The sequence below is a fragment of the Erinaceus europaeus genome, chromosome 3, assembly GCF_950295315.1.
Source record: "Erinaceus europaeus chromosome 3, mEriEur2.1, whole genome shotgun sequence".
NCBI lineage: Eukaryota > Metazoa > Chordata > Mammalia > Eulipotyphla > Erinaceidae > Erinaceus > Erinaceus europaeus.
The window spans coordinates 81,120,825-81,192,913 of record NC_080164.1 but is presented as its reverse complement, the minus strand read 5'-3'; the positions used below and the strand labels follow the sequence as shown (position 1 = coordinate 81,192,913).

Genomic DNA, 72,089 nt, shown 5'->3' with positions numbered 1-72,089 from the left:
TGCAGTGGTGGGGAGACTGAAGATTCAGAACCCTGGTGGTGGTAATGATGTGGAATTATACCCCTGTTGATGTGCAGTTTTGTAAATCAATATTAAATCACTAATAATTTTTTTTAAGTTGGGGCAACAGAACCTTGCCTCTCCACAGCTCTACCCTTACTGGGCAACATCCATGTCCAGAGGAGAAGCAATTACAAAAGCCAGAACTCCTTCCTTCTGCACCCCAAAAATAATTTTGAGAGGGAAGATAGGGAAGATGACCAGAGGGCTCTGGACCCCAATTCCATAAGAAGCTGAAATGTTTGTCACCAGGAATCTTTCTTTTTATGCCATCACGGAAAGGGAAGAGAATCTGGAAAACACCCGAGGAAGCCAGGCACTGTTTTGATTATCTGAGAGGGAAGAGGAAAAAGGAAGGAACTCAGGAGTAGTAATAGGTGTGGGTATGACTTAGAAATAAGGCAGGACTGTAGTGAAAATGGGATATAGATAGATAGATAGATAGATAGATAGATAGATAGATAGATAGATAGATGAGAGAGAGAGAGAGAAAGATAGATATAAACATAAAGTCAGCCCATATCTGAGACTTTGGGAGAACTACTGCAGTTTCCACTAGATGAGGATAGGGACACAGAACTCTGGTAGTGGGAACAGTACTGGATAACACCCCTATTATCTTACAATTTTGTAAATTATTATTAAATAATAAAAAAGGTTTTGTATTAAAAAAAAAGTTGGGGACAACTAAAGTATAATTAGAAACTATGTCAAGTGGGAGAAGCAAATAGCCCCAGATGATGATAGTCACTGTGCAGAAAAGGAAAAAAGGGAACAAGGGGCCCTGGGGAACCCCACTCACTGTGCCTTCTGTCTCCCCAGGTACCGAGTGGTGGTCTCCTACCCACCCCAGAGTGAGGCGGAGATTGAGCTGAAGGAAGGTGACATTGTCTTTGTTCACAAGAAGCGAGAGGACGGCTGGTTCAAGGGCACCCTGCAGCGCACAGGCCGCACTGGTCTTTTCCCCGGCAGCTTTGTGGAGAGCTTCTGAGGCCATGCTTCCCCCCCTCATGGGGACCACAGCCTCCCCCAGAAAGACTCAAGGCTCAGGGAAAAGGGCCATGCCTCTAGAGGGTGCCAGGCTTGCAGGAGCAGCCCCTGGGCCCATGGCCCTTGGCTGCACCCTAACCCCAAGGCGCACTGCAGAGTCAGTCATTCTTCCAGGAAATGCCTCCTCGCTCAGACTGTCAGGAGTGGCTTTTGGAAAAAGAAGAGACTGGCACAGGGCACTTTCTGTGACTTACCATAGGGCCTTGAACTCCATTCTTGCAGGCTGGCTGTGGGGCAGGGCGGGGCAGGGAGCAGAGCACTTGAAGACTATCCTGGGCTCGTGGGGTCTGCATTGCTCCATCTCCTCTCTATATACCTCAGTCACCTGCCACCTGGTCTCAGCAATGGTGGCCCTCGCCCGGGGCCCTTCCTGGAGTTCTGGGGAAGCCACTGTGCGGCTGCTTGGGGACACCACACACCTCCTGCCAGTGTGATAAGCGACACTCTTCATTTCTGGCCCAGTATCCCTTTTGCTTTGCCTCTTTCTTCAAGCATCTCTTTGATGTCTAGCTGTCAGACTTTATATATTTCTAAGATGTCACACATTGCCTATTTTTTCATACACCTGGTGCTGCCCTTTTGTGCAACTCATCATGGCATGGCTGTAAGCCAAACCAGGCAAGGAGACGGCTGACAGCAGAATCACTCCCTGCACTGAGGAGGGAGGACTGGAGCTCAGCATGGCCTGAGTGCTGTGCTCCGGGAGGAGAGGGTTCAGGTGGGCAGTTCCCCTTAGCCTTTCCCAACCCAATTCCTGGGATTCGACCTAGTGATAACTACTGCTCAGGAACAGGCACATCTTAAGGGAAGGACACCACAGCTGCTGGAAGCCTAGCAGTAAAAAAAGAGTAAGGGTGTGGACCCCAGCCCATGGGCTTTCCTCTTTACCCCTTGAGAGAGAACTGGCCACAGCTGGCATTAGCAAAGCTGACTTCTTTCTATTGAGATGTTAGCCACCATTCGGTCTGCAGGGGACTGAACCTGGGACTTCGGGCACTTCCAGCATGGAAGTCTTTTGCATAAAGAAAGCATTATGCTCTCTGGCTAGCTGACAGGGACAGCTCTGGTAGAGACAAGAGGTACTCTAAGAATGGGTGGGAGGGTTGCAGATGAGCAGGATTCTGGGGCCTTCCTGAGGGAGGGGTCACTGAAACCTCTTCCTGGACCCCAAGGCTGGCTCCCTGCAGACCCCACTGCACAGCCTTGTTCATGGCAGTCCCAGCCTCAACAGGTCAGAGTCACAGTTCATAAAGACTTTCTGTGTTTCTACCACAGGCTGGGGCAGGGGGAGGGCGGCAACAGGTGGCTCACCTGGTAGAGTGCACACATGACCATTTGCAAGGATCTGGGTTTGAACCCTGGGCAACCACATGGGAGCGAATACATGGGAGGAAACCTTGTGAACAGAAGAATGGTGCTGCAGTATCTCTCCTCCTCCTTCTCTCTTGGTCTCTCACTCTCTAGAGAGAAGTAAGATGATTTAGAGTAGAGCAGTGGAGTCACAAAGGCACTGATCCCCAGCAGTCACCATGGTAGGGAGGAAAAAAACCATTGGTTTAATTCAGTTCAAAGAAAGCCTTTATTGACATAGGCTTGCCCTGGTTTTCAAGAGCACCGGGAAAGTCAGAAACCCACCCCCTCTGCTGGCTTTGTCTTTGGTTGCTTCCTTCCTTCCTTCAGAGGTCCTATTTGAGAAGGTGACAATCTATGACTGCCAGGCCAAGCAGCTCCCAAGGGTGCTCATCTCTCTTTCTGACTGATAATCATGCTAGACCACTCAAAAGACATTTTGTGAATTGACTCAGAAATAAATGTACTGACCATTGGCAGAGAGAGATGGTGCTGGAAGCTGTGGGAATGAGTAGGGGCAGGAGACCCCAACTAATAGGTTTCCATGTACAGTAAGTGTATGGGTGCTGAAAATCATCTGTGACGAAATCACAATCTGTGATCAGAACATGGCAAGGATTAATGTGCTCACCTCCAAGACCAGAACTAACTCAGATAGGAAAGCCTTCTTCTTTAATATAATGAGGGTGGTTACCAAGCAAGTGCATTGTCTAGTGTGGCCCAGCCTTGGGTTCCTCGTAGGCAGGAATTACTGAGCAGTGTCCATGAAGCTGGGTGAGGCTATTTGGTGTTTTTTTTTTAACTGCCACTAGGTTTATTGCTGGAGCTTGGTGCCTACACTATGAACCCAGCACTCCTGATGGCCATTTTACCCCTTTTTTCTTTCTATGTCATTTGGTAGAACAGAGAGAGTTTGAGAGGGGAGAGGAGATAAAGAGGGAGAAAGATACCTGCAGACCTGTGTTACTGCTGGTGAAGCTTCCTCTCTGCAGGTGGGGAGATGGGGCTGGTCATGGTGCATAGGAAGAGGTTCACTCAACTGGGTGTGTCCTACCAGGACAGCAAGGCTGCAACAGGGCCCACATACCCCTGTAAACACACAGAGCTGGTGCAAATGTCCAGTTCACTGCTGGGCCTCCAGGGATCCCTAGTAGGCAGTGGCCTTGCCTTGGAGAGAATAGAGTCACAGTCCAGCTAGTTCCAGGGTGCCCTTAGGTGGGAGGGTAGGGATAAGCCAGCCAGTCCTGGGTATGGGTTGGGCATTTTCAAACATGGCTGCTATCATTTCCCTCAGCCTTTCTGCCCATTTAGCCTCCAGACATAAGCAGGAGCAGAGCGAGGTCCTTCATTCAGGCAGTTTAGCCTAAAGCACAAACTCATTTTGACTATATATCTGAGGCATCTTGTCTGAAACCAGCTGTCCCAACTGACCCAGTGACTCACATGACTTGGTGGCACCTGGTGGAGAAGGTGACTGGTTTTGAAGGATATGATAAAGCCCACAGCCTCCAAGAGTGAACTCAGTGGACACTGAAGTGACAGGGACATCCAGGTCACCTGAGGGCCTTGGGCACAGAGTGGGGAGAAGGTCACAGACAGTGCTAGAGTGTGTCCAGGCCCCTGTGCTCCAGACCAGCTCAGCTGAGTGGCTGGGGGACTGTCCTTTGCACAGTACACACACACACACACACACACACACACACACACACACACACACACACACACACACACCAGTGTTTTTGTTATATACAAATGTCAGAGTGTGGTTTTGGAAGTGATGACAAACTACAATGCCTGTATTTCTGAATCTTTCAATAAAAATGAACAAGAAGAACCTTTGTGTCTGAATGAGGGAGCTAAGGAAGTTGGAATTACGGCTGGGAGGGCAGACACTCCTGGCCAGGTAGATGCCCCATGTGACCCATCCCCTGTGAGGTGGAACTGTACACTGTCTCAGAGCATGAGGAACATAGGTCTGAAGCAGATGGGGATGCCAGTGAGTCATGCCTAGCACCTGCTGGCTGGTGGTGAGGACAGACCCTTATGCCCAATGGTAAAGAATCCTCTAGCGGGGGGGTGGGCAGTGGCGCAGTGGATTAAGCGCATGAGATTATGGACCAAAGATCTTTATGAGGTGCACAAGGTGGAAGGTCTGGCTTCTGTAATTGCTTCTCTGCTGGACATAGGTGTAGGCAGGTTGATCCATACTCCTAGCTTGTCTCTATCTTTCCCTAGTGGGGCAGGGCTCTGGAGAGCTGAGATTCCAGGACACATCAACCCTTTCCTTATGGGAGAGTATATATGTCAGCCGTTTTCCATGTCCTTGTTCACCAGGGGTGCATAGCACTACCACCCAGACTGAAACACTCGTGGCCTTATCCACAGGATGCCTGCACTACAGAGCTATGCACATGGACTTTGCTAAATACTGTAGGAGGCCACTACCCACTAGAAATACAGGTTTCCACATACCATGATGGATGGGTAGCCAGTCAGCTTCTCTGGCCTCCCAGCCTGGACACACAGCCAAGTTCCTTAACACTTGAGCTGGAATGAAGCTTAGCAAAGAATCATTCTGACTTCTGTGAACATTAAATGAGGGACCCAGAAGGTCTCACCCTGTAGAGTGCACACCTAAATATCAGTGAGGACCTGGATTCAAGCCCCCAGTTCTCACCCACAGAAGGGGAAGCTTCACAAGTGGTAAAATAGTGCTGATGTATCTCCTTTCTGTCTGTCTCTATCTCCCTCTATTTCTCTCTGTCTGCCACCAAGAGTGACAAATCCATGCAGGCACACTTGTGGGAAAGAAAATGAAATGCCCTCATATATGAGTCTGTGAACAGCATGGGCTATGGGTGGAAAGTACAGTGAGGGCTTTGTCCATCTGACTTCACAGCAAGCCAGCGTGAAGGCTGCTCTGTCTTCATTTCCAAATGAGTGATCAGAACTAGAACATCAGCGAATCACCCTGAGTCAGCAGCAGGGATCCTAAAAGGGATGGTCCTGACAATGAACACTTCCTCTGCTCAGCCACGAAAACTGCCTCAGGGCCTGGGCACTGCTCTCATATTTTAGAGGTACACAGGGAGGCATCTGGGCCTGACTGCTAGGGGCACCTGCACTGGTTTATGGTACCATGATCAGCCAGCCACTGGTCATACGCCTGGAGCCAGCCCCCCTGACCAGGGGCTCTGTGGAAGGGGAGAGGGGGGAGGGGAGGTGTGGATAGTGGTCAGCAAGTGCTGAGGCCTGAGCTGTTCTAGACAGCAGGATGAGGGCAACGGAGCATTTTGGGTGCTGTGAGGGATGTCTCCTCTTGAGGAGCCTCTACTCAGTGGGTCCAGCAAGGCCGAGTGTTCATCTGTCAGCCACCCTGTATTACAGATGCTCAGATGGGAGAAGGGTAACCTTCCCAGGTGGTATGGGACCAAAGCCCCAAAGAAACAGGCATAGGAAATGGTGGTTCGTGGGCTTCTCCGGGTGCTAAGAGAATAAGAGTAGGAGAGAGAGGCAGAGACCAGGAACCAGTAAGCAGTGAAAAGGCAAGCTGGGCAGCACCTAGCTGCACCTTCATGAGACCACCTACCCATCAACACCTGAGAGACTGTGACCCCAGGCACATAGATACAAGGCCTGCCACCTTCACTTGTGTCTGTCCAGTAAATCACAAGGACTGAGCCAGACTGCACTGAGTGCCATGTCATGAACTATGGAAAGAAGAGGACCAAGGAAGCCTGTATGTATGTATGTATGTATGTATGTATGTGTGTGTGTATGTATGTGTGTGTATGTATGTGTTTGTGAGAGGTGGGGATGGAGTGGATGGAGAGAACCAGAGCATCATTTTGGCACATGCAATGCTGAGGATCAAACTCATGATCTTATGTTTGAGAGTCTAACATGAACCACCGACCAAGCCACCAAGAAAAATTGTATAAACCCAGAAGTCTCTGCTCTTGGGGCAGCAGCAGATTTACTTCCCTCCCTCCCTTTTCATGAGTACTAGCCTTCTTTACTAAACTTCCTCAGAATTCTTTTCTGATACACTTTCACTTAACAGCCTCATGGTGCCTGTTCTCTTTTAATTTTCTTTTTTCCTGGCAGTGGTGCTTCAAAAGACCCAAAAGGGGACCTGGACCCCTCCTCCCAATCCAGGGAATCCCCCAACCATTCTGTTAGATACTGGGCACTTGCAAAAAGAGAAAAGAAAGAGGACTGCAAAATGCCTGGGACTTTTCAGATTAATAAATACTTGGGTGATGAAATGGGAAATCCCAATTCCCAGGACTCAGCACTCTGGGCACAGACTCTATATTTAGGAGACATTGCCCAAGGGGAAGATATCCTCTAAGCTCACAGATTGCCACTAATAAGAGTGCACCTGGTCTGTCTTCTAGCCTGTCAGCCAGTGTGTGTAACATTTATTAGCTGTGAAGTTAACTACAGTGAGTTATGAGATAAAGTTAGACTTTAGTCAGAGAACCAAATCTGTCTTCTGACTTCTCAAAGGAAAAAAAAAAGTGACACTACTTCCAAAGATGATGGGGTTAGCACTTTTGAAAGGAAGTCAGGATTGGTGAAATAGTTCACTTGGGTGTTGCTGCTTTTCTGTATGTGTAAATGCAGGTGTGAGCCCAGTTCCCATTACACTGAAGGAAACTTCAGTGTTGTGTGTTCTCTCTCTCTCTCTCTGCTTGTCTCTATCTAATAAAGTAATCCTAGAGTGGGGAAGCCCTAGTGATGACAAAAAGAAAGAAGGAGGGAGGGAGGGAGAGAAAGAAGGAAGGAAGGTAGGAAAAAAGGAAGGAAGGAAAGAAGGAAGGAAGGAAGGAAGGAAGGAAGGAAGGAAGGAAGGAAGGAAGGAAGGAAGGGAGGGAGGGAGGGAGGGAGGGAGGGAGGGCGGGCAAAACACCTAGGCTGTAGGACTCATTAGAACTCAGAGTGCAGAAAAATACATGGTTGGCGCCATCTACTGGCGGGACATGGAAACCCCATGGTACTTCTTGCCAATGCGGGGGGGGGGGGGGGGTCCCCTACTGCCAGAACCAGAAAATGGTACCTATGTGTATGTGTGTTATGTGTGTGTGTGGGGGGGGGAGGTTAAGCTACTAGGGTGTTGCCTGTGACTGCTACTATGAAGACAGAGCTATCTGGTGCCTCACTGACACATTCTGCGACCAGGACGACCTGCCCTGGGTAATCCTCAGGGAAGACAGTGCTGAAACCTATAAACCAGCCCAGCCTAGGGGGCCCAAGCCCCAGGAGCCCATCCAGGAGGTGACAGGGGCAGGGCAAGTTACATAACATCATACCCCCACTTTTGGAGAGGCTGCAGATGATGTGAGAGGAAGGAAAATGGAGAGCATGACAGGTGGCTCTATGGAGTTCAGAGAGTTCTGGACCTGGAAACCAAGAGAGCCAGGGAACAGGAGCTGGAATTTAAAAAGAACACTTTTTCAATGCTGGTGGAAGGTAAAATGGTCCAACCCTTGTGGAAAGCAATCTGGATATTTATCAGAACACTTGGCATGGACCCACCCTAGAATCCAGCAATCGCTCTAAGGATTTACCCAAAGGAAACAAAAACACCTACCAGAAGAGAGCTATGTATACCCTATGTTCATAGCAGCACAATTTGTAATTGCCAGAACAGAACCTGGAAGCAACCTGTGTCCAATATTAGATGAGTGGCTAGAAAGGAAGAAAGGAAGGAAGGAAGGAAGGAAGGAAGAAAGAAAGAAAGAAAGAAAGAAAGAAAGAAAGAAAGAAAGAAAGAAAGAAAGAAAGAAATGTATAATGGAATACTACTCAGCTATTAAAGATAATGAAGTTATCTCCTTTGCATCCTCTTGGATGGAACTTGAGGGCATCATGTTAAGTGATATAAGCCAAAAAGAGAAGGCCAAAGATCAAATGAACTCACTAATGGGACTTAATAAATAGTGATGGGAGAGAATACAAAGTGAAACATGGAATGAACATGGTCTATTGCATGAAAGCAAAGGACTCTGGGGAGGGAGGGGAGAAAGAAAACATGGGGGGCTGGTACATAATGATATTGTACACAAATGTCAATAAATGCAATGTGAAGCATTAATCCAAATTAAAAGAAAAGAAATCCCATTTATAATGCCATCAAAAAGAATTAGGTATCCTACAAAAGATACCTAAAACAGATTTATCAAATTACACAAGTGACATAAACTGAAAATTATTTCTATAGAAAGATTTTTTTAAAAGACACAAGGAAATGGAAAGATAGCCCATGTTCCAGGATCAAAGGAATTAACCATTAAAATTATCAAAAATAAAGAAATAAAAATAAATAAAATTATCATCATATTCAAACTAAATACAGATTCAAGACAATCCCTATCAAAATGCCAGCAACTTCTTTAAAAGAATAGAACAAAAATGCTACAGGAATTTGTATGGAACCAGAAAAAAAAAAATCACCAGAGAGGGGCTAATGAAGACAACAACGAGATACCACTTCAAACCTGTGAGTATATCATGTATTGGGGTGAGGAAGTGTTGGTGAGAATGTGAAGCAAAAAAGACACTTCTACCTTACTGATGGCATTGTAAACTGGTTCAACCCCTGTGAAAGGCAGTCTGGAAATACCTTAGAACATTAGATATGGTCCTTCCCTATAAATAGGCAATTTCTCTTCTAGGGATCATCTATCCAAAGAAAACAAAAACACCTCACCAGAGATTTAAGTTCACCTGTGATCACAGCCCAGTGATAGATGAGAAGTTAGGAAAGTTGTGATAACACAGGCATGAGAAGAAACGCTCCACTTCAACAAATAACCCCAACCAAAAACGGGGAGACGACATGGACAGAATATTCACCACAGAAGAAATCCAAAAGGCTGAGAAACACATGAAAAAAAAATGCTCCAAGTCTTTGTCAGAGAAATGCAAATCAAGACAACAATGAGATAACCATTTCACTCCTGTGCAAATGCCATACATCTGAAAAGGTAACAGCAACAAATGCTGGAGAGGTTGTGGGGACAAAGGAACCCTCCTGCACTGCTGGTGGGAATGTCAATTGGTTCAACCTCTGTGGAGAACAGTCTGGAGAACTCTCAGAAGGCTAGAAATGGACCTATGATCCTGCAATTCCTCTCCTCGGGATATATCCTAAGGAACCCAACACACCCATCCAAAAAGATCTGTGTACACATATGTTCTTAGCAGCATAATTTGTAATAGCCAAAATCTGGAAGCAACCCAGGTGTCCAACAACAGATGAGTGGCTGAGCAAGTTGTGGTTTATATATACACACAATGGAATACTACTCAGCTGTTAAAAATGGTGATGTCACTGTTTTCAGCTGATCATGGATGGATCTTGAAAAATTCATGTTAAGTGAAATAAGTCAGAAACAGAAGGATGAATATGGGATGATCTCACTCTCAGGCAGAAGTTGAAAAACAAGATCAGAAGAGAAACACAAGTAGAACCTGAACTGGAGTTGGCATATTGCACCAAAGTAAGTCTCTGGAGTGGCTGGGGGGCAGCGAAGAATACAGGTCCATAAAAGGATGACAGAGGACCTAGTGGAGGTTGTATTGCTATATGGAAAACTGGGAAGTGTTATGCATGTACAAACAATTGTATTTACTGTCCAATGTAAAACATTAATTCCCCAAGAAAGAAATTTTTTAAAAAAAGAGCCCGTGAACAGTTTGATGAGCTTCACCAGTGACTTCAAAAAAAAAAAAAAAAAACACTCCACTTCACTTATGAGAAATGCAAATTAAAACTATATGGAGATACCATTGCACACCTGAGAAAATGTCTTGCATCAGCAAACCAAGAAAGGACGGGTGTTGGAGAGCTTGTGGAGAAAAGGAAACTGCTTCACTGCTGGTGGGAATGTAACCTGGAGGAGAAGCTGCTTACCTCATAAACCACCAATACCACTCTTAGGCACTTAGGATTCAAACACTGATAACAAGGGACATATGCACCCCTATGTTCATAGTTGTATTATTCACAATAGCCGAAGAGTAGAAGCAGCCTAAATACCCATCAACAGATGACTTTAGCGATGCCTCAAATATATATATATATTTTTTTGCCTTCAGAGTTATCGCTGGGGCTCAGTGCCTGCACTGTGAATCCACTGCTCTTGGTGGCCATTTTTTCCCCACTTTTATTGGATAAGACGGAGAGAACTTGAGAGGGGAGGGGAAGATAGAGGGGGAGAAAAGTAGACACCTGCAGACCTGCTTCACTGCTTGCAAAGCAGTTCCACCTGCAGGTGGGGAGCCAAGGACTTGAGCTGGGATCCTTGCACTAGTTCTCCTGCTTTGTACTTACTATGTGTGCTTAACCCCATGTGCTACCACCTAGGCCCCCTGCCTCAAATATTCTGATAGCTCATGTCTCCCCTTTATTTCCAGGAATAGTTAAATTTCCTTTGATCCAGTAGTTGTTTAGGGTGCTACTGAGTTTCCTTATTTGGAAGCTTTTTCTAGCTTTTTTTTTTTTGATTATTTATTTAAGAAAGGAGATATTAACAAAACCATAGGATAGGAGGGGTACAACTCCACACAATTCCCGCCACCCAATCTCCATATCCCATCCCCTCCCCAATAGCTTTCCCATTCTCTATCCCTCTGGGAACATGGACCCAGGGTCGTTGTGGGTTGCAGAAGGTAGAAGGTCTGGCTTCTGTAATTGCTTCCCCACTGAACATGGGCGTTGACAGGTCAATCCATACTCCCAGCCTGCCTCTCCCTTTCCCTAGTAGGGTGGGTGAGTCTCTGGGGAAGCGGAGCTCCAGGACACAGTGGTGCGGTCATCTGTCCAAGGAAGCCTGGCCAGCATCCTGATGGCATCTGAAACCTGGTGGCTTAAAAGAGAGTTATCATACAAAGCCAAACAAATTGCTGAACAATCATGGACCCAAAGGTTGGAATAGTAGAGATGAAGTGTTGTGGGAGTACTCACTGCAAACTCTAGTGTACTTCGGCTTTCAGGTATATATTTTGCCCTAGTTTATGGATACGTGTGAACATATGCTCTATCTCAGGGGACCTGGTCTATATCTAGGTTTTGGGACTTTGTTAGGAAGTGAACCACCTGGGATGGAATTAGAGAATACTATGAAAGGAAGGTCTCACCCAAGTAATGAAGCTGAAGGGTTGTCATCCCACACCTGAAGTCTCTGGACACAGTCTGAGCTGAAGCATGTTGAGGTGGCACTCGTTGCATTGATATTTATTTATTTATTTTAATTTATTTAAGAAGACATTAATAAAATCATAGGATGGGGGGGTACAACTCCACACAATTCCCGCCACCCAATCTCCATATCCCATCCCCTCCCCAAAAGCTTTCCCATTCTCTATCCCTCTGGGAGCATGGACCCAGGGTCCTTGTGGGTTGATTTTCTACCTTTCTATTTAGTGTTGAATGTTAGTTGAATTCTGCTGTGGTCAGAGAGGATGCTTGGAATGATTTCCACATTTCAAAATTTATTGATACTGTCTTTGTGACCTAATATGAGGTCTATGTGTGAGAACGCTCCATGTGGACTAGAGAATATGTATTCTACGAGATACCACTTCACAACTGTGAGTATGTCATGTATTGGGGCGGGGGAGTATTGGTGAGGATGTGAAGAAAAAAAGATACTTCTGCCTTACTGAGGGGAATGCAAACTGGTTCAACCCCTGTGAAGGCAGTCTGGAAATAGCTCAGAACATTAGATATGGTCCTTCCCTATAAATAGGCAGTTTAGGGTGAAGAGCTCTAAAGATGTCCAGCAGGTCTAATCTTTCCATCTCTTCATTCAATTCTCTCTTCATTAGTTTTCTGTCTGATTGATCTACGTTTTTAAAATTTATTCCCTTTTGTTGTCCTTGTTGTTTTATTGTTGTAGTTATTATTGATGTCATCATTGTTGGATAGGACAGAGAGAAATGGAGAGAGGAGGGGAATACAGAGAGGGGGAGAGAAAGACAGACACCTACAGACCTGTTTCACCGCTTGTGAAGCGACTCCCCTGCAGGTGGGGAGCCGGGGGCTCGAACCAGGATCCTTCCCGCCGGTCCTTGTGTTTTGCGCCACTTGTGCTTAACCTGCTGTGCCACCACTCAACTCCCTAGTTGATCTATTTTGGAGAGTGGAGTGTTTCAGTGTTCCAGTATGACCGTGTTAACATCAATATATTTTCTCAGTTCTCTCAGTAGTTGTTTCATTTATTTTGCTGCTCCTTCATTTGGTGCATGAGTTATTATTTGTCCTTGGTCCCCTAAGCATTAAGTAATGTCCATTTCTATCTATGTAATTCAATCACTTAAAAGTCCATTGTGTCAGATTTGAGTATGGCTGTCCTTGTGCATTTTGGTGGCCCATTAGTATATATGATGGTTTTCCACCCTTTCACCTGCAGCCTGTTTCCATCCTATCAGCTCAGAGAGGGGAACAGAGACTTGAACCGGGTTCCTTGTGTATGGTGATGTGTACAATCTAGTAAGTGTGACATCACCCAGCTCCCAAAATTTCTTTTTTAGGACACCAGTCATTTTGGATTAGGGCTCACCCTGATGACCTCAGTTTACTCTACCTCTACAGGGGCCAGGCAGTGGCGTCCCAGGTAAAGTGCATTTATTACCATGCGCTAGGAGCTGCATTTGAGTCCCCACTCCCCACATGCAGAGGGATGATTTATGAGCAGTGAAACAGGTCTACAGGAGTCTCTTTCTCTCTTCTCTCTCCCTATCTGCTCTCCCCTCTCAATTTCCCTCTGTCCTATAAAATATAATAAAAGGAAAAAATGGCCACAGGGAGCCATGGATTCATAGTGCTGGCAGAGAGCCCCAGCAATAACCCTGGCGGCAATAAAAAACAGAACAAAGCAGTAACAACAAAAAGCCATAACCTACAATAAATGTAGTTGGCTTTTAAATACTAAAGGTTGGTAGATGAAGAATTAGGGAGACTTGCCCTCATGCTTAGGCAGTGCTGTTTATGCAAAGATCTCCGTTATATCCAGTACCAACTTGCCTAAATCTCCTACCCTCAGTCAGGCAAAAGAATAGCAAGAATGTCCACAACATTGACTCCTACCGATGTAGTTTCTTCTATGCCTTCCCATCATTCAGCTACATTTGAGGCCCTTAGTACTTTTTATACTCCTTTAATGTTTGTGTCTCTGTTTGCACTCTGAAAAGCGGGTGAGTGGATATTGCTGTCCTCACTGGACAGGTAAAGGGACTTAAGGCCTAAAAAAGTATCACCTCAGATAACAGTTGCAGACCTGGAATCAGTATCTGGGCTGACCTGCCACCTAATTGCAGTTAAGGAGACTAATGTTTCTATCTTAGCAGTGAACAGGAAAAGCATGACTCTGAGTCTCAGACATCAGCACAAGCTTGTCCATACACTTTCTCCAGGACAGTCATGCCTTTGGGAAGACCTTTAGGTTAGACAGAATGAGGGCTGAAAAAATAGCCCACCTGGACAGAGCACTGCTTTGTCATTGTATGGGACCCAGGATCAAGCCCAGCTCCCACCACAGTGGAAGAAGCTTTGGTGTGGAGGCTGGGTGGCAGTGCAGTGGGTTAAGCGCACATAGCACAAAGCACAAGGACTGGTGTAAGGATCCCGGTTAGAGCCCTGGTTCCTCTCCTGCAGGGGGGTTGCTGAATAAGCGGTGAGGCAGGTCTGCAGGTGTTTATCTTTCTTCCTCTCTGTCCCCCCTCTCGATTTCTCTCTGTCCTATCCAATGACAGTAATAACAACGATAAACAAGGGCAACAAAAGAGAAAAAATGGCCTCTAGGAACAGATGATTCATAATGTAGGCACTGAGCTCCAGCAAGAACCCTGGAGGGGAAAAAAAAAAAAAAAGCAAGCTTTGGTACTGTGGTCTCTTTCCCTCTGTCTCTGTCTCTCTCCTACCTGAAAAAGTTGTCCCAGAGCAGCAGATAAGAAAATGCAAACAAAATAAAAACTTGAGAAGAAACTTCAGCAGCTTGCCTTCCAACAAGGACTACAGTAGCTCCAGGACTTTCCCTCGTGACCCTCCTAATTCTTTTCACTTTTGATTCCACATTGCTGAGTTGTTAAAGTTCAGTGTGACAAGGTATTTAGTTATTCTACTTTAAGAATAGGTACAGGGCATCGACAAAATAACTCACTTGGATACTGCACTCTTGTCTGTGTGTGTAACCTGATGGGTTCACTGCATGGGTTCACTTGCTGGTTCCCCAATTTACTTGTGAAGATGTACTAACATGCATTCATTCATCTGTTTTAATCTTTTCACCACCAGGGTTGTCACTGGGCCCTGGTGTCCACACAAATCCACCTCTCCCAGTGATCTTTTTTTTTTTTCTTTCTTCCAATAGAAGAGAGAAATGAGACAGGTGGGGAAATAGGGAGAGAGACACGTATATCACTGCTTCACCACTCCTGAAGATTACCCCCTGGAGAGGAGACCAGGGGCTTGAACCCATATCCTTACACATGGTAGCATGTGCACTGGACTGGGTGCCTCACCACTCAGCAACCTAACCTCAGAGTCATTTCTGGTCACACCACGCTTCATCTAGAATAAATGTGATGGAAACTTCCAGCTACAGGTTTGATGGGGGCTGGGGGTCAGGGCTTGGTATCCTGTGGGTGCTGAGTTGTACAAAAGGCTTTGCATTTCTGGACATGGGTAGGAGAACTGAAGGGTCAAGATGCATGATGTGGTGACTTCACAGGGTGACTGTGACACGTAGGGGCCATGTCTGTGTAGGTAACCACCACTTGGCATGGTCTGTAGGCAAGTGACTGTTGTCTTTGGAGCCACAGAGTTAAGCAAAGGTTGCTTGGGCCTCAGCCAAAGCTATCTGCATGAGCCCCATTTGCTCCCAAAACAGTACAAGTGTGCGGCAATGGGGATGCAGCACCAGAAAACTTTAAACACTGGCCAGCAGTGAGGCTGAGGGGAGCAGGGCAGCACAGAGCCTAGGATACAAAAAGTCAATTCAAAACTCATGGTGTGGTGGGAGCCCACGTGGTGAGTCCCTCATGCAGCAGAGTGCAAATTATCCTTCGTTTAAGTTCAGAATCTATGGCAAGTTTCCCAGCCTTTCACAAGTTTAATAACATTTTTGACCATGCCAACAACAATTGGGCATTGAAAAGGTGCTTTATTAAAGTATGGGATAGCTTTTCACATACAGGTTAAGGCAGAGCGGGGCTGGTTAGTACAACACCCCTCAGATGCAGTGTCACAGAGTTTCTGGGAGGAGGTGCTCCTGGGCCATGGCTTGGTGCTGGGAGCCCTGCCAGGCTCTGAATGATGGCCCAACTGCCCTCCCACTTCACAACCTGGATATTACTGAACCTGAAAAGAAAGTTCCGCAGCATTTTCTGTCATGTTCGCAGTTTATTTTCCTAAATTGTTAGTAGATTAAGCAATATCTCTGAATAGCAAAATCAAAACTGGGATTTAAGGTTCTGTCCGGATATATTATGCTCTGAAATGAAAGGTGACACAGTTTGCAACCCTGTGAGAAAACATATGTTTTCTAAGACAAACATTTTGCTGAGAAATGTTAATACTGTGTCTCTGTGTTAAGCCCAATTAAAAAGTACAATTAAAATAGCTTTGATGAAATATTTCTTCGGCTGTTTGCCAAAAAAAAGGAAAACAATTTAAACACATTTAGTAAATGTGCAGGTATGTTTTATTTGTCAAGAGTAAATATCAATTCTCCTAAGGTATTTGCATACAAATGTGAAGATTATATATCTGTGACTATTAAGAGAAAGACACCATTAGACTGCTCTGAGAATACTACTAAGGCAATGAAGTCAAGTAATCCTTAAGATACGAATCATTTCATTTTTCTATCTTTTTTATATTTTTATTAAGAAATATTGTTTAAGAAAAACATTCTATCATATTTTCCCCCGGCAGAAAGAATTTTAAACAAGTGTGTAATACATGCTAGTGAGAACAGTGTGCTAATAACTATAGAGTCAAAGGCACACTCACTGCTAGAAAAGGTTAAGCTCTACCTGGATATTTTTCATCTTTCAGCATATTTTGTTTCCTCATAGCAGTACTTCAACAGCAACAAGGCACTGGAAAGTCAAAATATATAATTTGACACAAAAGTTTATGAATGTTAACTGGATAGTTGTATCAAAAATTGTAAAAGTTCCATGAAACCACTGAGGTGTTAATTCCAGGTACACAGTACATTTGAAAAACACAACCCCCTAACCTATTTTTTGGAATATCAATACAACTAGATAGGCACCATGTGAATGAGTTCTGCATTTTCAATGTACAGATACTTGGAATTGCAAAGGCAGCTTGAGGAAAGACCCAGTTTCATCACAAACCAGTAACAAATGCTTTTAACAAAAGTAAATATATAAATACTATCATCTATTCTGGCTTATGTAGTGACTTGATATTTTAAAGGATTTCCCCACATGTGACAGTAACTTTGGCCAACTGCCAGATACAGAATAAACGATATAGCACATTAAAAGAAAAAAAGCAAGAAAAGCAATGCTTAAGTCGAACACTTTAATCACATTTGCTTGTCATGACCTTCTGTGATCTGGAACCCTTGTTTTACATAAAACTGGAGCTGGAAAGAAAAAAGAAAATTAAAAATCACACAGGAAATAGCAGCTGTAAATAGCAGCTTTACAGAAAGGGCAAACACACAATTAGCCTACTGCAGTCTATCTAGTTGTGGGATTTGGGTAAAGGATAGAAACAGATCCTCCATTCTATTTCCTTAAAGATGGATTCACCTAAGCTCTCAAAAAAGTGTGGGTTTGGCACTAATTTTGTAAATCCAGTACAGGGTGATAATTTTTACAAGGTAAATATAAACTCTCTACCGTATTTGGCATAAAACCAGTGACTTGGATTTTAGTCAACACTGAGTTAAGATGATTAGAAGGTGAAACATTAACTTTGTGATCAAACATGTTGAATAGCAGTATTATTTATAGTTGTAGTCTATCTTTTGAAATGTAATGTTTAATTAAAACAAAGTTATGATAAAGCATATCCATTCTTTTGTCAAATTATTGTATGTCTATGTATACCAGGCCCTGTTTATGCTCTAGGTATACATACATCAATAGATAAGCAAAGGTCTGTGCCCTTCTAGAATTTACATTAAAAGACCACACATGACAATTCCTTCATTTTTCACACACAGAAAAAAAAAAGCAAAATGAAAAATATATATATATATATATATCCCACAGTTCAGTGAAATCCACCAAAACCATGTGAATTTCTCCACAAGCCATCAAGGGCCAGGGTTATGCTTTTATAATAATACTGATATTAAAATTACAGTCCTCTAAAAATGCTAGCTTTTGAATAGCATGTGATGATAAAAATTAAGCCAGAAGTGTTGCTCTTTGAGGCTGCTAAGGCTGAAGGAGTTGGTTCAAACGGAGGCAAAGGAATGCTGTCAAAAAACAGACAAATGATGTATTTCTGGAACAAATGGGCAGAATGACAGAAATTTCAGCAGGAGAGAGACAACAAAGGATGCAAAGGGCAGAAGAGGAAAAGCAAAGCAATTTTCTACAGCTTTGATTTTGACACATACCCCGACCTAAAGCCTGGAGATTACCATCCAAAGCCACTCATGGCCCCCCGCTATCCAGGGGCCCTCTCTACCTTCCTCTGCATCTTTACGTCCACCATTGGTTTCACAAGTTCAGGTATCAAAGCACAGGAGTTCAAATGTAGGGCTTGGTTTCCTTATTGAAATAAAAAAATTAAAATCTCACTTAATCATTGTCAGCAGATATTTTTTAAAAAAGTGAACCTAAGAATTCTTTTTTCATCAAGTATTAATTTATATCTATAATTCCCCAGTAGGCTGCCTGGTAGGCATGAACTGCAACAGCACCAAGGGTGTCAGTGGCCATTAGACCCACAGGCTCATCTTCCCTGCCCGTCCACCCCTGCCCACAGGGAACTGGCCCTTTGCACACCGTGAAGCACTTGATTTTGCTCATTCACCCACTCACTCACTTGGGCAGATACTTACTTAGCACCTAATATGTGCCACCCACTGCTCTAGATGCTGGGGCAACAGCAGAGAAAGACTCTGGCTCTCAAGGAGCTGACAGTTAGTGGCAGGAAGCAGACAACAAATAAGGAAACAAATGTGAGAAGCACTGGAAGGTCAAATAAGGCAAGGAGGGACAGTGTGGGGACAGACCAGGAGGCAAAGGAAAGGGCTTACTTTTTGCGGTCCTTGTCCTTCTTCAGGTTGCTGCCGACAGGCAGGTAAGACTGGGTTTGGTATATCTCAGAGGTTGCTTTCTTTTTAGCAAATGCAATGATTTCTTCCTCCAGAAGCCTTCTCTTCTCTTCCAGCTTCAGTCTTTCTTCATGGTGAAGTCTTTTCAGGTGCTCAAATTTGGCTTGGAGCTGCGACATCAAGATGCAATTCCCGTGAGTGACACAGTGTGGCAGCACATGTAAGGGAATAGTGTCTGGCTCAGTCCCTGCAGCTGTGAGAGCTCACTGACCTCCACAGGGATCATTCTACCTCACTGCTACCTTCAGGGGGTGTCAGATCTATGTTCCCAGTAAACAGCTGCATATGAGATCAGCTTTGGTTACTTTTATTTTTATTTTAATTAATTGATTGATTTTTTTTCTTGCCTTCAGGGTTAACGCTGGGGCTCCACTGCTCCTGGAAGCCATTTTTCCCATTTTTTTTTGCCCTTGTTATTATTGCCATTACTGTTGTTGCTGGATAGGACAGAGAGAAATCAAGAGAGGAGGGGAAGACAGAGAGGAGGAGAGAAAGACACCTGTAGAACTGCTTTACCACTTGTGAAGCACCCCCCTACAGGTGGAGAGCCAGAGGCTTGAACCAGGATCCTTACGTCAATCCTTGTGCTTTGCACCATGTGCATTTAACCCACTGCACTACCGCTTGGCCCCCTATTTTTGTTACTTTTACTGGCTACCTCAGGCTTGGCACCTGTGTGACTCCAACATGCCCAGCAGACTTTTTCCTAAGATAGAGACTGAGAAGGAGAGACAGAGAGACACAACTTTATATTCCTATTCCCAACTCTGACATTATCTCCCCAGACAATACTTTTAGCCCACCTTCATGTTAGCTATCAGGCTCAGGCAAAACTTAGTAAAGTCATGGGCCTCCTTGGAATAAACCCAAAAAGGACTTCTGAGCTTCTTCCAACATGAAGACCCTAACTCTCATCTGCTATATTCTTGCCTTTAAGTTCCTGAGTATTAAACAATTTGTTCTGCTTTATATCTTAATGCTTTTCAGCCACCAAGTTGTAGATGTTACCATGACACCAACATGACTTCCCTGGACAGACAACCTCACCAATATGACCTGAACCCCACCTGTCCAGAACTCTGCCCCACTAGGGAAAGATAGAAACAGGCTAGGAGTATGGATCGACCTGTCAATGTCTATGTCCAGCAGAGAAGCAATTATGGAAGCCAGAACTCCCACCTTCTACACCCCATAAAGATCTTTGGTCCCAGAGGGATAAAGAGTAGGGAAACTTCCAATGGAAGGGATGGGATATGGAACTCTGATAGTGGGAATGGTATGGAATTATACCTGTTATCTTGCAATCTTGTTGATCACTATTAACTCACTAATAAAAAATTAAAAATATATCTGTGTTTAACATTTCTTGTAGAAGGAGCTGGGAAATGACAGAGTGAGCTACTAACTGAACTATCTGTTAGCCCCACTATCTACTTTTTAAAGAACAATAACTTGTCTCCAGGAGTACCTCAACTAAATTCTTGTGATAAATCTCTCCAGTTAATTGCAGCGTAAGAGATAATGTTACATGATGTCAAATAAGTATACTTGCCTCTCTTTCATCTTCTTTCAGAATGGCTTCTTTCTCCCTTACTCGCTGCACAAACATGTGCTTCATCTCTTCTTCCTTTCTCTGACGTTCACCATAAAATTCATGTCTCTTGGCTTCATAGGTCTCTTGAAGACTAAAAGAAAGTGATTCATCATGATTTTATGATAAAAAGATGTGTCCCCAGGAGCACCATAAACCAGAACTGAGTGGTGTTCTGGTATCTCTGTCTCTTTTTCTCCTTTATGTCCCTCCAGTGAAAAATAAATGGAAAAAAATATTTTTAAAAGATGGTGTACTAAACTTTGCCTCATTAATTCTGTCATGTATCTGCATCCGAAAGCAAAGAAAAGAAATGTGGGTGGTCAGGTGGTGGTGCACTCTACTGAGTGCACATGTCATAGTTGTAAAGATCCTGGTTCAAGCCTTCGGTCCCCACCTGTGGGGAGGAAGCTTCACAGGTGGTGAAACAGAGCTGCAGGGCCCATGTTCTGACCTGGAGCACGTCAACACATCTTATGTCAGAAGTGCTAAGTCCTTCCACTTTAGCTCTGTATGACAACGTACCTGGGCTTCAACAGGGAATAGGAATTCACTCTCCAGTTGTATCACAGAAATCTCTAGTGTTTATAAAATTACCTTATAGTTATAAGCATTTAAAACATTGTGAATGAAGAAATTTTACTTATTATAAACATGAACTGGAAAAAATCTTAAGTATAGAGTTTCAGATGTGCAAAGTCAAGAGTTGCACAATCACTGTTACAGCTCACACTGAATGTGAAGAATGCACAGCAGGTCTGAGGAGGAACAGACCCTAAACACTGTCTTTGAGAGAGAAGTTTAGAAATGTACAAACTACCCTATATATAGATGCCTCAAATCTAAGGAAGGCATGGTAAGTACAATCAGGTAGTTTTCTCTTTAATCTTCACTTAAACAATCTCTAAATCAGAGGACTTTAAACATTTTCAAACATTCTGTGTACCTCCCACTGAGACTGAAGGTCTATCTTGAGTAAAACTCTGTCTGCTTACACCAGCACTTGGGCTGCTGTGCCTAAAGATACATCGTGGCTGAGCAGCCGCTAATAGCCAGCATTTATATCACCTCACCTTTCTCTCCCTCCCCTCTATTTCTATAAAAAAAGTGTGTGTGGGGGGGGGCTACTGCTGGGAGTGATGCAGGCACTAAACTCAATGGTAACTATGATGAAAGAGAATGGAAGGGGGGTTGAGGGGGGAGAGAGATAGAAGAGGAAGAAATCAGGAAAACAAATGGAGCCTTATTCCTTCAGGCATGATTATCCTGGTCACCATTTGGAGAAGTGACCTTTCCAGCATGGGATACAATCTGGTGGAATGACTAATGAGGTTCATATCCATCCCTGGCCAAGACATGGTAACATGTCCAGGATCTCCTGGACATTCTTTCCTAAGCAGAGAAAATGTGAAAAGTGGTTTTAGTTTACTCCCTACACTCTTGAGTACTAGGATAAAACTGGTTTCTTTCTTGTTCTGAGACTTCTCTCAAATCTTTAAGTTCTGAACCATGTAGTCTTCCAACTATTGCCTTTTAAATTGAGAGCGTGCTCTCAATTTTCAAAGAACTGTAAGAATCTGATGTTCAAGACAGCTGACTGCTCGCTCCCTCTCTCGAGACATTCTTCACTTGGGTTTCAAGTAGCATTGCTGGCAGTCTACCTTCTTCTACCTGAACCTTCTCAGTGTCTTCCACCTCTCCCAACTGACAAGGCTATTTTCAAGATGTCTGAGAGAACTAGGCTGTGACTTCTAAGTTTATCCCTGGGGCCCAGCCCTTCCCCTGAGCCTTCAATAAACATCCACAGTATATACTAGACATTGTCCCTAGGATGTTGCAGAGGAAACTCAAAGTAAACAGGCCCCAAATTGAGCTTCTAGTCCTCACCATGCCCAGCACTAGTGTTCCCCTCACTCCCAAAGCTAGTTCTTTTCCAGACATGCCTATGCATCTATCTAGTCAGTGAAAACGTGGAGCCAGGAATATCTTCTAAAATATGACATCTTCTGCCTCTTGACCTTATTAGAGACAAACACTAAATTATTGTTTCATTTCCCAGCCACTTCTCAAGTATATCCTATTCTTTTGTCCTTGCTGTCACTTTCAGTTCTCAGCATCTTTGCACAACCTTCTAATACTTTCTTTACATGACAGTTAAAATGGATTTTAAAAAGAATGCAAATATGACAGCATTCCTTCAGTGGCTTTATCCTGGATTTGACCCCTATGCCTGCCTGTTCTCTCAGTCTCATGCCATCTCTACTTGTCTGTTCTTCTGCGCTGACTCTCCAGAATCTTCAAGTGGTTATTCTCTCTGCCTTCAGGATCTCTGTAATATCTTGCCCTGCTTTGCCCCAAGATATTACAGTCTAAAAGAGTAACTAAGGAAGTCTTCCAAAGGACTACCAGAGGCATGTCTAGGGAGTAACCAAAGCAATGAAAATCACCTGAAAACAAAATATGATCAGGATATCTTCAGAAACTCACCAACCCACAGGTGAGTACAGACAGACAGACACATGTGGCTCATGGATGGAAAGGGGTGAGGGAGAGATTCTGGGACTAAAAAGCTGTATTCAAGTTGGGAGATTAGCAGCTGAGGTGTACCACTTCTGGTCTGGGTTACAACAACTGTTCAGAAAAAAGAAATTCACTTAAGCCACAGGTAAGTGCAGACTCGTGCGGCTCATGGATAGAAAGCAGGAGAAAGAGGGACTCCCAGGACTAAAAAGCAGTGCTCAGGGATGGCTGGCACCAAATTGGGAGACTAGCAGCTGAGGCCTGCCACTTCCAGTCCAGGTTAAAACAACTGTTAGAAAGAAAAAACAAAAAGGCAAAAAAGAAATCAAGGAAGTCTTCCAAATTTTTCAGATTAAATCAGGCAAGATACATAGCCCAAACCTAATTATACAATGTAATTATATACTTCTCCAATCTTGTCCCCATCACAACTCACCTAGTTACTCAGATCAAAATGGGGACTAGAGTCAGCCCAGAATCCTCTTTACTTTAAGTGTCATATCCACCAGTGAGTCTTCCAAATTTTACCATCAAATCACACATCCTGAATACACTTTTGAACACCCCTGCCATCATTACCCCAGTCCAAGGCTCTACTTTCTCATGCCTGACCACTCGAGTAACTTCCTAGCTTCTGACTACCTTCAGCCCCAAGCTCTCCCCCATGTGTGCAGAACCTCTTTCTACAAGAGCAGGATCATCACTGAAGACCACAGTGATTTTGTATCTACTGGCATGGTGTTGAATACCCATTGAATGACTCAATGGGAATTCTAATGCAAAATTCACATTCTTAGCTTCCATCTCTGGACATTCTCAAATTGCAGTTCTTCATCATCTATAGCTGACTGGATAACTGATCTCCAAGGCAACTTGAATCTTTCTCAGAGTCCCTGAAGGTTATTCTATAAGCTTTTACTCAGAATATGTGTCTTGTTAATGCACAGAGATCTTGGAACAGATTCTCAGGTGGGCAAATATGAGAAGTGAAGCCTCTTAGACATACTATAGACCTTACCCTAGGTGATTGCTCTTCAACAGAAAAAAATCATTTTACCAGAACTGGCTTGAAGCTTGAAAGCTACAACATATAATTCTTAATTTATTAAGTTGCCAGAGCTAAAACACTAAGTAAATCCACGAACTAAACTAACTTCATCGGTTACTAAATCTTGCTGAGAGTCATGTATAATAGTAATACCAATTCAATGTTCTCCTTCCTTTTGTGGGTACTTAGATGCTACAACTATTAGCCACAGAAACAATCAAAATGAAAATAATCTAACAGAGACTAAAATAGCATTTGTCAGTGCTGGGTGATGGTGCACCGGGTAGAGTTCACAGGTTGGTTACCATGAATGAAGACCTAGATTCAAGTCCCTGGTCCTCAGCAGGGGAGAAGCTTTGCAAGTGGTAGTGGAGTTCTGCAGTTCTCTCTCACTCCTCTCTTCCTCCCTCCCTCTCCATTTCTGTCACTATCAGAAAAAATTAAGAAAGAAAAAAAATGGCCACCAGGATCAGTGGAGTCATATAATGTAAGCACCCAGCCCCAGTGATAAGCCTGGTAGAAAAATAAATGAAATTGTGTTTTCTTAAGGATGAAACCCAATAGTTTTTCAGTTTATTAAATCTGATTCAGGCTTTCTCTCATGATAAGAGATGGGTGGGGGGACAAGTGGTGGTGCACCTGGTTGAGCGCACATGTTACAGCGCACAAAGACCCAGGTTTGAGCCCCTAATCCCCACCTGCAGAGGGTATACTTTGCAACTGGTGAAGCAGTGTTGCAGGTGTCTCTCTGTCTCTCCTTCTCTATCACCCCCTTCCCTCTCAATTTCTGGCTGTCTCTATCCAGTAAATAAAATAAAAATAATTAATAATAATAAAGTACAAAGATCAAGGGAAAACAAGAGAGAGAGATAGGTATACTAAAACAGTGGGCTTATGATATCAGTTCTTGCTTCTACCTAACTCCATATGTCATATGCAGACTTGGCCAAGAAAGTCTTAAGAGTTGTGAGAAGCACCGTTAACTCTGTCAAAAGAATCCACTCCATGGTTTGGGAGAGGTCTGAAAAACACATTCTGCAGTATACTGTGTTTTAAAATACATCTACACACAGTGCTCTCTGGATTGACCTCTACCAGCTGTGCCCTCACCTGGCAGGCTTGTGCTCTGGGCCTATGTCTGTGAAGCCCATCTCCTCCAGCTTGCAGCGCCTGTACAACTCATAGTGCCGAGTGTGAGTCTGTTCCCGCAGGTCCTCCATGTTGGTGCAGATCAGCATTTCCCGGAGCTTGACAAAGTCACAGTGGTTTTCATTTTCCACTAGTCAGAACAACAACAGTGGTTTTCAATTCCAGACACAACTTGTATTTGTGGAGTTAGTACATAAAAATATAACTGACATAAATGAAGGCAGTAAAATGACAAATCTGATGAATAGTTAAAAGTTATTTTTACAGTAACCAAGGAAAACAATTTGTATTATATACATTTAGCTATAGGCAAGGTTCATTAACAGTCTAGGGAATTTGTTTTAAAATTAGTAATCAATGGAGAAACTGGAAATTGGAATGAATACATAATACTATGCTACCACAGGCTATAGTTACTTCTCTAATTTCCTGTTTAGCATGTTACAAACCATCCTCAGGACATCTTCCACAGAGGACTTTTTAAAAAGGAAGTAATAATGTTTCACTAAAACTCCAAAACAGTGAATTCTGCATATTAAAAAATAATCATCTGGAGGGTAGAGTCCAATGAAGAGTCCAAATAGGGAGGGCTTATGTCTACCTCTCCCCACAATAACAGCCAATCTAAACCCATACATGGGATGAATGGTCTACACAGAATTAGACTTGATACCTAGTTGAACTAACTTCCACAGGAAGGAAATATATATTTTCCACAAAAGGAAAATATATAGGCAGTGAGAACACAGAGAGACATTCTCCCCAAGAAAAAATGCCAGCACTTCACAACAAGTTTACAGTTATAAATTTGCTAAGATGTAGAATGTTAATCAGAGGGCCAAAGATGTGGGTCTTGTTGCACTGCCAGCACCAGTTATTAATATGATCCTGTAGCTGCAATACTGCAGCAGGAGGCAAGAAAGTTCATGCCACAAACTGGGTGGGAAGCTGCAGCAACATACTTTCTGATGCTCTAAGCAAAGCTGCTGAGACCAGGACTAGCAGATGCCATACTGGGATCTAATCTTCATAGTAACACACAATAGAGGCAGCTCCCATATTACCTATTATTTGTTGCTGTTTCCACCAGGGTTATTGCTGGGGCTCAGTGTCTGCAAATAATCTAATGTTCCTAGAGGCCATGTTTTGACCCCCCCCCCACCCCTCTCCCCGCCTCTCTCTGTGATAAGACAGAGAGAAGGGGGCGACAGAGAGGTAAAGAAAGACATTTGCAGACCTGTTTCATGCTTGTGACACTTCCCCCCTGCAGATGGGGGCTGGGGGTTTGAACCTGGGTTCTTGTGTACTGTAATGTGTATGCTCAATAGGGTATGCCACCACCTGGCCCTATAGTATAAATGTTGGATAAATTGTCATCTACAGTGTTAAAGAAATAATGCTATGGGGAAAAGTCTCCACATGTTCAATATAGATATGATCACTATAGGCTGAACTATCAAAACTTAACATTTCTGATCTATGGTTGGCTGAGTGTGTTGAATGCAGAGGATCAGCTGTGCTTTCTCATTACAAGGCTAGAGAACGACACCTAAAATTCCCTACTTGGTTGGGTGGTTTGTTTTATAAAGAGTTGGCAACAAAAGATGGATAAAAACTTAGATGAATAAAAATAGACAAATTTACTTGGTGGTTTACCATGCCCTAAAAATTAGTTTAATTATCACTTTAGGCACTAGTATATATGCTCATATGTTATTCAAAGTATACAACCAGGGCTTCCCTAACCTTCTGACTAGCCTGGCACACCTCAGCAGGTAATGTGCTATGGTAAAATGCAGAAATGGGAGTGGCTCTGCCAGTTCTCTATAGGCCAGATAAAACACAGTGAATGTCTTAACAACTGTTCATAACCCTAAATAAGTACAAGACCAGAATGCACTGAATATTACCCAACATGAGGTGGCATAAACCTTTCTAGTCACTGATGAGCTCATTTACCTTGCACAACACCCCAAGGGTACTGGCGTGCTTTGACCATCTTATTTCCAACCTTGACTTCGTCCATACTTCCGATCACAGCAAACGGCAAATGTCCCTGCAAAGGAACCAGGATACCCATCACTTCTCATATGAATGTGATAACCGATAAAAACCTTAAGGCCATAACAAAAAAAAGTTTATTGAATAACAACTTTATTAAAATCAAATAACCTGTTATATCCTATATTTTAAAACCTGGAAGGTTTTAGTCTACAAGAGTCATTTTCAGATTTATGAGGAAAACTACTTGCTGATATCTACTTGAGGAATACAAAGAATTCTATAGTATAGTTCTCATTTACCTTACTACTACTATCTTAGTCCTTAAAAGACAATGATGAACATGGCACAAAGTGCAAGGATTGGCGTAAGGTTCCTGGTTCAAGCCCTCAGATCCCCACCTGTAGTGGAGTCACTTCACAGGCGGTGAAGCAGGTCTGCAGGTGTCTATCTTTCTCTCCCCCTGTTTTCCCCTCCTCTCTCCATTTCTGTCTGTCCTATTTAACAATGACGACATCAATAACAACTACTACAACAACAATAAAAAACAATAAGGGCAACAAAAGGGAAAATAAATAAATATAAAAAAATTATTTTTAAAAAAGACAATGATGAGCTACACACATATACAAGATATAGCTAGAGTGTGTATCTATACTTACTGTTTATATCAAGGGTGGGAATTTATGGTCCATGAAATCACATGGTCTTTCCCTGCCAAGGCCACCACAGGCAAAACTAGCATACAATAAATCTAGGAGCCTTTTTCATAGGAAGACAAAGGTATTCTTAAATTACATAAATCTTGCTAAGGTCAAGAATGTTGTGGCTAGTTCTTACTGTTATCAAAGGAAAATAAGCTCCTAACTTGAATATAATCATGATTAACTATTATCATTTTAAGCTCCTTATAAGAGTATAAGGAACATTTTACTTCCTCTTCAAAAGTCTCTATTTCTCCTTGTCCTGATATCTCTGGGTCTTTTCTTTTATGCCTTGATGTCTCTTCTCCTGATCCCTTATCCCATTATATCTCCTCTGTTGGTCCCAACTGAAAAGACACAAATTGACACTACTGGTGCCACCATACCAAGTCATGCCTTTCTATTTTGGATTGTCTCTGGAGATGTGAGATGCTTACTAACACAAGGGACACTCTACCCAACTCCATTCTGGCTTGAGCATTTTCCAATAAAGTTACAGACCCTAGGTAGGGTCTATGGTACTGTGTACATCTCCATAAGTTAGAGGCAGTTCTATTCTTTAAAGCTAAAGTGCCTAATAGTCTGCTGCGGTCAAACTGTGACCATATAAGCTTGGCATCCTAAAGAAGATACCGTGAATGTTTCAATCAAGAATTTATTACTTACCTCTAGATATCTTCCTCTCCTGCCCCTACCTCACTTCCCTCATACATACTAGCTGTTCAACTAATTATACAATAGATAGTATATCAAGTTTACTCTTCCATCTTTTAGTCTATTCTAATAGGGCATCACCATTATTGCTATCATGTGCCAAGCTTTAGATGAAACACTATAAACAATTGGCCAAGAGATATTCTAGATATGTACATATCCATATATATATATGTGGATGAAGTAAAGGATTAACTGCTGTCCCTAAGACAATCTTGATTATAATTATCAAACAAGTAAAATCAGAAAACATGAGGTTAACTTAGACCCCATTACTACGCTAGGTCTACTTTCTCTCTAACTCAAAGCCAGAGTTTATAAATCTAATACTGGCATGGATATAACAAATGATAGTTAATGCTTTAACAACTGGGAGAAAGTTTGAGCTTGTCAAATAAAGAATGGACTACACAAACTGGAAAGGGGCATGAGACTGGCTTATTTAATGATGGCCATTTTGGCCAATTCCGGGCCACCTTATCACCTGGTGTCCTGGTCAGAGAACCCTTGAATTCCCCCCAAGGATACTATAGGCCATGACCTCTAAAAAAATCCCTCTGTCATCACTGCTCACATCATTGGTAATGTCGTCATTAGCCTTTCTGTGGGCCTCTTTATGAGCTTACCTTTACTACAAACTAGCACTTTGACAATGGCTCATCTTACTCTGCCACTCAGGGATGACTGGTCCTGTCTAGTGCAGCCTAGAATGTTGCCAGCTATGACCATGGACTGTGAGCTCAGACTGACAGGAACCTGGAAGCTATACAGAATGTATACAGAATGACTGTGCTACATATGAACATATTTAGACTGATATAGTAAACAATTAGTTATATTTATATATTTATTTCAAATTTGGGAGCCACTCTCTGCCTAACACAGTTTACAAGGTCTATTCTCTACTCTGACACCACTTTCACATTAGCTATCAAGCTCAAGCAAAGATTACTAAAATCCTAGGCTCCTAGGAACCTACTTAAAATAGACATCTTTGCGTCTTTGCACCCTAGGGTCCCTATTTTCATTGTCTCTAATCTTACTCTTTGGTTCCTGTTTATTAAATATTGTCTTGCTTTATATCTTACCACCTTTCAGCTACCAAGTTGCAGATGCTACTATTGATTCCATCCTGACTTCCCTGGACAGACAACCTCACCAATGTGTCCTGGAATCTCACCTCTCCACAGCTCTACCTCACTAGGGAAAGACAGAAACAGGCGGGAGGTGGGGGGGATTGACCTGCCAACATCTATGTCCAGTGGAGAAGCAATCACAGAATCCAGAACTCCTTCCAGATGTGCTCCAAAAGAATTTTGGTCCATAGTCCCAGAAGAGGAAGTATTAGGGGAAGATGACCTGAGGGCTCTGAATCACAATTCCACTGAGACCTAAAACTTTTGTGACCAAGAACCCATAACTTCGGGGAGAAAATCTGAAGAACATCTGAGGAAGTCAGGTACTGTTTCCCTTATCTGAGAAGACAGAGAAGAGGAAAAAGGAAAGACATCTGGAAGTTCTAATAGGTATAAGTGTGGCTTAGAAAGGAAAAGAAGATGTGGTCTAAGAAGTAAATGAAAATGGGCATCGGGAGTCACTTCACAGGCGATAAAGCAGGTCTGCAGGTGTCTGTCTTTCTCTCCCCGTCTTCCCCTCTTGTCTCCATTTCTGTCTGTCCTATCTAACAATGATGACATCATTAATAACTACAACAATAAAAAACAAGGGCAACAAAAGAGAAAATAGATATAAAAAAATTAAAATAAATATTTAAAAGAAAAAAAAAGAAATAAAGAAAATGAGCATCAACCTCCACATAGGGTCATCTTTGCCCAAATGGTACAAGTGCTTCTCTGGTATGTATATTTTCATTTCCCTTATTAAAAATTTAAAATACTGGGGAAGGGGTATGAAGAATACATAAATAGAGTTGGGAGGAGCCTTTAACAGTGGAGTAAAAAAATCATGGATTTGAGCCTTATAAATATAAATAAAAAAGGAGGAGGGAGTCAGGCGGTAGCACAGTGGGTTAAGCGCACATGGCGCAAAGTGCAAGGACCTGTCAGGATCCCAGTTCAAGCCCCTGGCTCCCCACCTGCAGGGGAGTCGCTTCACAGGCGGTGAAGCAGGTCTGCAGGTGTCTCTCTGTCTCTCTTCCTCTCTATCTCTCCCTTCTCTCTCAATTTCTCTCTGTCTCTATCCAATAACAAATAAGTAAATAAATAAAAGTTTTTACAAAGTTTTTAAAAAAAGGAGGAAGAAGAAATCATGGGACATATAGTCAATGGAGTACTACTTAGCAGTTAAGAAGACTGGGATGAAATGGATGGAACTAGCAGCAATTATGCTTAGTGAAGGAAAACTATAGGATGATTTCACTCATATGTGGAATACAGAGAACTAAAACACAAGAACCTGACAGAAGAAAAAATGTAGAGAGAAATAGGATAGAAAATCCATATCTATTAATTTGGGAGAACTATATGTTGGTTACCGTTGGAGGAGGGGGGAACAGAACTGTGGTGCTAAGCGTGGTGTGGAATTATATCCCTATTTATTCCTGTAAATCAGCAACAAAAATATATATTTAAAAACATAAAATATACTAAATATTTTGTTTAATGTTATTAACTGGCACAATTAGTTTCACTATTTGTGAAAAGGTTCTTATGAGAGTATTACAGCTTTGTTTGCTGCCTGAGACGGTGGCATTTTCTAACTTTGTTTCATTTCCCTAGTTTCACTTTTCTAATTTTTCATATCTCTTTTATATTAAGATTATTAAACTGAATATAGAAAAAGCTGAATTATGTAAATAAAATACCTTGATTCCGTGGCATTGTTGTCTTTAGATCTAACAACAAAGCTGTAATACCATCATAAGAACCTTTACACAAATAGTGTTACTAACCTGCCTAATAGACAAGTATAGAAAAAGATTAATAATTGACAAGTCTCAAAAAGATTAATAATTTCCTGTGGTCTATCTAACTCCAGAAGTAGTATCCTCTAATTCTTATTGGAGTTGAAATAGAGTAACACAAAGAAATTAGTTATCTTCAAATATATGAAAAGTATGTGAATGCTTGACATGTACACATAACATTATCAGGGATGATGAGCTTAAATAGCAGGTAGGAAGATATCCTTAAAGATTTTAATATTTGAAAGCATTCCAAGGGAGGTTGCAAGGTTTTCTTGTGTTTGGAACAAACAGGATGGAAAAGCACTTTTCTAAGACAATGAAATACATTTCTGCAAAAGGAGTACCTCAGATTCAAAAAAATTAACATTTTTTTTTAATGTATGGGTTCTGAAAACGTATTTGTTTTTATGAGAGGGTGAGAGATAAAGAGATAGACAGAGGGCACCAGCATGTCACTTAGCTCTGGTATATGGTCGTGTTGAGATTGAACCTGGGGCCTCAGGTTTGCAAGTTCTATACTCTAATGATGAGCTATTTCCTTCCCCACAGATGTTTTGCTTTACTAAGTAAAGTTGAGAAGAAAAAAAAAAGATAAAAAATATTTACCTTTATTCTTGGTAGTGGTACCAGAGATGGAACCCAATGCTTCATATATGGAAAGTATGAGGTCTATTACTAAGATAATCCTTGACACTCAAAGATATCTTCTGATCACACTTTTTCCAACTTAAGAGAGTAAACCATCTTCCTATACAGAAGTCTTTGAAATCTCATGTTCAAAACTGTTTGGATGCCAGTGAGATCTGCACAGTGGTTATGCAACAGACTACTGCAGGTCCCAGGTTCAATTCACAGAACCACCAGAAGTCAGAGCTGAGCAATGTGCTCTTTTTTTTGTTGTTGTTTGTTTTTTTTTTAACTCTCTTTGGATGACAGTGAATATACATTAGCAGTGTGTTACCTATAAGTGGCCATTTTTTTTCACACGTGAGACATAATTAATACAAAATCAGGAACTTACATTCATCGAAGCATTAATCTTAGCAATAGTTTCATCATCTGTTGGGAACTGGTATATCTGGACACCATTGCTGACCAGTTCACTCATGAGCTTGATCTTAAACTTCTGCAACTCTGTTTTAGAAATTGCATCTGCTTTGGCAATCACTGGGATAATGTTCACCTGTTATAAATAAAGACAAAAACCTCACTAATGAAGTTTCTTTATTCTTTCCTTTTTTTTTTTTTTTTTATAGAAACAGGTGTAGCACAGAGTATGTTGTCCATCCTCCCTTTGGAGGATGGAACATTCTCTACCATTGTAGATCCAAGTTGAGGGCAAGGTCCTATGGGGGGGGGGGGAACATGGGGTCTATTTTGTTTGTTCCTGATGCATGAGATTTTCTAAGCATAACCATTATGCTAACTCCCTCACTCCAAGATTTTCCAACTATAGTAGTTTCTTGTTATCTGTGGGAGGTACATTTCTAGACAAACCCCCAGTGGATGTCTGAAACCACAAATAGTATGGAGCCATATTTTCTTTTCTTACACACACACACATCACAAAGTTTAAATATTAAGCAGACATAGTAAGAGGCTAACAATAGTGATTAATAGAGGCCCCAGAAGAAACACAGTAGATAAGGCATTGGATTCTCAAGCATAAGGTCCCAAGTTAAAGAGATGCTCTAATTCTCTCTCCTCTCCTCTCTAGTTAATAGATAAATAAATAAAAAAATTTAAATAGCAACTAGTAATAAAAATGACAACTATATTATGCTGCAATACAAGTCATGAAATCGTTCTTTCAAAATCCTATTGTATATATTTGCAGACTGCAGCTGACTGATGGTTGCTGAGAGCATGGGAAGCAAACCTAAGGACAAAGGGGATGACCGTGTCCATGAAATGAAGAGTAGAACATGTTCCCCTTGTGGGCCGGTAACTTTCATGTTAAATTCGTCAAAGCACATTCAATGTGTGGTGCTGAAATCATGCTTTCAAAACTTCATAGATACTCAATAAACTATACCACGTGAATAACTTAGAATCACCTCCACAACAAACAGCAGAAGCAAGCTTTAGTCTAAGAACCTGACTGTAATCTGTTAAGAAAAGTGCCTGATATTAAGCTTTGATTTCAGAGACACCCCTCTTGAATAGCCTGGTTCCATCTAAGAGGAATCAGGCTGCCACTACTAAGAAGTTCCCTTTTTAGAAAGCCTTAATAGCCTCATAATGACCACTACACTAAGCCACTTCTCCTTTCCTATAACCCAATTCCTACTCCTACACTCTTAACTTCCCCAATGCAGATGAAATCATACATCCTTTGAACCTCAATGAAGACAAAGCCTAGATCTTTGTTTCCTCCCTCTCTCTACTCTCCACCTCCCCTTGTGGCCCTTATATGTACTGTGTATCCACCAGGATCTGAGAAATAAGTCTGGTTCTTTAAAATGTTCTGATGGCTTCCTGTTTAACTAGACCCTGCAACTGCAATAAGAACCATGATCAAGCATCAAGTCCAGAGAAGACACAGGGAAGCGTGTGGTGATTGCTGTGAGTCAAGACTGGCCAGGCAGGTGCTCGGAAATTCCTAGACAGAGCACCACTATCAATCAGCTGGAAGACAACAGCAACTAAAGGGCTCAATGTTGACTTGTATAGAAAGGGCGGGAAAGTTAACAGCTCTTTCCCTTGAAGGTGACTGTCACTGTTTGCAAAAGATAAAGTACCTTTCCCATGTGAAGCTCTGCTTTTCTGAGTATAAAACAAATCAACACCTTAATTATTTCTCACATATCCCTAGTCTTTATTTCAGAGGTGCAGAGATTAAGGCTGGAGGGGTAGAAGTGGAAGAAGAAACTTGCCTAAAAACAACTAAGTGACAGAGCCAACAATTAAAGTCAGTTTCCTCTGACGCTAACTTCTAGCATAGAGGCACTCACCTTACAGAAGTCTACAGAGAAGGCAGCATGACCAGAATGCCCATATTTTTACAGATCCAGTCTCATAAAAGATTAGTCACAAAAAAAATGAAGTCTGAGGAAGATGGGTCAATATTGGGGCAGCTTGGAAGGTTCCTACTCATGACCTCAGAATGTAAGCTCAGATCTACAGGGATACAGAGGTCACATAGGTTCCTAAGCTGAATATAGGCCCCAGAGCAAATAAAACCAATGGGGTTTACAGTCAACAATATTTATACCTCTTCCCCATATTAGGGAGCTACTTTCTTCCCTGATCCAACTTTATGTCCCTTTTCCAGCTATGACATCACCTCCCCAGACAATAACTTGGATCCACCTGCATATCAGATTTCAAGCTCAGAGAGAAAAAAAAAAAACTAAAATAGCTATAGGCCCTTTGGAATATAACTAAAATATGCCTACTAGCTATCTACAAAATGGAGGACCCCCCCCCCCCAACACTTCATCTGCACTATTCCAGCCTTTAGGTCCATAATTGTTCAACAATTTGTTTGGCTTTGTATGCTAACTCTCTTTTCAGCCACCATGTTCCAGATGCTAGCATGATGCCGACCAGACTTCCCTGGACAGAGGACCCCACCAATGTGTCCTGGAGCTCAACTTCCCCAGAGCCCCACCCTACTAGGGAAAGAGAGAGGCAGGCTGGGAGTATGGATCGACCAGTCAATGCCCATGTTCAGCGGGGAAGCAATTACAGAAGCCAAACCTTCTACCTTCTGCATCCCACAATGACCTTCCTTGGGTCCATACACCCAGAGGGATAAAGAATAGGAAAGCTATCAGGGGAAGGAGTGGGATAAGGAGATCTGGTGGTGGGAATTGTGTGGAGTTGTACCCCTCTTATCCTATGCTTTTGTTAATGTTTCCTTTTTTAAATAAATTTTTTAAAAAAATTAAAAATAAATAAAAGTCTGCATTGCTCAGACCATTAGAAGTTGAAGGAAAATTCTAGAGGCTTCTTGTTTTAGTGTATGAGTCTCTAGGCCACTTTTAAAATAAACAGAACAATTCTACAGTGAAGTAATAATGTCTGTCAAGACATTATGAAACGATTCTCAAGGATTATTTATTAATAACAAATATAAGAGAGGGAAAACTAGAGCATCACTCTGGTACATATATTGCTGGGGCTTGAACTCAGGATCTCATGATTGAGGGTCCAACAGTTTATCCACTGCATCACTTTCTGGGTCACCACATTTATATGTAGATTCTTCCATCAGGAATTTAAAAAATAGGCTTTCTTGTACTGTTCAAATTAAAACAAGGTTTACTATGGTATATGATAAAAATTAGACTTCAATCTTTGGCTAAATAATAAACTTCTCACTAAATATTTGGCATAAAGTAAAATCAAACAAATCTAATATAAAAAATTTTTTTAAACCCTCCATTCTGGCATGCAATTTAACATCTGAAATAAGACTAAATTCTTATAATAAAGTTTTTTCTCTGATGCCTGTCTATTAAATAAGATTTCTCTAGGAAAAAAATCTAAGAATAAAACTTAATGTTTAAAATGCAGAGAATAAAATAGCTATGATATATTGCATTGGTGGAAAACAGGAAAACAGAAAAATACATTGTGACTTTCCCAACAACCCAATGTATATTATTTTTTAAATGATGCTTTTTAAAAAGATTCATTTGTTAGTGAAAAACACAAATGGGGAGAGAGACATGTGTGACACCAGGGATTAAACTCAAGTTGGATCAAACTCATGTTTCCAAGTCCAATGTTTTATCTACTGAGTCACCTCCTGCATCACATATATATATATATATATATATATATATATATATATATATATATATATATATATATATGTATGTGTGTGTATGTGTATATCTTTATACATACAGCATCCGAAAGGTATTTTCATAATTCTAAATAAACATCTTAAATATACACTTACTTATTTTTATGGAGAAGAGGGAACCAGAGCACAACACAGATCTACTGTATGCAATAGTGGGGAACTGAAGTCAAGGCCTTACCTATGCAAATCCTAAGAACTACCTGTTCAGTCACCCCTACCCCCAGTTCCTTGCATAAAGATGAAAGAATCATTTGATTCTTGTGACTTTAGAGCCTCAGGCAGGAAGGCCATTTGTATAACCACTATGCTGTCTCCCCAACCCTAGTATTTGATTCTTTTTCCAAGCCTACCTTGCTGTCCAGGCTCTTCATGGTTAAGAGATCAAGTGTCTTGAGCGAATGGCCGGTGGGTGAGATGAAGTAGAGGCACACATGGATACGAGAATCATGGTAGTTAAAGAGAGAGCGCTTAATCTTCAGTTCTTCTTGAAGGTATGCCTCAAACTGAGCATCAACGTAGTCCACTATGGGTCGGTAGCTGAAATTTGCATTTAAATATTAGTATAGGGTATTCATGTCTTTAAGAAGCTCCTTATATCAGCATTTCCACTAGTAAAGATCTAGTATCTATTCTAAACGCATAACTTTAGTAATAAAACAAAATATAGAAGACATGCATGTACAAAGGTGAAATTATTAGAACCTGGGGTTTATACTTCATTGTTGTTATTGGGGCTTCATGGCTCTGGCTGACACTCACAGAAAGAAACAGAGAGTAGAGGGAGTGAGGGAATGAGAGAAATAGACACACACACACACACACACACACACACACACACACACACAGAGAGAAAGAGATGCTACCATAGCAAACTATCTCTCCAAGCTTGCAAGTGTAAATTTTTTCTGCAATGGACCAAAGTGAGTATTTGAAACTTTGAAGAGCATATGGTCTCTAACCACAACTCTTCTCTGCCATCAAAACACAAAAAGACAACACAGAAACACATAAACATGGCTGTGTTTCAATAAAACCTTAAATAGATGTAGGCAGCAGATCAATTTTATTTTATTTTTAATTTCTTTATTAGGGAATTAATGTTTTACATTGGGAAGTAAATACAATAGTTTGTACATGCAGAACATTTCCCAGTTTTCCATATGACAATACAACCCCTACTAGGTCCTCTGTCATCCTTTCTGGACCTGTATTCTCCACCCCCCCACTCATCCACCCCACAGTCTTTTACTTTGGTGCAACATGCCAATTCCATTTCAGGTTCTACCTGTGTTTTCTTCTCTGATCTTGTTTTTCAACTTCTGCCTGAGAGTGAGATCATCCCATACTCATCCTTCTCTTTCTGACTTATTTCACTTAACATAGTTTTTTCAAGCTACACCCAAAATCGGCTGAAAATGGTGAAGTCACCATTTTTAATAGCAGAGTAGTATTCCATTGTGTATATAGACCACAACTTGCTCAGCCACTCATCTGTTGTTGGACACCTGGGTTGCTTCCAGGTTTTGGCTATTACAAATTGTGCTGCTCAGAACATATGTGTACACAGATCTTTTTGGATGGGTGTGTTGGGTTCTTTAGGATATATCCCCAGGAGAGGAATTGCAGGATCATAGGGTAGGTCCATTTCTAGCCTTCTGAGAGTTCTCCAGACTGTTCTCCACATAGGTTGGACCAACTGACATTACCAACAGCAGTGCAAGAGGGTTCCTTTGTCCCCACACCCTCTCCAGCATTTGTTGCTGTTACCTTTTCTGATGTATAACATTCTCACAGGAGTGAAGTGGTATCTCCTTGTTGTCTTTATTTACATTTCTCTGAGAATCAAAGACTTGGAGCATTTTTTTCATGTTTTTCTCAGCCTTTTGGATCTCTTCCTTGGTGAATATTCTGTCCATGTCCTCTCCCCATTTTTGGATGGGGGTATCTGTTTTCTTGTGGTTGAGTTTGGCAAGCTCTTTATATATTTTGGTTATTAGCCTCTTGTCTGATGTATGGCATGTAAAGATCTTCTCCCATTATGTGAGGAGTCTCTTGGTTTGCGTAGTGGTTTCTTTTGCTGTGCATAAGCTTTTTAATTTGATGTAGTCCCATAGGTTTATGCTTGCTTTAGTCTTCTTTGTAATTCGATTTGTTTCATTGAAGATGTCTTTAAAATTTATGCGGAAAAGAGTTCTGCCAATATTTTCCTCTAAGTATCTGATAGTTTGTGGTCTGACATCCAAGTCCTTGATCTACCTGGAATTTACTTTTGTGTTTGGTGAGATATAGTGGTTCAGTTTCATTCTTCTGCAATGTGTCAATGCATTTTCCCAACACCATTTGTTGAAGAGACTCTGCTTTCCCCATTTAATAGTCTGGACACCTTTGTCAAATATTAGATGTCTATAGGTGTGGGGGCTTACTTCTGGGCTCTCAATTCTATTCCACTGCTCAGTGTGTCTATTCATGTTCCAGTACCCAGCAGTTTTGATGACAATGGCCCTATAATACAATTTAAGATCTGGGAGTATGATGCCTCCAGTTCTGTTATTTCTTCTCAAGATTGCTTTGGGAATTCTAGGTCTTTTATAGTTCCAGATAAACTTTTTTTGGGGGCCATTGGCTTGTATGATAGTTTTCCATCCTTTCAGTTTGAATCTGTGTTTGTCTTGTTGAGTTAGGTGGGTTTCCTGTAGACAGCATATAATTGGGTTGTGTTTTCTGATTCATCTTCCTACTCTGTGCCTTTTAATAGGTGAATTCAGGCTATTGACATTTATTGATATCAAAGATTGAAGATATTTTAATGCCATTCTTGCAGATTTTTAGAGTGTTCTGATATATGGTCTACTTATGGTGGTCTGACTGTTTATAGGAGAACTTTCAGAACTTCTTTCAGGGCAGGCTTGGTGATAGTTGATTCTTTCAACTGTTGCTTATCTGACAAGGTTTTTATGCCTCCATCTAGTCTGAATGACAGTCTAGCAGGATACAGTAGTCTTGGTTGAAAGCCTTTCTCATTGATCACTTGATAGATATCTTGCCATTCTCTTCTGGCCTGCAGTGTTTGTGTGGAGAAGTCTGCTGCTAATCTTATGGGTTTTCCTCTGTAGGCGACTCTTTTGTTTTTCTCTTGCAGCCTTCAGGATCCTTTCATTGTCCTTATTCCTTTCCATTCTAAATATGATGTTGTCGGGCTAGCTTCACGGGCGGGAGAGAGAGACGACCAGGGACTCATGGCTGAGTGGTACATAGTTCAGTCTTTATTCATGTGGAACGCAGCGCAATCTGTTTTTCTCTTGCAGCCTTCAGGATCCTTTCATTGTCCTTATTCCTTTCCATTCTAAATATGATGTTGTCGGGCTAGCTTCGCGGGCGGGAGAGAGAGATGACCAGGGACTCATGGCTGAGTGGTACATAGTTCAGTCTTTATTCATGTGGAACGCAGCGCAATCTAAGCTATCTCTAATCACAGTCTTGTCCTTATATATCCTGAGGTGGAAGAGTCAGGTCCAAAGAGAATGTACGTAGGATAGGGGATGGGGAGAAGGAAAAAGTGTGCAAAACAGTGAGGATTAAACCAATGCCCTGGTGGCAGGGCGGTGATTAGTTAACAGTGGTTATAGAATACAGTGTTAAGCAGGGGGGATTAAATCAATGAAACAGAAGGGGTCTTAGAAGCAGAATTTAGAAGCATACCAACATTTCCCCCTTTCTTTTTAACTAATGGCCATAGTATCAGGAGTGTGGGGTGAACAGAAACCTATATCGTATAGGCATTTTCAAAAGAACTGGCCCAAGACATGGAGGAACAAGTAAGAGAGCAGCAAGAACCAGTGTGATGCCAAGGGGAGGCCTGAGGGGGGCGTTCCTGCCTCAAAGGGCAAGACGTATCAGGCGAAAGGGTATATCTTGCCTCTGGGGACATCTCTTGCCTCAGAGGGCATTTCCTGCCTCTGTGGACATAGCCTGCAGGCGAGGGGGCGTGGCCTATAGAGTCCCAAGGCAGCTGGCTGCAGTCAGCCTTTGAGAAACCCAGTAGCGTTAAAGGAAATTGTTGTAAAGCTGTGTAAAGTGTCCAAGAGGTGTACCAGTAAGTCCAATAGAAGTGTCACCAAAGCAGATGACCACGGATGAAATGCCAGGGGATGAAACGCTGCACGTCTGTCTCGATGGGGTAGGTCAACCACTGTAATTCCACTTTTCTGTCAAGAGTGAGCTTTGGAGTCTGTGAATCAGTTTCTTCAGGTCATGCCAGGTCACATCATTGGTTTCGGGGTGGCTGCTGTAGTCATGCCATCTTGTGGGCAATGTCAGAGAACAGGGTCCAAATGGATTTCCGGGGGTTCCATTTGAGCAGATGTTTTTTCATGTGAAGAGGACAGCTGTAATTCACTTACTTGTGAAACAAAACTTTTTAAGGTTGTTTAAACAGCATAAGCTCAATAGAAGAACCATGGTTAGAAGCCTCAAGCATGAAAATCATTAGCATAACCATTATGCTATCTACCCCACCCATATTTATACAGTTTTCAGGAATAAACATTTCACATTTATGCCAAGACGTAAAAAAAAAAAAATCAAAAGAAAAAAAAACAATTTTTGGATTGTTTCAGGATATCTCTAGAAATCATGGCTGCATCCAGCATTTTTTTTTTTGTAAAGTCAATGTCATACAAAAATTTAGTCATTCAAATCACTCTCTTATGAAACACAACTGAAAGCAGACAGCAAACTTAAGATATTCAGAGAGAACAATAAGGGGGGAATCGAGAGAAAAGCTGTAGGTAGCTTTTGCTTCTTTTACCTTGAACCAGACTCCCAGAAGGATGGAAAGTGGGAAGGCTATCGGGGGAGGGGATGGGATAGAATTGTGTGGAGTTGTACCCCTCTTATCCTATGGTTTTTGACAGTTTCCTTTTTATAAATAATTTTTTTAAAAAAAAGAGAAAATAAATAAATAACCCAGATGATTTAAAAAAGAAAAAATAGGCTGGGGGTATGGATCCACCTGCCAATGCCCATGTCCAGTGGAGAAGCAATTACAGAAGCCAGAACTCCCACCTTCTGCACCCATAAAGAATTTTGATCAGGAGATGAGGCAGTATCACACCAGGTTAAACACACATGGTGCAAAGCCCAAGGATGGACATAAGGATCCCTGTTCTAGCCCCTGGCTCCCCACCTGCAGGGGGGCCATCTCACAAGCAGTGAAGCAGGTCTGCAGGTGTCTCTATATTTCTCTCCCCCTCTTTGTCTCCCCCCCGATTTCTTTCTGTCCTATCCAACAATGACAGCAATAACATCAATAATAATAACAACAGTGAAAAACAACAAGAGCAACAAATGGGAAAAGATGGCCTATAGGACCAATGGATTTGTAGTGCAGGTACTAAGCCCCAGCAATCATGCTGGAGGCAAAAAAAAAAAATTTTGGTTCATACTCTGAGAGTGATAAAGAGCAGGGAAGCTTCCAATGGAAGGGATGGGACATGGAACTCTGGTAGTGGGAACTGTGTGGAATTGTATCCCTATTATTTGATAATCTTATCATTATTAAATCACTAATAAGACAAAAAGAAATGTCCCTAAAAAGTGGACAACATATGTATCAAAGTTATGGTGGCTAGAAAACTATTCATTTGTCAAAGTTAACTGAATTGTACAATAAAACCTCAGTTCATTTATTCTATTTAAATTACACATCAGTGAGATACATTTAAAAGAAACAAAGAGGAGAGAAAAACCATAAAGACTGTTATTTGTATATTATACTATTACATAAAGATCTGAGCAAATGTAGAGATACTCTATTGAGATTAGTCAGAAGAATTACAAAAGTTGCTATGTACATATTAAACTCCTAATACACCAAATAAAATATCCTTAATAGATACCATTTATGGGGTTGGAGAGACAACATAATGGTTATGCAAAGAGGATCTCATGCCTGAGGCTCCACCATTGCAGGTACAATCCACAGCGCCACCATAAGCCAAAGCTGAGCAATGTTCTGGTCTCCCTCTCTATCCTTCTCTGTATCTTTCCCTCTGTATCTCTGTCATTAAAGTAAATAAATAAAATATATTTTTTAAAAAGAAGATAGCTCTGCATTACTCTGGTTCAATATAATTTTTTTAAAAGATACCATTTTAAGAATATAAAAAATGGCAGATATCTAAGAATTGAAGAGAAGTTGCACAAGATCTTTATACAAAAATTTACATTTTAGTACTAAGATAAAGCAATGTCACAGGCCAATAATATAATTTATTGCCATCTCTGCCATAAATCTACATCTTTAAAAAAATTCCACAAATTACTTTTTAAAATTCAAAGCAAAACATACTACACATTGAAAAGGCTAACACAAGTCATACAGAGTTAATTATGAGAAAGACTTTCCTCTAACCCAAGCATGGAAAAATAACAAAAATCTATCACTTTACTCCAATCTATTTTCCCCTTTTATAGGTTAAATTACCTATAGAATCTATAATCAATATTTATAATATCATAGGAGATAATGCATAATATGGCATACAAATGAAAAATGTCACTATCAAACTTTCCCTGCAATGCCTCATAATATACTTGACTAAACTGGTGATAATGTCACACAAAAAAATTCATGCACCAGGGCTGGGTGGTGGCACACCTGGTTGAGCACACGTTACAATGCACAAGGACCGAGGTTCAAGCCCCCAGTCCCCACCTGTAGGAAGAAAGCTTTGTCAGTGATGAAGCAGTGCTACAGATGTCTCTGTCTCTCTGTTCCTGGCTGTCTCTATCCAATAAATAAAGATAATTTTTAAAAAATCCATACATCATCGATCAGGTTATTATATATATTTGCTGGCTTTTTTTTCTATTAACAAAGTAATCTTGCCTGAAGATTAAACACACACACACTTAATCACTTAATACACACTATATATTGAATTGGCACAAAAGGGAGTAGCTTGGTTATTTTTGCTGAAATACACTCTAATGTCACTGAAATTATTTTAAGCAATCTAGAGAGCGCTATAGGACATTTGTTTAACAAGCACAAAATACTACTGATTAAAAATAAGCCATGGAAAACCAAATCAGCTTACAGGGCAAGAAAGTAAACATCTTAAAATAAGAAAAATGACTATTACAACAAGAACATGTACCTTTCTTCTTTGTTTATTTGATCACCAAATCCCACTGTATTCACAACAGTCAGTTTCAATCGAACATTACTTTCCTGGAGTTCATACGTCTGAGCTTTAAGTCTGACATGAGGATAAAAATGTGAGGATTCACAGTCTTCAAAATTGGTATTAAACAATGTGTCAATTAGTGTTGATTTCCCAATTCCAGTCTCCCCTGAAAGAAATAAAGATTCCAAGGACAGATGAGCTAATAAACAAGAATTATAAACTAGTTTCAAGGGTCCCAAATATTTCATAGATTGTGTTATCCATGACAGAAGTACCCTGGGAAGGCTTACCACCAGGATCACAGAAAATGGATTTTCATGCTAAAGACAGCACTAAAATGTTTAAAGAGCAAAAGTAAACTGAAGGGATTTCTTACATTGATACCTTAATGCTTAGAACAAGACATTGTTAAGTGCACAGCCTGAGGAAGCCATTTCTTCAGGGGAGAGCCCGGGACTTACCCACACATAGGATGTTGAAACAGAAGCCTTGCTGGATGGACCGGTTGACCAGCTGATCAGGCAAACTCTCAAAACCAACATGGCCAGACATCGTTAACAATCGCGTATTTTCTTTCTTTTGCTGAAATAAAACAAAGCAATGTGAAACTCTTACTAGAACAAAAAATAGGCACATGTGGAAGGGAAAACAGAATTTATCAAAGAAACTAAAGATTTTATCATCATTGTTACGTAAAGTAAGTTTATGAGAAACCTGTGTCCAGACCCTCAAAATAGACTTTCTGCTCTTCAGATGATGAGTCTAGCACTAATCACACTAAAAAAAAAATTGGATGTATATAAAAAGAGAAATACACAGCTACACTATGACAATCACAAAATACAATGGCTAAGCTATAAGTTTTAGGAACTGAAACCTGTAAATCTTCAAATGAAAAAGTACAAAACATAGTGTTTTATTGGAGTAAAAGCAGACAGATCAATACAAGTGAGAACCCAGAAATAAATGCTAACACATGTGAACAGTTAATCTATAAAAAGAAACAAAGAGCCTAAAATGAAGAAAGGAAAAGTCTCTTCAACAAATGGTGCTGGGAAAACTGGACAACAAATGCAAAAAGTCAAAACTGTATCATGTTTAAGAGTCCTTCAAAAGAACTAACTCAAAACAGACTAAGGATTTGGATGCTGGAGCCAGGTAATTGCAGACTGTGAATACATTGAATACAGTGAACAGGGTACAGTGAATACATTGTCATATGCAAGGACCCACATCCAAGCTTCTGCTTCCTAACTGTACGAAGCTCTGTAAATGGTGGAGCAATGATGCCGGTGTTTGTCCTCTCAGTCTCTCTCCCTATGTCCCTCACCCTCTACTAATCCCTCTCTCCATTGTTGCTGGTCCTCTCTATCAGGAACAACAAAATAGATCCCTTTGTGGGACCCATAGGACCTTGCCCTAAACATGGATCAACCACGGTAGAGAATGCTCCATCCTCCGAAGGAAGCATGAACAATATACTCTATGCTACACCTGAGGAAGAGGGGTCGATATTGGGGCAGCTTGGAATATTCCAACTCATGACCACAGAATGTGAGCTCAGATCTATAGGAATGCAGAGGTCACATTGGCTCCTAAGCTGAATATGGGCCCCAGAGCAAATAAAACCAATGGGGTTTACAGTCAACAATATTTATATCTCTTTCCCATATTAGGGAGCTACTCTCTTTTCTGATCCAGCTTTCTGTCCCTTTTCCATCCATGACATCACCTCCCCAGACAATAACTTGGATCCACCTGCATATCAGATTTCAGGCTCAGGGAGGAAAAAAAAACTAGTATAGCCACAGGCCCTATAGAATATAACTAAAATATGCCTACTAGCTATCTATAAGATGGAGTACTCCCCAACTCTTCATCAGCACTATTCCAGCCTATAGGTTCATGACTGGTCAACAATTTGTTTGGCTTTGTATGTTAACTCTCTTTTCAGAAAAGCCACCAGGTTCCAGATGATGCTAACCAGATTTCCCTGGACAGATGACCCCACCAATGTGTCCTGGAGCTCAACTTCCCCAGAGCCTCACCCCTCTAGGAAAAGAGAGGCAGGCTGAGAGTATGGATTGACCTGTCAATGCCCTTGTTCAGTGGGGAAGCAACTATAGAAGCCAGACTTTCTACCTTCTGCATCCCGCAATGACCTTGGGTCCATACTCCCAGAGGGTTAAAGAACAGGAAAGTTGAAAAGCGCAAGGACCCGCATAAGAACCCCGGTTCAAGCCTCTGGCTCTCCACCTGCAGTGGGGTGGCTTCACAGGTGGTGAAGCAGGTCTGCAGGTGTCTATCTTTCTCTCCCCCTCTCTGTCTTCCCCTCCTCTCTCCATTTCTCTCTATCCTATCCAAGAACAATGACATCAACAACAATGACATCAGTAACAACAACAATAACTATAACAAGGGCAACAAAAAGGAATAAATAATTATTTTTTTTAAATCTTAAAAAAAAAAGAATAGGAATGCTATCAGGGGAGGGGATGGGATAGGGAGTTCTGGTGGTGGGAATTGTGTGGAGTTGTACCCCTCTTATCCTATGGTTGTCAATGTTTCCTTTTTATAAATAAATTTTTAAAAAATGACCACCAGGACCAATAGAGTCTGGAAGACACAAAGCCTCAGTGATAACAGGCTAAAATAAAAAAATTTTTTAAGTAGGAGTAGTCACTACAATGTAATGAAGGGGGTACAGAGAAATGAGGACTAAGCAATGGCCTCTTGATAGACTGTCACTGAATTATACCTAATGATTTCTGCCAATAGTTTTAATAAAGCTACAAATCAGAGGTAGATTGAGAATAATTCAACAGCCCTATGTGGTGCCAAGATAAAGACAGAACTGACTTATTACTCATGAAGGAGACAAGACTGAGGGGATAGTAGCTAAGTGGCCAAATTCCAATTTATCAAAATTATTGTCAGTATGTGGAAAAGGGAAAAAAAACCATAACCTTGTTGGAGTACAGAACTATAGGAAATTACTTGATCTAGTATTGAACATTTTCTTTTTAAAAAGGAACAGCCCAGGAGGTAGGCAATGGAAGAGCATGAGGTCCAGAGTTCAATTCCTAGCATCTCATATTCTAGAATGTTGCTTTGGTCTCTCTGTAGCTCATAATGAAATAAATCTTAAAAAAAAAAAATCAAGAGGGGGCAGTACAAGTGACACACTTGGTTAAGTACACGTTACCACGTGCAAGAACCCAGGTTCAAGCCCTTGGTCCCTACCTGCAGAAAGGAAACTTCATGAGTAATGAAACAGTGCTGCAGGGGTCTGCTTCTCTCTCCTTCTATATCCCCCCTTCCTTCTCAACTTCAAATAAAATAAGTAAGGTTTAAAAGATTACTTTAAAAAAGAAAAATAATAGAGAAAAACAACATATCTTTCACCAAATTAAACTTACTCCCTCATTTTTAATATGGTAAATATTATAAAAACTCATCCCTCCTAAGTTATAAAGTTCTTGGAAGCAACTAGAAGTACAGCATCACTGAAAGTGACCTTGCGCTAAGAAAGAAGTCTCTATTACGGAAGCTATCAAGGGAGGGGGTTGGATATGGAGCTCTGGGGGTGAGCTTTGTGTAGAAAAGTACCCCTCTTATCCTATAGTCTTGTCAATATTTCCATTTTATAAAAAAAAATTTAAACATTTTTTTTTAAAAAGGAAGAAAGGCATCTCATAGGCAAAGGCAATCCAGCAGCTTCCTATCCTGTCATTAGAGGAGTTGTCTATTCTGAAAAAGCTTGTTAGTTAAGCCCAGTGAAAGCAGTGACAGTCCTCCTAGTGAGTGATGTGCAAGCAGCTGAGTTTCAATTTGGATTCACGCATTCAACAACTAGGCTTTACACAAATTCAACCTCAATCTTTCACAAGAATTAATTCTTGAGGCCCAGAGGTGGTGCCTTGGATATAAAGTGTTGGACTTTCAAGCATGAGGTCCCGATTTTGATCGCTGGCATCACAAGTGGCAGAATGGTCCTCTGGTTCTCCCCACCCCTTCTTTTTTCACTAATCAATATTTTTGAAAAAGTTCATTCAAGCTCAAAGTATCTACAAGTAAAAGTATGTCAGGTTATCCTGGACTCATAGTGGCGCTGGGAGAAAAATATGGATCTATTTTGGAGATACACTCACTCTTTGTTCATTATCAGACGCCTCTGAAGACATACAAGTTGTTTTTGCTGCCATATGAGACTGATAGAGCTGAAAAAAGAGAAAAAAAATTAAAATACAAGTTACAGGTATGACTCTAAAAAACCTGTAAAAAATAAAGAAAGAAAATGAACATTGTAATGATAGTACAGCATAAAATACTGCTTCTTCCGTATCTTTTGCTCTCTCTTTTGTGTATTAGTGATTTAATATTGGCTTACAAAATTACATGTCAACAGGGGTATAATTCCATACCATTCACAACACCAGAGTTCTGAATCCCCAATCTTTCTATTGTAAGCTACAGCAGTTTTCATAAGGTTGCAGATATGGGTTACCTATCATCTCTACAACTATCGGTCTATATTTGTATATAACTGCCCCCCACCTTGTTTTAAAGTTCCCATCTTCTCTTCCTTTTCATAACCCCATTATTACATCCAAATGTTCTTCTTTTTCCTCCTCTCTCCAGATCCTGATGAAGTTGGAGTTTAGAGCCCTCTTATCCTCTTCCTCCTATCATTTCTCCCCCACTGGTAGCATGTATCAAAATTATTTTTGGGTGCAGAAGGTAGGAGCTTATGTAACTGCTTATCTGCTGAGCATGGGTGTCGGACAGGTCAATCCATACTCCCAGCCTGTTTCTATCTTTCCCTAGTGGGTAGTGATCTGGACAGATGAGGTTCCAGGACACATTGGTGAGGTCATCTGTCCAGAGAAGTGAGGATGCAATCATGATAGTGTCTACAATTTGGTGGCTGGATGATGGCAGGATATAATGTGGGACAAAATGGCTAATGAATAGGAACCAAAACACAGGCACAGAGCAGATTAGATTAGGGATCTTAGGGTAGAAGGAAGCTAGGAAGTCCATTTTAGGTATATTTCTTGGGGCTCATAACTATCATAGTTTTTTGCTTGAGTTTGATAGCTAATGTGGAGTTGGGCAAAAATACTGTTTGGGAAGATGGTGTGTCAGAGTAAAGGAAAGGGCTAAAAAGTTGGATTACGGAGTCGGGCGGTAGCACAGCGGGTTAAGCACATGTGACACAAAGCACAAGGACCGAATAAGGATCCTGGTTCGAGCCCCCAACTGTAGAGGAGTCGCTTCACAGGTGGCGAAGCAGGTCTTTCTCTCCCCCTCTCTGTCTTCCCCACTTCTCTCCATTTCTCTCTGCCCTATCCAACAATGACGACATCAGTAACAGCAACAATAAAACAAGGGCAACAAGAGGGAATAAATACATAAATATGTTTTCAAAAAGAAGAAAAAAAGTTGGATTAAGACAGAGAGTAGTTATCATTCTTGATAAAGATCTCTGATTAAAATTAACTGTTTACCTCATACATCTAATCCAAGGCATATATATTTATATTTATATTTATATTTATATTTATATTTATGTTTAGCGTAACCTCTGAGTCCCTACTGGTCTGAGCTTGCAGCTCACAGTCACAGATGGGAACATTGCAGGCTGCACTCATTTCAGGACCAATCTTCCTCGGATGGTAGGGCAGCCTCCCTTTGGAGCCTGAGGCAGTCTCTACTATAGCTTCTCTATGGTGAGGGCAAGGTCCTTTGAAAGCCAGCAAGAGGACTTATTGTCGCCCCCGAACTTTAACAACAGCTTATGATGACGTTCCTGATGGAAGTGACTTTACCAGAGGCTACCAGGCTCCTAAGCATCCCCTCAGAGACAAAAGATGCATACACGCACATATTTAGGCATATAGGTTTCCATATAAATGACAGCAACTTGTTCTGCATAGCTGTTGCTTTTCTTTCTTTTCCATTTTTTTTTTTCTTTTTACATCCAATCATGTCCATCTATGTGGTCTCATAAAGTACAACCTCATCATTTTTCTTTTTTTTTAAATTTCTTTATTGGGGGATAACTGTTTTACAGTCAACAGTAAATACAATAGTTTGTACATGCATAACATTTCTCAGTATAGCATTCTGTTATGGATACTATAGTGTGTACAGATGCTCTCTCTTACTATCAGCAATCTCCTAAGTCTTTAATGCTATACAGCTTTGCCCATTTCTACCAGTTCTGCCACCCTCACTGCGCACACTGTGGGATTGTGAATGGAAAAACGCACACACATAATATACCTGGATGTCTAGAATACTGACAGAAATCTTAATCTGGGTAAAATAAGCTTTTGGAGGTTGGCTTTCTGACATAATAAGTGTGTTTCCACATCCTGAGTCCATCAAAACTACATGCTGTCCCAATATGAAAAGACTTGTCAGCTAGGATGCACTTGTGTCAAAGCGCATAGAAAAAGCCTGGTATTGGGAGTTGGGCAGTAGTACAGCGGGTTAAGTGCAGGTGGTGCAAAGTGCAAGGACAGGCACAAGGATCCCAGTTCAAGCCCCCAGCACCCCACCTGCAGGGGAGTCGCTTCATAGGCGGTGAATCAGGTCTGCAGGTGTCTTTCTCTCCCCTCTGTGTCTTCCCCTCCTCTCTCCATTTCTCTCTGTCCTATCCAACAATGAGGACAACAATAAAACAATAAGGGCAACAAAAGAGAATAAATACTAAAAAAAAGAAGAAAAAAATTTTTTTAAAGGAAAAGCCTGGTATTGACTGTATTTTCGCAACTTAAAGGTGTAAGAAAGAACAAAAATTAAAGGAACTAAGATTGAAGAAGAAGTGAAAATATTACTGCAGATGATGTGAAAACTCAGATGATGAGCAAAGTGGCAGATGGCGAAATCTATACACAAAAGTTTGCTGCACGTCTCTATGGAGCTGAGGAAGAACACACAATTAAGAAAACAGTCCCATTTACAATTTCATCAGAAATAACCAAATATTTAGAAATAAGTTGAGCAAAATAAATGAAACACCTATAAAATGAAAGCTTAAAGACCCTATCTAAAGCTACAAAATACTAAGAGATGGAATGATACTCCATGTTTATGAAGAAGAAAATTAATACAAATTGTCCATTTTACCAAAAGCAATATAAAGATTTTTTTAAAAAAAGATCTTTGTACAGCTAAAAAGTAATCCTGAAGGGGGAAGAAAAGAAGGCAAATTCAGATATTGTGTTATCTGATTTTAAACTATATTATAGAGGGAGTCAGGCAGCAGTGAGCGGGTTAAGCACAGGTGGTGCAAAGCTCAAGGAATGGTACAAGGATCCCGGTTCGAGCCCTCGGCTTTCCACCTGCAGGGGAGTCGCTTCACAGGCTGTGAAGTAGGTCTGCAGGTATCTATCCTTCTCTCCCCCTCTCTGTCTTCCCCTCCTCTCTCCATTCCTCTGTCCTATCCAACAACGATGACATCAATAACAACATTAAAACAATGGCAACAAAAGAGAATGAATAAATAAACACTTTAAAAATTAAAGTGTTTGCCATCCTATACTATAGGATGGCAATGACAGATAGTTATACAAATAATAGTCAACCCGGGAGTTGGGCAGTAACACAGCAGGTTAAGCTCAGGTGGTGCAAAGCACAAGGAGCAGCATAAGGATCCCGGTTCAAGCCCCCGGCTCCCCACCTACAGGGGAGTCACTTCACAGGCGGTGAAGCAGGTCTGCAGGTGTCTATCTTTCTCTCCCCCTGTCTTCCCCTCCTCTCTCCATTTCTCTCTGTCCTATCCAACAACGACAACATCAATAACTACAACAATAAAACAACAAGGGCAACAAAAGAGAATAAATAAATATTAAAAAAAAAAAAAAGAAAAGAAATAAGCCAATCCACATCTGTGACCTTGAGAGAACTACTGCTGTTTCCAGTGGGGGAATAGGGACACAGAACTCCAGTGGTGGGAATGGTGTGGAATTATATCCTTATTATGCCATAATTTTGTAAATCAACACTGAGTCACTGAGAGAGAGGACTAAAGCCATAAAGTATATACAGGATTACAGGCATAGGTGAGAAACTCTATGACATCAGAGTTAAGAGATGCATTTGGGGTTTTCTGTTGCCCCAAAGGCAACAAAAATAGAAGCTAAAATAAGCCATTGGGATGACACTGAATTAAAAATTATTTCCACAGCAAAAGAAGGTATTAGTAGAAGTGGTCAGGGAAATGAATAAGGGGGTGGATCTAGGAATAGATGATTAAGGCCATGGGTTCATGCCCCTGTACCAACTAATGCTAGAGCAGTGATCTGGCCTCTCGTAAAATCAATAATCAGATATTAAGAAAAATCACTAGTACAAAAGACAGTCTACTGAATAGGAGAATATATTTGCACAATATACATCTGTCAAAGGTTTACTGCCCAAGATACTTATGAGTTTATGAGAACAACCCAACTCATAGATGGACAAATTTGAACAGACACCTCCCTAAAGAGGACATACAGATGGCTAACAGGCATGTGAAGAGATGTTCACCAGCATTTATTATCAGGGAAATGCAAATAAACACCAAGTAGACATGACCTCACACCTGTGAGAATGGCTCATATAAAACTGAATAACAACAAGTACCAGCAAGTACAAGAAAATAGAGCCCTCATGCACTGAGGGCAGGGATGTAAATTGGTGCAAAGATTTGGGAAAACAGTTTGGAACTTGCTTGGAAGCTAACAACTGAACTACTGTGTGATCCAACAATCCTACTTCTGAGTATCTTGCTGAATAGGAATACACTGACTAAAAGGTTAAAGATTCAGCATATTAGTTGTAGTGTCATTTACAATAGCTAAGATATGAGAACACAGTTCAGCCATCATATAGAAGAACAGTATTCCTCCAAGGTTCTAGGTTCAATCCCCAATACCACCACTGTAAGCCATAGTTGAATAGTGCTCTGGTCTTTCACTATGTCTTTCCCTCTGTATTCCTCTCTCATTAAAATAAACTTTAAAAATATTTTTTAAAAAGAAAGAAAAACAGTATTCCACTTAGCACATCCCCTTCCCTCCTTCCTTCCATCTTACTATTACCTTCCAGGGTTATTGCTGGGGCTCAGTGCTGGCATTATGAACCCACTCCACACCTCCTGGTGGCCATTTTTTTTAAACTTTGTTCTCCCTTATTTTTTATTGGATAGGACAGAGAGAAACTAAGAGGGAAAGGGAAGATAAAGAGGGAGAGAGATAGACATCTATAGACCTGCTTCACCGCTTGTGAAGCATCCCTGTTGCTCGAGCCAGGGTCCTTACGCAGGTCTTGGTGCCTGGAATTATGTGCACTTCACCAGGTGTGACACCGCCCACCCCCCTATTTAGTACATCTTCTTTATCTAATCATCTAGCTATGGCTGTTTCCATATCTTAGCTACTATGATCAGCACCATAATAAACACATTCTTCAGTTAGATAACCAGATGTGGGATTGATGGGCCACATTTTTCAACTTTACAAGGAAGCTCCAAATAGTCTGCCCAAATCACTGCACCAAATTATATTCCCACCAACTGTACATGAGGGCTCCTTTTTCTCCACAACCTAGACAGCATTTGTTGTTGCTCTTTTCCCATTCTCAAGGGTATGAAGTGGTGGGTTTTGATTTTCATTTCCCACATGCCTGCTGTCCATCTTTAATGTCCTTTCTGGAAAAGTGACTATGTATATCATCTGTCTAGTATAGACAGTAGTGTTTCTTCATATACACAAGTTCTTACACACCTTGGCTAGTTGACCCTTACCAAATGTGTTATGTGCTGACCTATTCTCCCAGTACACAGGCTCTGTCCTTTGGCTGTACTACTATCAATGGCATTCTTTAGCTCTACTGGTAATTGCTTAATTGGTTTTGGTGTATATGTATTGTTTTATTATTCTGAAACCACTATTCATTTGTGATTAGTAATGGGGTATAAGATTTGAAGATTACAGTGTGTAGTTCCACACCACACTCACTACCTCACTGCCCCGCCCTCCCACCTTCCAAAGATAACCACCAAAGTTCTAGAAAATCTTAAACATAGTTGGCTTACTTCTGGTTTTTTTGTTTTATTTTTTTTAATATTTATTTATTCCCTTTTGTTGCCCTTTTTTATTGTTGTTGTTATTGATGTTGTTGTTGGATAGGACAGAGAGAAATGGAGAGAGGAAGGGAAGACAGAGAGGGGGAGAGAAAGACACCTGCAGACCTGCTTCACTGCTTGTGAAGCAACTCCCCTGTACGTGGGGAGTACCGGGATCCTTACACCGGTCCTTGCGCTTTGCACCACATGCACTTAACCCGCTGCGCTACCGCCCGACTCCCTTTTGTTTTATTTTTTAGTATCACTTTTCTAGATTCCATATGAGTGAAGCCATCCAGTACTAAACAGTCACCTCCAGTTCCATCCATTTTGTTCCAAATGCCACAGTATCAACTGCATGAAAGATTTCTTCTTGCTTACTATTAATCTCCTCCATTGTATTCTTTGGCTTATCTGTCACAATTATAAGTCTATTATTTTTGGCTGGAGCTTTTTTTTAAATTTATTTATTGGGGGATTAATGTTTTACAGTCGACAGTAAATACAATAGTTTGTATATGCATAACATTTCTCAGTTTTTCACACAATATAACCTCCACTAGGTCCTCTGCCATCCTGTTCTAGGACCTGTCCTCTCCCCTCCCCACCTACCCCACAGTCTTTTACTTTGGTGCAATACACCAACTCCAGTCCAAGTTGTGTTTAGTGTTTTCTCTTTGTATCTTGTTTTTCAACTTCTGCCTATGAATGAGATCATCCCACATTCACCCTTCTGCTTTTGACTTATCTCACTTAACATGATTTCTTCAAGCTCCGTCCAAGATGGGCTGAAAAAGGTGAAATCACCTTTTTTTAATATTTATTTACTTATTATTCCCTTTTGTTACCCTTGTTTTATTGTTGTAGTTGTTATTGATGTCCTTGTTGTTGAATAGGACAGAGAGAAATGGAGAGAGGACGGGAAGATAGAGGGGGGAGAGAAAGATAGATGCCTGCAGACCTGCTTCACCGCTTGTGAAGTGTCTCCCCTGCAGGTAGGGAGCCTGGGGCTTGAACTGGGATCCTTATGCTGGTCCTTGAGCTTTGTGCCACCTGCGCTTATCCTACTGCGCTACCACCTGACTCCCGAAATCACCATTTTTAATAGCTCAGTAGTATTTTATTGTGTATAAAGACCACAACTTGGCCTGGCTGAAGCTTTTTATTTTTTAATTTCTTTACTGAGGGATTAATGTTTTTTAGTCAATAGTAAACAAGATAGTTTGTACATGCATAACATTTCCCAGTTTACCACATAACAATATGGCTGAAGCTTTTTAATGTCTTCTCTCCCTGTTATACATTTAACTTATCGTTTTTCTTATTTCAAATAATGCTCCATTAGGCAGGCTCTACAATTTGAGCTTTCCAAGTTATTTCTGAGTATCATCTATCCTTCAACTGTGGTCTAGTCCTGATTTGCAAGTGTGTAGAGAGCAGAAGAGCAAACTAGGTGCTATGTTGTTGGTATGCATGAGACCCCTTCTGTTTCATTTGGTTTAAATCCCCCCTGCTTAACACTATTCTATTTACATAACCACTTCATTCTATTTACATAATCGCTGTTAACAAGCACCACCCTCCCTCCAGGGCATTGGTTCAATCCCCACTGTTTCATGATATGTTTTTGCTCCACCCCCTCTCCTTGTCACACCCTGATCCTCTCCTTGTCACACTCTGATTGTCACCAGTCACTTTTCTCTCCACCCTCTCTATGTCACATCCTGTTTCCACCCTACTTGGCAAGTATATATAAAGACAGCATTGTGAGTTTTAGGGTACCTTGAGTTTAGCTTAGCTCGTCTTAGATTGTGCTGCGTCCTGCATGAATAAAGAGATACTGCCTACAGCTCAACCATGAGTCCCTGGTCGTCTGTTACCCGCCCATGAAGCCAGCCCAGCGAAAACAACATAGCCCGTCGAAAACAACACTATGTGTTCAAACAGCAGTCAGGTCACATTCCCAACAATGGCTACAGGTAATATGGGAAGAATGATTCTCAGTCTCAGTAAGTGTCTTCTTAAAAAAAAAAAAAAAAAAAAGAGGTGGAGCTCCATTACAAGACATTTTCAGTTTGGGTGACATATATTCTGACCTGGGATAGAAAGTACCAAAGGTGAATACAGCTCAGTGCAAAACATAAAGGTCAGCTACACAGGAGGCTCTCAAGACACAGTTGGAGTCCACTCAGTTCTCAACAACCTTAGCAACCAGATCCGGCAAGGCTTAGCTGCCTGCCACCAGGACTCGTAAGCTCAAGTTGTCAGCCACTGTCCTAGACCAGCAACAAGGCAGAAGGTACAAGAACCACAGTATTGGGCAAGAGCCACAGGTGGTGGAAAGGTGTTGTCTCCTATCGGAAATTAAAACAGTGAAAGAAGGGAGTCTGGCGGTAGCGCAGCGGGTTAAGTGCAGGTGGCAAGTGCAAGGACCGGAAGAAGGATCCAGGTTCAAGCCCCCAGCTCTCCACCTGCAGGGGAGTTGCTTCACAAGCAGTGAAGCTGGTCTGCAGGTGTCTGACTTTCTCTCCCCCCTCTGTCTTCCTCTCTTCTCGCCATTTCTCTCTGTCCTATCCAACAACGATGACAACAATAAAACAACAAGGGCAACAAAAGTGAATAAATAAATAAAATATTTTTTTAAAAAACACTGAAAGAAATCTCCCCAAGCAATGGAATGGCACTGAATGTAAGTAATCAACACATGGGAAAGCAGTTGCTAAAAGAAACTTAAACTTCCTCAAGACAATCTGAGTAACAACAGGAACATATAGCAAAATACACATCAGGATATGCAAATGAAAATGAGATTATTTTCTTCAGTTGTGCATACAGAATTTAGTAGTAGGCTCTTTCTTCTTGTCAGAGTTATATGCAAACTGTAATTCTTGTCCATACAACAGAATTTGTTATTATATGACAAGAGGCCCATCATCTCGCTAAACAGAGAGCCCCCTAGAAACTCCATCAATGCCCCATGTCACAGCAGAGATTAACATGACATCAGTAGAAATGTCAGGCTAATAGAATTGAAGGCTGTTAAATTAACTGCGTATAGCAGCAACAGATGCACACTGAACATGCATTAACTGCCAAAGTATGAGGGTCTGGGGTAAAGGAGTACAATGCCATCCATGAACAAAACAAGACAGAGTTTGTTCTATGAAATTTAAGAAAATTAGCCCCTGACCAAAAAATACAAGGAGACCACAGTACTCAGTTAGTGGGAATGGGGAGATTTATGTGGTAAAGCAAGTTAAGTAGATGCTATAGTGGGTGCACTGTAGCATGTGGTAGCACTCAGTTTCCTCAGCATACAAACTCAGCAACCTTATGCCAAGGGATCCTAATATATCCAAAGCACAGCCATATAAAGATGTATCTTGAGTGTTGGCGAAATAACTCACATGGCTAGTGTGCTGCTTTGTCATGTGTACAATCAAGGTGTGAGCTGAGACCCTACCACACTAATGGAAGTGTAAGTGCTGCGATCTCTGGTCTCTTTCACTCTCTGTATCTGTGTCTCTAGAGTAAGGAAGTCCTGGTGATGATCAAAAAGTAAAAATATCTTTACAAGTTTAGTAGTTTTATGTTTGTCACTGCTGCCTCACTCCTGTGTGACTCCACTGCTTCCTACAGTCTCTTTCCCCCTTGTAAAAAAGTTTCTGATAGAGACAGAAAGAAATAGAGGAAAGAGAGAGGTCACAGCACCACTCCATCATTCATGAAGCTACAAAGCTACCCTGCATGGTATCTCCATGTGGTGTTAAGGGTCTGAACCTAGGTTCTTGCAAAAGTGTGTGTGTTAACAGGTGAGCTGTCATCCAGCCTGGGAGAGAGCTTTAGATGTTACTAGATGACTGAAAATGTATAAACAAGTGTTAAAAAGAAAAAAAAGAAAAAACTAATAAGGTGCTGGGAAATTGTGCATATGCAGCCACATCTGCCATGTTGCCCCCTCAGGCTACTGCTAGTTCCTGCGAGAGTTGTGACATTCTCAGAGTGCCTGTTTCTCCACCTTGTGCCCTCAGGGCATTGTCTATTTCCCCGCGATATTTGGAGTGTTTTGGTCACTCCTCCCCCCTCCCATTCTCACGAGAGTTATTATCCTATCCTGGAGTGCTATGGTTACTCCTCCCCCTTCCCATTCTCAGGAAAGCTGCTCCTATAAAAGCCTTTCTTCTTCCGCACCTCACTCTCTTGCCAGAGCTTCACTTCGGTGTTCAGACGCAGGAAAGGTTACTGCGTGAGGCAGCCATTTTCGCTACCTCCACGTGGCCCAACCTGCTTCTCTAGCACCCAATTCTGATGTGCCAGCGCAAATAAAGATTTGTGTTCCCTCTTCACTCTGGACCTCCTCTTCTCTCTTCTCCGCAGCACACAACAACAATAAGGCTCTTAAAACTACTTTTCTATTCCCAATACAGCTAATCCCAGGTAACCAAATCTTTCAAAACAGAACTTTCAAAAGCTTTACAGTAATATTATTATTACAATATTATTTAGCAGGACAACTGGCACTGTTGAAATAAATACCCAGGACTCGGGATTTCTCTATGAACCTGAATCACATACCTTCATTGTCTATGATACATGGTCTTGTAAGTTGTCAAAAGAGAAACTTGTATAGCTGTTATACATTTTGAAATTCACCAAAACAAATAATGAGGAGGAAAAAGAAGCCATCAAAAAGTAATTCTGAACAGGTAAGGCTGGGAAACAAACAAAAAAAAATCTTTAAAATGACAAGTTCTAATGTTCTGGGATGTTGAGCACCGGGTAGGGCCCTTGACTTGCAAGCATAAAGTCCTGAGATCAATCCCCAGCATCACATATACCAGAGTAATGTCCTGGTTCTCTTTACTCTCTCTTCATCACTCTGGTATAAGTAAATCAATCAAGAAAAAAGAATTTTAAAAGACACATTTTAGAAGGAATCATGCTTCTAAATGCTAATTCTACTAAATAAGTATTTAAGAATAAATTTAACAAAGATGGTGAAAGACTTGTGCATTGGAAACTATGAGTCACTATGAAAGGAAATAAAAAGGAAACACAAAGAAATGGAAAGACATCCCATGATCATGGACTGGAACAATTAACATTACACTAAGATGATCATCTTAACCAAAGTAATACTGATTAAATGCAATAGCTATCAAAATCTGAACAAGCTTCTATTTTTTTATTTTACTTATTAGGACAGAGAGAAATAGAGAGGGAAAAGGGATACAGAGAAAGAGACAGAGACAGACACCTGCACACCTGCTTCATCACTCCTGATGCTTTCCTCCTTGCACGTAGGGTCTAGGGCTTGAACCTGAGTCCCTATGCATAACATGCACACTTAGCCAGGTGTGTCACCACGAACCCCTCAAACACACACACACACACACACACACTTCTTAAAAGAACAAGTTACACAAATTTATCAGGAACCAAAAAGACCTGGAGTAGTTCTATTTGCATTTCTATGATGATCAGTAACTTTGAGCATTTTTCACATGCTAATTGACCATCTGAAGACTTTATCTGGTGAAGAGTCTGCTCAGATCTTCTTACTTTTAATGAGGTTGTTTTTTCTGTTTCTGAGTTTTGTGAGCTCTTATCTATTTTGGTTATTAGTCTTTTGTTTGATGTATAGCATGCAAACATATTCCCAGATTTAGTAAGATGTCTTTTTGTTTGATGATGGTTCCTTTCACTGTGCAAAGTTTTTCAGCTTAATTATATCCCATTGGTTTATTCCTATTGTTGGTTTCCTTGCTGTTGGACTTAAGCCTCTGAAGATACTTCTGAAGCAGATATAGTGTACTGTTGATGTTTTCCTCAGTGAGTTAAAAAAAATTTTTTTTTTAATAAATTAAAGAGGGGCCTGACAATGGTACACCTGGTTAAGTGCACATATCACCATGCAAAAAGAGACAGGTTTGAGGTCCCACTCCTGCAGTGGGGGAAATTTCACAAGCAGTGAAGCAGGTCTGCAGGAGTCTATCTTTACCTTTCCCTCTATCTCCCCTCCCTTCTCAATTTTTCTCTGTCCTGTCAAATAAAAAAGAAAAAGGAAAGACCACCAGGAGTGATGGATTCACAGTGCTAGCACCAAGCCTCATTGATAGCACTGGTGGCAATAAAAAATTAACTAGTCAAAGAAAGCATCATCTAAATTAAGCTTGCTCCCAGATATAGTCATAAATTTATTTGAAAAACTAAAGTTCTTGGAGCTGGTGGAGGCACACCCACTTGAGTGCACATGCTACCAAGGACAAGGACCCAGGTTCAAGCTCCTGGTCCTTATCTGCAAGGGAAAGCTTCACATGTGGTGAAGCAGTGTTGAAGGGGTCTCTCTGTATCTGTCTCCTTCTTCACTCTCAATTTCTGTCCCTCTCCAAAATAAATAAAGAAAATATTTTTAAAAACCAAAGTTCCCATTGAAAATCAAGCCTCCTGTACTAAGAATATTTAAAATAGAGGCTGGGTGGTGATGCAACTGGTTGAGCACAGATGTTACAAACTACAAGGACCCAGGTTTGAGGCCCCAGTGGCTCAAACTGCAGGAGGAAAGCTTCACAAGTGGTGAAGCAGGGCTGCAGGTGTCTCTGTCTCTTTCCCTCCCTTCCCCCCCTTACTTTCCCTCTTGACTCCTGGCTGTCTCCATTTAATAAATAAAGATAATTTAAAAAATTTAGCAAACTTGGCATTTATTTTAAAAATCAAGCAGAGAACATTAGATTTAATGAGGTTAAACATGAGGGGTCAATTCATTCTTTTATTTTTTTGCCACCAGAGGTATTGCTGGAATTTGGTGCATGCATGAACACCATTCCTGATGCCCCCCCACCTCCATATATAGATATATGTAGAGACAAAGAGAAGGTGAGCAACAGATAGGAGAGATACCTGCAATAATGCTCTACCACTCTTGAAGCTTCCCCCCTGCAGGTGTGGAGATCAAGGATTTGAACCTGACCCCTTGGGGTCAATTCTCTTGTTTGTTTAAGACAGAAAAGGAGAGACAGAGATAAAGTAAGAGATCACAGTACTTAAGCTTTCTTCAGTGCTGTGGAAGCCAGGCTCAAACACAGGCTGCACACAAGGTAAAGCAGTGCACTACCCAAGGAAAGTATTTCCTGGGTCTTCAGGGTCAAGTCTTAACAACAGAATATCTAATCTGTTCTGTAACAAAACATAAAAATAAAAAAATAAACGCCGGGAGTCGGGCTGTAGCGCAGCGGGTTAAGCGCAGGTGGCGCAAAGCACAAGGACCGGCATAAGGATCCTGGTTCGAACCCCGGCTCCCCACCTGCAGGGGAGTCGCTTCACAGGCGGTGAAGCAGGTCTGCAGGTGTCTATCTTTCTCTCCTCCTGTCTGTCTTCCCCTCCTCTCTCCATTTCTCTCTGTCCTATCCAACAACGACAACAACAATAATAACTACAACAATAAAACAACAAGGGCAACAAAAGGGAATAAATAAATAAAATAACTATTAAAAAAAAGGAAAAAAATAAATGCCCCTTTCTTCCTCTTCTTCCACACATCTAAATAAATCAGTTAAGTGAGTACAAACAGTTAAAGTCTGACATACTTCACTAGGATCAAAATTAGTTTGAGAACACCACACAGTGATGACAGTCAAATATTTGGGGAAGGCAGGGCTTACTTGACACACAAATGCAGATTAACGTGTAGCTTCTAGTTGCTGTGATAATTTATAACTTGGGCATTTATCATTCAACAAAAATAACAGCCCTCAAAGTAAACATTTTCAATATAATAATCTCCTCAGGTTGGGAAGACAGCATAATGATTATACTGAAGACTTGCCTGTCTGAGGCTCTAAGGTCCCAGGTTCAATCACCTGTACCACCAAAAGCCAGAGCTGAGCAGTGCTTTGGTCTTTATCTCTGTTGTTCTCTCATTAAGATAAATGACATATTAAAAATTGAAAAAATCAATATTCATGTCTAAGGAAGAGATAAAGAATATGACAGGTTACTCTTCCAAAAGGCAAATATGTTAACTGAAGAGAAGGAAAAATAAGGCTAATTAAAATTCCATTGATATACCAGTAAAGTAACACAAAACGTGACTTAGGAGTTCTGGCAAGGCAGTGGGTGATTCAGCAGAAACAAGTGGTCTGCCAGACTGCTAGGAACTGGGAAAGCTTCAGATGAAGTGGACAGGAACATGTCCTCCCACTATCCTGCCATCTACAGCATTTTGGACTAGTGGGAAAAACAATGTTTTCCTCATGGTTCAGGCAGTAGGAGTGTAGATGAAACATAGGACTCTGAATACATAGGACTCTGAATCATTGGGTTCTGAGTTTGATGCCTGGTATCCCGTATGTCACAGTGAAGCTCTGGTCCCCTCTTGCTACTCCTGAAATGCTCTGGTTACATCTCTTTCCCCTTACACATAAATAAGACAAACAAATAAACAAATGAGAGAGAGAGAAAGCAAGCCTGCTTTTGTGGGCCAGGCAGTGGCACACACACAGTTGAGCGCATATGTTACTACATGCAAGGACCCAGGTTCAAGCTCCTGGTCCCCACCTGCAGCTGAGAGGCTTCACAATAGGTGAAGCAATACTGCCAGTGTTTTCTCTTTCCATTATCTTCTCTCCCTAAATTTCTATCAAAAATAAATAAATAAATACTCTCTGCAGATGAAGAAATAGAGATACACAAAAGTTCTGAAGTAATAATTAACTTCAGGACATAAAGGAAGGTATTAAGAATCAGAACTTAAAGACTTAAAATAAATGAAACAAAACAAAAAAATCCTCACAGGAAGATAATCGAAAAAGGCACAGACAAGAAGTTCAGAAACAGTGGAACAGGAAATGACTAGTATGGATAGGAATTGAAAAAATGTGAATGCCATTTATGTGCTGACCAGGATACTCTGGAGCAGAAAATGATGAGTGTGTTTCTCAGGAAACAGGAACAGGCAGTGAACATTACTTCAGGATCCACACAGGCAACAAAAAATAATTATACAGTCAAGATCTCCTGAGTCATAAAGTAATACCAGCAAAAGATAAGCTGTGGATAATGGCAGAGACAATATGGCCAAGAGCTCACCTATGTGATCATCACTAGCTGTGATTCACTAAGTAAGATTCTTCTATTAAAAAAAGAAAATCTAGCGGTCCAGGAGGTGACACAGTAGACAGTGTTGGATTAACAAGTATGAAATCACAAGTTCAATCCCTAGCATCACATGTGCTCTGGTTCTCATTCACTCTAAATATACAAGAAAGAGAGAAGGAGAGAGAAAGAAAGGAGTAGAGGAAGGAAGTGGAGGGAAGTCTAAGAAGGTGTTAAAAACTATATAAAAATATTTGGGGGAGGTCACCTCTAAGGCTTGACTGTTGTGCAAGGCTAACATTATCAGAAAGAGCTAAGAGAACAGAAGAAACAACACAGAACCCTCTCAAACCTGCATCTCATGAGTGGTAAAAGCACCCTCATAGGCAGCTACCACACTAGCCTCCAAATTAACAGAGCCCTGTGCATGTGCATGTGCATGTGCATGTGTGTACGTGTGCATCTAGGATCTTGCCAATGTGCAATTTCACCACTCCACGCTGCTTTTTCATTCAAAGAGAGAGGTATAGAGAGAGGAGCTGCAGACAGAGTGACACTACAGCATAGGAGCTTGCTCCCGGAACGTAACACCTCCCACATAGTGCTGCAGCTGGGAACTGGGTTGCTGTGGCAAGGTGCATACCCTACCTGGTGAGCTATCTCTCTGGCCATGTAATAAATCTGCTAAGAAGGTGAATAGCAATTATTGACTGAGAGAAAACATTTACAAGACCATATATATGAAAGGACAAGCACCACAAACTTTAAAAATGAAAACAGTAAATACATATACATATATATTCAAATAGAACATGGGTTAAAAAAAGAATAGTTCACCCAAAAATAATCAGATGGCAAATAAGCAAAAAAATTAACATAATTAACTATTAGAGAAATTAAAATAAAATCATAACTTAAAAGTGTTTCATATCCATCAAACTGTCAAAAAGCAAACTAAAAATGGGACTGCCACCAAGCATGGGTAAGAGACTGATCTTATGCTGGTATTTGTGGAAAATGATATAGAAAGTATTGAACTAAAAAAGCAGATTACTGGTTGACAGGGGCAGAGGAAGAGGCAGAATAGAAATGAAATGTCCATAAAAGGGCAACCTGAGGAAACTTTCAAGTGATTGAAAGTTCTCTTTTGGGGCCAAGTGGTGGCACACCTGGTAGAGGAGACATGGTCACCATGCATGAGGACTTAGGTTGAAGCCCCCAGGAAGCTTCATGTTAGATGGTGCAGTGCTGGGAATAGTGGAGCCGTGCAGATATCACATCCAGAGATAACACCGGTGGGAAAAAAAAAAAAAGAACAATTGTTTATCTTCACAGTGCCAATGTAAATGTCCCTTTACATTGAATACTATGGCTTTTGCAAGATGTTGTAATGGCAAAAAAAAAAAAAAAAAAAAAAAAAAACAGGATTGCTGCTATTTCTTACAGCTACACATCAGTCTATAAACATCTCAGAAAAATCATCTAATTCCACTGGAAAATAAGGCAGCCTAACACAAAGTACAGCAACTGACAAAAAAAAAAAATGAAATGAAGTATTCTCCCACCCACTTAACACTGAGATTACTGTGAATCAGAGTTTAGAAAACACATTTCCTTCACCCCACACATGCACATAAACACAGCAAGAAGCCCAAACAGAAAAGCTGAGACTTCTCTTAATGCAAGAGAGTGAAAAGAACTTGAATGAAGCAGGGAGAGAAATCCTGGCCTGAGCTCTATCAGAGGAGCTGGCTGTGTGATTCTGGGCCAACACCAAACACCTCAGGCTACACTTAGAGATCACTCCTGCCATCCAAACATGTGACTAAGAAAACTGCTCTGGCCAGCACCTCTGGTACTCATCTTGTGTGCAGAAAACACAACCTCTGATGCTTAGTGTTTAGAAATCAAGTCCACACAGGGCCACATTCCCTTAGTGCTCAGCACGGTGAGGTCATTCCACATTGTGCAGCCTCTGCAAACCACAGGAGCACACACAAGAGTGAGGAAAAGCAGCTAACTCAGCACGAAACCCACACTTGTCAAGTGAGAGAAATACCCCAAAGCGGGATACAATACGGAAGAGAGCCACCACTCCTCTTATTTAAGGTAGAAAAAGGGTGGGAGGCAGCTGAGATCTTCCTGGAGGGCAACTTGGTCAAAGGAGGGAGTTTATAGAAGGCTGAGAAAGAACATAAAAAGACTCAGGGGAGTGGGTACAAGAGCCATGTGTGCTCATGCCCCTTAGACAGCAGCAGAAGCCCAGCGAGGCTGCAGCCCCACTGGCCCACAGCCGCAAACCACTTCACCCACAGCTGCAGACGCCACTTCAACTGCCACTGCAGATCCCACTTCAAACACGGCTGCAGACCCACAGCTGCAGATCCCACTGACCCACATCTGCAGACCCTTCACCCACAGATGCAGATCCCACTTCAACCACAGCTGCAAACCCCACTGAACTACAGCTGCAGACCCCACTGACCCACAGCTGTAGATCCCACTGGAGCCAGTCCGTTCAAACCCCGCAGCCTGGTGGCGGCCCGGGTAGCAACAGCCTCCGTAGCGTCGGGAAGGGCAGGCGGTACCCGACGGGCAGGCGGGCTTTCCCGCGACGGGGACCCTCTGCGACCCGGCCGGGCAGGGACTCGCAGGCCGGGAAGCTCGGGATCGCAGCTTCGCTAAATTCCGGGTTTTGAGGGGTGGAGGTGGGGCTCAAGGGTCCAGAGGAGACTATGGGAGGCCGTACTCACCAGAGGCCGCGCCACTTCCGAGGAGGCCATGTCCACAGTGAGCTCAGCTGGCCGCGGACCCCGAGCGCCGTCGGGGCAGCAGATGGAGGCGCGGGCTGCGGGCGCGAGGCGGGCCGGGTAACGGGCGGGCTGGTGGGGGAGCCAGCCAAGCAGGCGAGGGGCGGGGCCTGACTCTTAGGGGAGGGGCGGGGCCTGACGAGGGGTGGGGCCTGACCGCACAAGGGGCGGGGCCTGTCCCAAGGGGCAGGATCAGATAATAAGAGCGGGAAGAGGTTGCAGGAAGAGTCGCGCACGGTGGCCACGCCACTTTGAGGTGCGCGCGGGCAGAGTCTCCCGGGAGTTGCTCTCGCCCTTTTAGAGGACAAGTGCGGTGGGAGGGTGATGTGTGTAGCACACGCGTGATGTGAGGAGGTAGCCGCGGAAAGCAAAGCTCTCCCCACCTAGCTTCGGGCCCGCTAGAGGCCGGAAGTGGGCGTGGTGTGAGCTGCAATGGGCGTGTCCTCCGTCCCAAGCGGGAATCGCCAAGGGCGCTGGGGCCGGAAGTAGGCGGGACGTGGGCGGAACAGCGGGCTGGAGCTGAGATTGCGGTGCGGACCGGGTCCGGAAGTGGGCGTGGTGGTAGGCGGGGCTGGAGGGGGCGAGGCTGGCGGGGCGCGGCCCTCGAGAGGCTGTGGCGGCCGCGGAGACGGTGGCGTCTCTGGCGGCTGAGCAGGGGTGTGGTGGACTTCTCGCCGGGCAGTCCTCGACGGCGCGCGGGGAGCGGCGCATGGAGGTCCCGGCGGCGCTGGGCAGCGAGGCCGTGGTGAGCTTCCTCGCGGCGCGCGGGGGCCGGGCCCGCCATGCCGAGCTGGTCCAGCACTTCAGGGCCGCGCTGGGCGGGGAGCCGGAGCAACGCGCGCTAGCCCGCGCCCGCTTCAAGGAGCAAGTGAACGCCGTGGCCACAGTGCGCACCGACCCCGCCGACGGCTCCAAGTACGTGCACCTCAAGGGCCAGCCGGGAGCCGCGTCCCCGGCCCCGCCGCCGGCCGAAGAGGAAGCCCGGGTCGCCGCCGACGTCCCGCTCGGACCGACCCCGGGCGGCGGAACCCGCAGGAAGGACGGGCGGCGGGATCGGCCGCCCCCGCCGCGCGAGGACGCGGCTCCCGGCTGCGAGGACGCAGAAGTCCCGGCGCCCGGCTGTGAGGACGCCGACGATGGGAGTCTACCCGGACCCCCGAGGCCCGCCCGCCCGGGCCTCCGCGACCACGTGCCGGCCGGCTCCCCGCAGCCGCGCAGGAGTCCGTGTCCCGGGGCGCGCGCCAAGGCCGGGGACCCGGACAGCGCGTCGCTCGCGTCGGCGGACGAGGACGGCGCGGGCTCGGTGGCGCTCGACCCGCTGGAGCACGCCTGGATGCTGTCGGCCTCGGACGGCCGCTGGGACAGCCTGCAGGGCCTGCTGAGCTGCGAGCCCGGCCTGCTGGCCAAGCGCGACTTCATCACCGGCTTCTCCTGCCTGCACTGGGCGGCCAAGCACGGCAGGCACGAGCTCCTGGCCCTGCTGGTCAACTTCGCCAACCAGCACCGGCTGCCCGTGGACATCAACGCCAGGACCAGCGGGGGCTACACCGCCCTGCACCTGGCGGCCATGCACGGCCATGTGGAGGTGGTGAAGCTGCTGGTGGGGGCCTACGACGCCGACGTGGACGTGCGGGACTACAGCGGCAGGAAAGCCTCCCAGTACCTGAGCCAGAGCACCACCGAAGAGATCAAGAGCCTGGTGGGCGCCCTGGAGGAGGGCGACACTGAGAGCACGGCCAGCAGCGGCGGCGGACGCTGGAGACTGTCCAAGGTGCTGCCCTCGCACCTCATCACCTACAGACTCTCCCACGGCCCGGAGGAGGGAGGGGACCGGGACCACCACCACCACCACCACCACCACCACCACCACCTCACTGAAGGCTGGGCTGCAGCCAAAGCGAAAGATTCAGCTCGCAAAACCTCCAGCAGCTCCAGCGGGCGGATCAAACCCAGACTCAACAGAATCCGCTTCAGAACACAGATCATCCACACCACACCCTCTTTCAGAGACCCCGAGCAGCCCCTGGAGGAGTGCGAGGAGGAGGAGGACGACGATGACGACCAGTCTGTCAAAGCCTACTCCTCTTCCTCCTCATTCAAACTGAGACCGAAGTCCAATGTATTTGGGTAAAAATCCTTCTTTTTTTTTTCTCAAACAGGAAAGTCTAAGACGTATTTGACTTCAGAAATAGCATACTAGGTGTAGGTAAGATGCGGGGCCAGAAAACCTAGGCTGAGTTCTACATTCTGGCTTGGTAGAGTGTTGGTTGTGCAAAGCGTGCCTCCTTCCGACCACCCCCTCTGCATTCTTAACTTGGAAGGGGCAGGCTTGTAATTAGATGGGAAATGATTCATCAAACCTTCACCTTGTCCTAATTTTCCCCGTCCCATCTCCCTGACCAGGAATCTCGTCTCTGAGAACTAGAACTCTATCCAAAGCTTGGGTGCAGAACTGATTATCAGAAAGTGCTACAAGGCACACTTTCATGTGTCTGGTTTTTTAAAGTGTTTCTCTTCCCAGAGCAAACACAGTGTAAATTATAATGAAACTAAAGTGTTGTGTGAGCAAGATTCATGCTGCCTGCCATATTATTTGACTAATTGCATTTTCTTTTTAAGGTACTACTGAAGGTCAAGTCAGTTGAAATACCAAAATACTCTTAAGAGAATAATGTGAGTCAAAATGGGAGTGGGAATCCTATTCATACCCGAGGTCTGTTGTAAGTTGTGTTCAGCTTTTAAAAGAATCAGTTTCAGCATTGATTGAACTAGAGAAGTTACATTCACTTCTGGTTAAACTGCATTAATGGTTTTCTCTTAACTTTCTTGGGTACCACTGCCCTCAGCAATAAGGTACATTATTAGTAAATACACAAGTATATTAAAAGACAATTCTTTAAACAGCCTGTGGTACTAAAATATCACCTCCAGCTTGATTATGGATTGTTTTTGCTATTCTAGAAGTTAATATTGCTGAGGATTTTATTCTGGGGATCATATAACCATCAGTCCTATTTCATGGTGCTTAAAGTTGAACTGCTAATAAATTGTTTCTAAGGGACTGGATTCGGGTTCAAGCCCCCAGCTGCAGAAGGAAAGCTTCACAAGCAGTGGAGCAAGTCTGCTAGTGTCTCTCTTTCTCCTTTTCTCTCTTGATTTCTCCGTGTCTCTGTTCAATTAATAATAATAAGTGGGAGTCGGGTGGTAGTGCAGTGGGTTAAGTGCACGTGGCGCAAAGGCAAGGACTGGCAAGGATCCCCACCTACAGGGGAGTCACTTCACAGGTGGTGTCTGTCTTTCTCTCCCCCTCTCTGTCTTCCCCTCCTCTCTCCATTTCTCTCTGTCCTATCCAACAATGATGACATCAGTAACAACAATAATAACTACCACAACAATGAAAAACTACAAGGCCAACAAAAGGGAAAATAAATATAAAATAATAGAAATATGCTTTCTGGTTTAGATAATTAATGAAATTGGCATAACTTTGTTAGTGAACCAGTGCTTCTGTGAAGTCGTTTTTAAATCCACTGAGTAATTTCCACATAAGATTCAATTTTTATTTTACTAATAAAATAAATTCCTAGTCTCTGATTTACTGTAGCCCCTTTAGAAAATATTTAAAAATTATACCCTTCCAATCTTCCCTAGAGCCTGCTAGAAACATGCAGTACTGGAGAAGTCAGTAGTAAATCTTCTTGGTTAAAAATAGCACTTTATGAAAGTGAAAAGAGAAGATATAGGACTATTTCTATTTTTGAATGCTGCTATTAAATCCTTTTCTATATAAATGGAAAATGTCACTCATAAATTAAAGGCTTATTTTAATGTGATTCTTAATTATATGCAACTCATATATGCCTGGATAAATGCCTTCCAGTATATTTATTTTTAAGAAGTTAACATCCAAGCATATTAAATCTGCTTGTAACAAGATTCAAAACAACTTTTTTAGGAGATTGACTCCACTGAGTTATTCTCTCTTAGTCTTCTTAATCTCAAAATTGCTCAAAAGTTCCAGTGTCTTGTCAAGATTAAGGAGTGAGTTAACAGCTTGTGAAGTAAAGGAACCAGTGTAAATTGCACAGAAGTAGTGTGTAGAGTTTTAAAATATTTAGTTTTTCAAGTAGAGATATGTAACAGGCTTTGTCTCACATATACAGATAGCAATTTGCTTAAAGATTAATGAAGAATATTCACATAAAAATCACTCATTTGTAGTTTTTAGGACTGTGGAAATGGACCATATGCACTTGAGAAGCACTTTTACCCTAACAGATGGGTGAAAAACAGACTAATTTTTAATGAATTAAAAATAGATTTCTTTGGGGGTCGGGCGGTGGCGCAGTGGGTTAAGCGCATGTGGCGCTAAGCGCAATGACCGGCGTAAGGATCCCGGTTCGAGCCCCCGGCTCCCCACCTGCAGGGGAGTCGCTTCACAGGCGGTGAAGTAGGTCTGCAGGTGTCTATCTTTCTCTCCCCCTCTCTGTCTTCCCCTCCTCTCTCCATTTCTCTCTGTTCTATCCAACAACGAACAGCATCAACAATGGCAATAATAAAAAAAAAAAAACACAACGAGGCTACAACAACAAGGGCAACAAAAAAAGGGGGGAAAAATGGCCTCCAGGAGCGGTGGATTCATGGTGCAGGCACCGAGCCCAGAAATAACCCTGGAGGGAAAAGTAAAAAAAAAAAAAAAAAAAAAAAAAAAAATTTCTATAAGATGAAATGCAGTCATTCTGAATCTTACATAGATTACTTGTATGTCGTGCCAAATAAGTTACAAATTCTCACTCAGAAATATTATTGGCATGTAAAACTAAAGTGAGCTATCTAAAATGCTCAATTGAATTATCTTTAATCTCTTAAATATGGGTGTAAACTTAATTGTACAAAATCTATAATTGGCTAACTCTTTAAAGTCAGTACTTCATTTAAAACTTGCTTTTCACATCAAAAGTTTTCCCTTTCTGATAAATATACTTTGAATTTTCCATCCCATTCCTGAGGGGAATTATTTCTAGCATTCCTTGTCATGATGTGTTTGTGTGCAGAAAGTATAGCACTCTCAGCCACTTAACTCTACATTCCTCTTTTTTTTTAATTTCCATGTTAAGATTATAGAAGCCAATGTTTTGCGTGATTTTCTACTTGTGGAGTTGTGCCTACTATTCATGGAAATACCTACATTGGTCACTTATGTGTCTGTTAATACGAAGTTGTGTGCTTTAGAAAAAGCCAGGTACTTCCGTGTATTTTTTATAGGTACTGAAACTAGTAAATGTCATAATGCTCTTCATTTTATGCTATGTAGGGAGGGTACAGGTAGTTTATGTAACCTGAAAATCCGGTACTGTCTTATTTATGCCAAAAGTCTGAAATCTTGGGGTTCAGGATGCCTTTTCTCTTATTTTTTTTAAATAAGTGTACTCGGAGAGTTGAAAATGTAAAGTTTGTCTTGTCAAAATAAAAGATTCACATTAATTTTTTTTCTTTATATATTGTGTGAATTTCTGCTTTTTTGTCTGGGTAGTGTTCTGTGGTTCCCAAGTGCCCTTTGAAATTCCATTTCATCTGTATATGTCTGGTTCACAGTTAAGAAGTGCACATTGATGGCACTGGTGGTTCTGCCACACTGCAAACAGTGGATTCTAAGATTCAGTGCTTTTTGTTTGTTTTTACATTATCAGTCTGCATTTTAAATGGCCATATTTTGACCAAATTGCTGTCATTTGGCACCAGTAACAAGAATGAACATGAGAGGGTAGTTCTTTACTTTCCTCTATTCCCTTACCCATCAACAGACCTTAAAGAAAACAAGAAAACTCGATGACTCTTAGATACACTATCATAGACTCTTCCCTACCCTTACTGGATCTTTAAAAAAAAGAGGTAGCAATGCCTTTTTCCATTTTTCTCAGCATACATCAAGTACTGGACATTAGTGAATTCATTTCCTATTCAAATCTATTTTGGGGGCCAGGTAGTGGCACACCTGGTTGAGTGCACATGTTACAATGTGCCAGGACCTAGGTTTGAGCCCCCAGACCCCACCTGCAGGGGAAAAGCTTTGTGAGTCATGAAGCAGGACTGCAGGTATCTCTCTGTCTCTCTCCCTCTCTTATCTCCTCCTTCCCTCTCAACTTATGGCTGTCTCTATCCAATTAAAAATATTATTAAAAAAGAGAGTTCAAATCTACTTTTGATCTCCAACAAAATTCACTTTCCTCAAGTATGTCAAAAGAAAGTGGGCATTCTAGGTGTTTATTGTCCACCACTTTCTTGGGAAGAACTCATGAAGATTACTTCTGTGGCTTTCCATTGCTGCTGTTGATCTAAGACAACTTATAAATCATACATTACTAGAACTTCCTTAAATCTACTTCTAGGATTACTTCTTTCCTTAAAATATGTATCTTAAAAGGTGTCATTGAGAATTCCACTGTAAAATAAATTTTTCCCAGTGGAAAAAATAAATGGCATTATTTGGAGTTTCTTAAAAATAATTAGTGTCCAAGTTTCCTGCAGACTATTATTTAATGATGAATCCAATTTTCATAAAGTACTTAGTATGTTTGTTTGAAACATACTCTGTGCTGATCTGATA

At 42.0% G+C, this 72,089-nt stretch overlaps 3 protein-coding genes across 5 annotated transcripts in view; 2 read left to right on the top strand and 1 right to left on the bottom strand.

Moving 5' to 3' along the window:
* SH3RF3 (SH3 domain containing ring finger 3) overlaps positions 1-1,619 on the top strand; it is a 110,305-nt gene extending 108,686 nt beyond the window's left edge. Inside the window, exon 13 of the mRNA XM_060188439.1 lies at positions 883-1,619. Within this exon, the coding sequence (XP_060044422.1) occupies positions 883-1,051 (169 nt within the window). The 3' untranslated portion in view covers positions 1,052-1,619. The remainder of the gene's footprint in view (positions 1-882) is intronic.
* Positions 1,620-17,012: 15,393 nt separating this feature from the next.
* On the bottom strand, positions 17,013-65,583 carry SEPTIN10 (septin 10). 2 transcript variants are annotated; one of them, XM_060187588.1, is made up of 12 exons: positions 65,426-65,583; positions 47,611-47,679; positions 43,921-44,041; positions 43,430-43,625; positions 36,620-36,806; positions 32,475-32,636; positions 27,068-27,164; positions 25,070-25,238; positions 20,353-20,485; positions 18,723-18,910; positions 18,149-18,231; positions 17,013-17,090 (listed from the first exon to the last, which is right to left on the bottom strand). In XM_060187588.1, exons 1-11 carry the CDS (start codon positions 65,453-65,455, stop codon positions 18,189-18,191), a joined length of 1,395 nt encoding a protein of 464 aa, XP_060043571.1. In that variant the 5' UTR covers positions 65,456-65,583; the 3' UTR covers positions 17,013-17,090; positions 18,149-18,188. The 2 variants fall into 2 exon arrangements, with proteins under 2 accessions (XP_060043571.1, XP_007528882.2); XM_007528820.3 differs by lacking the exon at positions 18,149-18,231.
* Positions 65,584-65,976: 393 nt separating this feature from the next.
* On the top strand, positions 65,977-70,971 carry SOWAHC (sosondowah ankyrin repeat domain family member C). 2 transcript variants are annotated; one of them, XM_060187587.1, is made up of 2 exons: positions 65,977-67,609; positions 68,102-70,971. In XM_060187587.1, the coding sequence occupies exons 1-2, from the start codon at positions 66,192-66,194 to the stop codon at positions 68,109-68,111; spliced, it is 1,428 nt and encodes a 475-aa protein (XP_060043570.1). In that variant the 5' UTR covers positions 65,977-66,191; the 3' UTR covers positions 68,112-70,971. The 2 variants fall into 2 exon arrangements, with proteins under 2 accessions (XP_060043570.1, XP_007528892.1); XM_007528830.3 differs by having other exon boundaries at positions 65,977-70,971.
* The last annotated feature ends 1,118 nt before the right edge of the window (positions 70,972-72,089 follow it).

Coding starts and splice junctions, on each gene's coding strand:
- SEPTIN10 (XM_060187588.1), bottom strand. CDS start 65,455: ATGGCCTCCTCGGAAGTGGCGCGGCCTCTG. Junction 47,680..65,425: donor CGGAAGTGGCGCGGCCTCTG/GTGAGTACGGCC, acceptor CTCTTTTTTCAG/CTCTATCAGTCTCATATGGC. Junction 18,232..18,722: donor AAGGACAAGGACCGCAAAAA/GTAAGCCCTTTC, acceptor TATTTCAATAAG/GAAACCAAGCCCTACATTTG.
- SOWAHC (XM_060187587.1), top strand. CDS start 66,192: ATGGAGGTCCCGGCGGCGCTGGGCAGCGAGGCCGTGGTGAGCTTCCTC.